At 42.4% G+C, this 71,284-nt stretch overlaps 3 protein-coding genes and 1 long non-coding RNA gene across 7 annotated transcripts; 1 reads left to right on the top strand and 3 right to left on the bottom strand.

Annotated features, from left to right (window-relative positions):
• Window positions 1–30,187: 30,187 nt before the first annotated feature.
• On the bottom strand, window positions 30,188–43,921 carry MAT2B (methionine adenosyltransferase 2 non-catalytic beta subunit). Its single transcript, XM_083719696.1, has 7 exons — window positions 43,592–43,921; window positions 41,985–42,179; window positions 41,103–41,217; window positions 40,616–40,768; window positions 37,328–37,521; window positions 33,464–33,577; window positions 30,188–31,665 (listed from the first exon to the last, which is right to left on the bottom strand). The coding sequence occupies exons 1-7, from the start codon at window positions 43,772–43,774 to the stop codon at window positions 31,495–31,497; spliced, it is 1,125 nt and encodes a 374-aa protein (XP_083575822.1). The 5' UTR covers window positions 43,775–43,921; the 3' UTR covers window positions 30,188–31,494.
• On the bottom strand, window positions 34,280–35,850 carry LOC310835429. The gene is made up of 2 exons (XR_014559667.1): window positions 34,395–35,850; window positions 34,280–34,364 (listed from the first exon to the last, which is right to left on the bottom strand). It is a non-coding gene; the product is annotated as an uncharacterized lncRNA (long non-coding RNA).
• A 2,205-nt stretch (window positions 43,922–46,126) lies between the features above and the next one.
• HMMR (hyaluronan mediated motility receptor) lies at window positions 46,127–64,995 on the bottom strand. 4 transcript variants are annotated; one of them, XM_083719139.1, is made up of 19 exons: window positions 64,213–64,298; window positions 62,580–62,638; window positions 62,353–62,451; window positions 61,324–61,397; window positions 60,469–60,558; window positions 58,848–59,036; window positions 57,214–57,294; window positions 56,585–56,685; window positions 54,749–54,820; window positions 53,340–53,518; window positions 52,901–53,019; window positions 52,287–52,459; window positions 51,289–51,405; window positions 50,272–50,430; window positions 49,620–49,766; window positions 49,205–49,304; window positions 48,463–48,639; window positions 46,869–47,031; window positions 46,127–46,293 (listed from the first exon to the last, which is right to left on the bottom strand). In XM_083719139.1, the coding sequence occupies exons 3-19, from the start codon at window positions 62,354–62,356 to the stop codon at window positions 46,250–46,252; spliced, it is 1,989 nt and encodes a 662-aa protein (XP_083575265.1). In that variant the 5' UTR covers window positions 62,357–62,451; window positions 62,580–62,638; window positions 64,213–64,298; the 3' UTR covers window positions 46,127–46,249. The 4 variants fall into 4 exon arrangements, with proteins under 4 accessions (XP_083575265.1, XP_083575263.1, XP_083575262.1 ...); XM_083719137.1 differs by lacking the exon at window positions 62,580–62,638 and having other exon boundaries at window positions 64,213–64,995; XM_083719136.1 differs by lacking the exon at window positions 62,580–62,638 and having other exon boundaries at window positions 52,287–52,435; window positions 64,213–64,382.
• A 153-nt stretch (window positions 64,996–65,148) lies between these two features.
• NUDCD2 (NudC domain containing 2) lies at window positions 65,149–69,875 on the top strand (the record flags this gene model as incomplete). The annotated part of the gene is made up of 4 exons (XM_083719993.1): window positions 65,149–65,337; window positions 67,516–67,564; window positions 68,840–68,991; window positions 69,538–69,875. 4 exons carry the CDS (start codon window positions 65,149–65,151, stop codon window positions 69,619–69,621), a joined length of 474 nt encoding a protein of 157 aa, XP_083576119.1. The 3' UTR covers window positions 69,622–69,875.
• Between the last annotated feature and the right edge of the window lie 1,409 nt (window positions 69,876–71,284).

Here is a 71,284-nt window from a genome sequence, read left to right as displayed (position 1 = left end):
ACCTCCAGAACGAATTAACTACTTAACCTGAGGTACTGCTGTACTGGCAAAAGATGAGAGAGAGCCAGTGGCTTAGTGCGGATAAGAGAGCTCATCCACACCACACATTTCAAGCATGACTTGCCCCCACAGAATCCTAGGAAGTATAGTTTATCCCCCACAGAGCTAGAATTCCTAGCACCTTTAAGAAACAATGGTTCCCAAGATTGTTTCTTCAGGAGGAGCCTTGTCCTTTCAGTGTATGCTTGTGGGTGCAACTCAAACAACAGTCAGCATCACTCTTGCTTCCCAATGGTTTCATTTTCCCTCTCTTTGTGCATTAATGAAGCACTAGTGAAGCGAAGGGAGCTCCACACAATGAAGGAGAAGCAGGGGACATGTCACGGTGGAGAAGCATGTCTGCTTCGCACATCCGTTCCGTTAACTATTATGTTTTTGTTTGTTTCCGTCGCAAGGGACAGCGCGAGAGAGAGCCTGATGTCACATGCAATTAGTATTATCTCTGGTTCTAATTAATAACATCAGACACTGCGTCTGTCTCTTTCACCTTCCACCTTAAAAGCTTTATCATTTACATGACATAATGTCACTGACTGACTCACAGATTTCCCACCTCATGCTGAACCAAGGAAATGACAGGCTACTGATGTACCTTCATCAGATGCATACGAGAGGAGAGAATGAGAGCAGTGAAGCGGCTGAGGAAACCCAGGGGCTCTTCTGTGTTTTGTTCCTATCTCCATCCTTCTCTGCAGGATGGAGCTTGGGGGAAACCACTTCTGCAAGTGCTGATTAGATGGAGCCAGCCATATTTCAAGCCCAACTTGCTCATTTTTCATCACAGAACAGCGTTTCATTTTTTTTAAAAGAGTATTTCTTAATTATATAAATTCACAAACATGGACTGCAACCAGCTAAGTCATTGTGGATTCACTGGGACCAACGCACTTGTTAGTCACACCCGTTAATGTCATTGGGTCTACTCCGAGTATGGCTTACTTAGTAAAAAACAGGAATCAGTATGTACAGGCTATAGCTCCTCTGTTGGCTAGCAAGACCGATTGTACATCTTAATAACTGTTGATATATACTATTGTTGTACTGTGTATTTTGGGTCTATGGACCTCAAGAAAGCTGTCTGTGTGCTTAATTAGATTCCACCCAGTGTTTTTAAATACCCAAAGGTGAACAGCGTGCCTTAGAGCAGAAAGATGAGGCAACCCCACCAAATCAGCATTCACATTGCTTGCCATCAGTGCTATTTTTGTAGAAAAAGAGATGCTGGAACTCTCCATGAATATGCTATAGTTGTATACATTCATTTAAATCTCCCAAGCATTTTTAAAACAAAAACAAATTGGATATAGATTTCTAATACTACATTTTCTGCTACATGTTTACCACTTGCCTGTTCTTTGGGAAAATAGATCACTATGTTTCTATTTTGTTTTATCTCCAGATTTTTTATTTGCTTTTGTTTAATTCCCCCCCCCTTCAAAAAGGAAGGATTATTTTTAGCAACGCAACACATTGAAAATCTTTTGTAATTATAATCTACAACTTTACAGTCCTTTTTTCTATGACCATAGAAAGCCTATGAAGCATCTAATATCGTGTCTGAAGTTAAATTTCATGCACGGGAATAACAGGTTCAAATTCTTGGACTTTGTTATGATTGAGTCTGTATGGTTTTAATTTCCTTTCTATGGTTGAAGAGCAGTCCTTTTAAAATCAACATCTACAAAGAGAAGTTTTCTTTTTCAAAATATATAAATCTTATGAAAGGTTTTGCTCCTATGATATATTCTGTTACTGGTTTTGAAATGGCCACCTGGAATGGACAGATAAAAATGCACTAGTGATTTTCAAAAGGTCAGCTATTTTTGATCCTGCCATATATTTAGAAACCATAACAGTGAATCTAATTCACTAGGAACAAACATCGCTTAATATATCTCCCAGCTGTATTGTATATGCGGCAGTCCTATGCCATGATTAGCAATATTGTAATATTCATACCCCACAAAAAATAATTAAGGCAAAAATAAAGCTGGGTGGACAATTTCCGGATGATGAAGGAGAAAATAATAAGAAAATGAATTATTGCGGGCTAAATGCAATTATATTTGGATGACAGATGCAGAAATTGTCTGGAACAACTGTCAAGACATTATAGAGGAAATGATTTTTTTCCCCTGTCACTTTTCCTATCCTATTTTTTGATGCTCAAGGAGAATTCTGCCTGTGATTTATAAGATTTCTCATAGACATTTTTTTCTGATGGAGAAAAGTCCAGGAACACAATCTAGCAACTAGTTAAATAAGGCTGTGTCCTACCAACTTTAGAGGGATTTCTGCATGTGCCCTTTATTTGACCCAAAGTTATGTGAAGCCAACAGGAAAGGAAGGAGTCAATACAAAATTATGATTAGGTACCATACATGGGCATTATTTTGGTAGAGAAAAAGTCATGCCACAAAAACACGCAAAAATATGTTCTCAGCGCCTAAGGAGAGAAACATGTCCAAACAATAGCCCAGATTGGGCATGCATATTTTGGTTTATGAAGCTGAGATAAAAAGGAGCCTCATTTCCAGTTGCTCGATCCTTGTGCCATCCTTTTTTTCCCCTTTGTGTGCCTCTATTCAGTACTTCCTGAATTAAATAGCTATACTTTATTTTTATGTCTGAACCATCATGAGGATTGAAAAAGAGCCAGGATCATTGTCTGGAACAACTGTGGTTTGCAATCCATGCTCCAATCCTGCTCACCATAATTTCCCAGTTTAGGAGTTACAGGAAATGATGATGATGTAACATGAGACGTGTCAAATCACAGTGTGCAGAGGTTTAAAATATACAAGCTGTCCATCCACTTTAACATGTCCCCTTTAAGTGTATGGAACTTCTACAATCTGATGTGCTTTCCACCATTTGACCTTCTTAATATAACTTCCAGCAGCGGACATTGGAGTGCTACCTGCTCACTTGACCTGTGGTGGGTCATGTTGCTTCTGCTTACTAGGAGGTAGAAGGGGCAGGGAAAAGGTGACAGGGAAGTTGGCGTTGTGCAAATGCACCAGCAGAAGGGCCAGATTGGCTCCTGCTGTTGTGTTTGCATGACACTGACCTCCATCTGCCTTGCCTCCTCCCCTTCTGTTTCCTTATAGATAGTATTAACACAACAGACCCAAGTTCAGGTGAATAGCGGTGCCCCAACCAAACTGTCCACTACTGATAACTTCTCATAGTGAAAGCCATTAGAACAATAGCACTGCAACAGTTAGAGCATGGTTTATTTGTAGGGCAAGGCTATTCCAGAACTTGAGTGCCACCACAGAGAAGGCCCTTTTTCCTGGTTGTTGCCAGAGAGAGCCAGCCCACCCATGAGGGAGGGTGAAGTGTCTACCTCAGGCAGCAGAAGCCCAAGAGGTGGCATTCTGCCCACCTTACCACTTCCACTGTCACCACAACACCCCCTTCTTGCTGAAGAGGGAGGCATTTCAGCACAAGGCATTGCCACACAACTCTGGGGCAGAGAAAATGAGTGGCAACGCCATGCAGAATGCCCCAGCCAAGTACAGCAAGAGCCAGGGCATTCCTGGGTGCAATGTTGCCACTCATCTTCCCCACCCCCAAGCAGAGAAGCTGAACGGCAGTACTTTACGGAGTGTGTTGGCTCCCACCAAGGTCTGTAAGACCCAGGGTATTCTGGTGGCGGAAGCAGTCGAAGAGGAGGGCAGGAGGCGTCAATTCCCATTTTGCCTCAGGTGGCAAAATGGGACGGGCCACCCCTGTTGCCCGTGGGTTGTGTCGTAACCACAAGGATGACTGCAGTTGACCTGACGAGTCCTTAGTTCTTGGGGCTCATGTCTCCAAGCCCAAGCAAACAATACTACAGTGGATACTCGGGTTGTGAACATGATCTGTGTGGGATGCACATTCGCAACCCGCAGCATTTGCAACCTGCAGGGGCGCATCTGCACACATGCGGGTTGTAATTCGGCGCTCATGCGCAAAGCGCTTCTGCCCATGTGTGACCCCCCCAAACCCAGAAGTAACCCATTCCTGTACTTCCAGGTTTCAGCGGGTCTGTAACCCAAAAAAACACAACGTGAAGTATCTGTAACCCGAGGTATGACTATATAGTGACCGGGATAACAAACAGCCACCAGTTCAGTTCAACACTTTGCACGAGCAGTGAGTCCTGATGGGGAAAGCTCAAGAATCAGAAATGAAATGCAGCACAAAGCAGGGCCACAGCGATCAAGCGACGGGGGCAGAAATCCCTGCTAATTAACCTGAGCAAGTAAAAGGGCTGGCAGGTGATAGACAAGCAAAGGGAAGAGAGTAAATTGGAAAGATTCTCATCAATATATGCCAGACTTTTCAAAGTCTGGACTATATAGTTAAAAGGGAATCGTAATATGCATGAAACATTTCCAGTATTAAGGGTTTGAATCTTTTCCCCCAAAGACAGCTGAAAGTACTAAAGAGAATTGGTAATTATAGTTCACATCAGTTTGTCTAATTCGGTTAGCTTGAGTATTATGAGGCTGAAAACAGGTGCTTCACCGGTAGCGTGACCTAACGCCCGAGTGTAAATTAATGCCTTTTATTTTCAACATGTTTTCCAATCACAAAACTCTTATGCAAATTTCATTGGGAGATGGGGAAATCCTAGCACAATTTGACACACTTCAGTAAGCACGTGGACAAGTTTCACTGTCCACAGTCGGACAAACCCTTTAAAAGGAGCACGCCAAATGCAGCAAAGGGAGCACTACCCTCTGCCATTACAAGTGGTTCTTTGAACCTTGGTTCAAAAGGTTTCCACTTTTCTTGGGAAAGTGAACTTCGCCTTTGGCACAGTGCTGGCCACAAAGGGCAAAAACACAGAGACATGTGCCTGCACCTAAAACTTAGCTGGATATAGCTGTGTGTTATAATAGACCCACTGAAATTAACAGACCTGATTAACAGGCATGGAGCCAAGCTGGTATTACCATCAGTACACCTGTGTAGCCCCAGCCCCACTGCTGTCTCACCTCCCTGCCCCCATAAGCGGAAGCAGCTCTGCTGCCAAGAGGCTGTAACTGCAGCTCAGCTCCACTGAATGAGCCACTCCAGCCTTAGCTACTCAGGTGCATTAATTTCAATGGGTCTACTCTGTGTATGACTAACGTTGGATACAACCCATGATGGCCAAGTTCAGATGATTATAAAACCATGCTTTAGATGGTTGGAAACAAGATTAGAAAAGTCCTCATGAAAGTTCACCTCATTTTAGTGCAAATTTCCCCTAATACAGGGGAACAGCTGAATATTCAAGAAGGCCAATCAAATTTGGGTTGCTGGCCTCTATCAGAAATTCATTTTACTGAGCCGCTAAATCCGTCCTGCTAATTCCTCTGCATCAGGAGTAGACAACCTGCAGTCCCAGAATTAGGCTCTCAACCTAATTTCAGCCATGTTTTCCCCCCTCTTATGACCATCGCCACCACACATGGTTCATTGTGTCTCTCTCAGCCATCTTGATGGAAAACAATTACCTGCTCTTGCTCTAAATGCTCATTTGCATCTATGGCGTTTACAAGTTAAATGGATGCCTTTGCTCAAGTTTTGAATCGTCTGACAGCAATCCTTGCACATCTCAGAGTAGCAGCCATGTTAGCCTCTTGCAACATAAACAAATGTGATGGTGAAGGTGACATAGCTTGACTCTGTGTTGCCATTTCCATTCCATTACCTGCCATGATCATATTATCTTGCAGAATGATTCTCTCCTGCCACCATATTCTAATAAGACCAGCACTACTGAACAGTCTGGTTGCACCCAGAGCCATTTTCATTTCCAGCAAAAACTCTTCAGAAGCTGCACCGTCCAAGTCTGACATTTAAAATACCAAGATTCTGATTTGCTACTACTGAAATGTCATCTTCTGAGATGCACCAACCCTGAGGCAGTATTGCTAGAAATATAATTAAAACACTAAGAGAATGGAATATTCAATGGCTCAGAGGATGGCTAATGAGAGAGGAGGTTTTAATCGCTAGGTCACCAGTTCAAATCCAGGCCAAATGAATCATCTCAAGTCAGTGGGATATCCACTAATAATCAGCACTTAGTAATGTGTCTAATGCTAGAGGCCTGTATTTGAAAATGTCAGCAGAGGTATTTAATCAGAAAGCATGTTGAGTAAGTATTATTTACAGAAGATATATTATGATTCTTAAATGGTTCGTATAAAATATGGTATCTATGTTACTTTGGTGATATATAATTAGACTGTTTACTTCTATTTAAAGGTTTTTGTAGCCACAATCCAGATCATAATTATAGTATTTCTTCTCATGCCAAACATCCAGAAACCCACAGTTAGGATTAAGAGAAAGACAGAGGGAGAGATTAATATTAAACTTCATTGCACTTGTTAAGGACATTTCATTTCCCTGAGATGTTATGAAGGTCAATATCCCATCCCCACCCCCAAAAAACCCCCTATAAAATGTACTGACAAGATGAATCTATGTATTTGTGAAGTGGGGTGTCTATGGGCAACCAACCAAGGTGTCTAAACGTGGAAGAGGGCTGGTCAGAAGATGGTATGTGAACCACAGAGACCCCTAGCCTTGAGGAAAAATGGAATGTTGAAACAAGTGTGTGTGTGTGTGTGTGTGTGTGTGTGTGTGTGTGTGTGTAAAAGGCTTACACTTGAACAACACCCCTGTACCATTCAGTTCGATCTCTAAGGTCAGAGGCACTAGCATTGGGCCCACAATGGAAGGGTGAATTGTGCTGGGACCTGCCAGGTAAGACACCTCTGGAGATGCCATTGATCCATACTAAGACACCCTGGGCCACAGTGGGATGCATCCCCCATGTCAAAAGTTCTCACTCACTGAATCTCTAGAACTGCTGGGTGGATAAGTTATGGTGACCTTTTGAGGGCTTTCCAACTGCCCCCCTCTCCCTCCCCAGTTGCTTTGGAGGCAAAGGAAGCTTTTAGTTCAAAGGGTAAAGAAAATAAAAGCCAAACTAGTCCAGAGAGACCAACCAGATGCTTCCAGGAAATCTACCAGAAAGGCACAAAGGCAGTTGCCCCTGCTGGTATTCAGGGGCACATTGTGGGTTTCTGTTTATGCCACTGTGCAGTGCTTGGAGTCACAAGACTCTGTTTTGCATTCCAGAGGTTCCTGGCTGTTGGAAGTCTCACGGAAAACAGGAAACGGATGTGATGTTACTGGTTTCCTGTTCCTTTGTTTTCCAGTTGCTCTCTGCTTTCACAAAAAGAGCATGTATATTTCTTTTCTATCTGCATAGTTAGAAATAAACTCTTTGCAATGTACCTCAAACTTCTTGTCCTTGCCTGCATGCTGGATACTCTGCGTAATGGGGGAACGTGCCTGGAGCCTCATCAAAGGCTCAGGTTGTTAATCATCGTCGGAGGCTAATTGTGCAGAGGTGCACCTCCACTTAGCTCGACCGGAGGAGTCGTTTGGTTGAACACAGGTTCAAACACATGACCTTTGAACATGGAAGTTCTCTGCATCTGTTATGACTAAAAGTCATTGTCAGATGACTAAATCAGCCTGCTGTAGAATGAGCTGCTCATGTGAACATTCATCAACATTTTAACTGCTGGGGTGAATAAAAATGTCGACATCCTGTTGGCAATCAGGTCAGGTTCTGTGAGCAAAGCGAAAGGTTAGCTGGGCTGGGGAAAACACAGGACAGGATGAGCTACGTAGGCAAAGTTGTAGAGCTGAGCAGAGATGGGATCCAAAGCAGGGCTACACTAAGTAAGCTGCCAGTTTCTGACCTGGACATGAGCTTTCAAGAGCACCTCCAAGCACGACCAACGCACACCAAATTGGAGGGGAGATCCATGAGAACTGGGGTGTTTGCTCTCTGCAACAATTACATCCACAACCACATGCTACAAAGCATTCACAATCACAATAAACACCAAGGCTGTGAGGCGTAAATCACTCATCTCTCTCTTGCAATCCATGTAAACATTTGGTTGTCAAAGAGAAAGTGGAAAGGGGGGCAGTGGTGGTGCAAATTATCATTTCGGCCAAATGTATGCTTTTTGTTTTAAATCACATTACCAAACGGTTGAAGGGAGAATTGCTTTAAACTTCACGTGTGAGAACACCACCAGAGGTGTAGATTTATTGCATGGGGAGAGGGGAAATGGCAAGGGCTGAAAGCTGAGCTTGATGAACAACTGTTGCCATACCACAGTCTGCGGGAGTCATTTGTTCCCAGTGTTGTCAAAACTGAGCCTCTTGATAGCTTTGAAACCCTTTCTTTTTCTTTTTAAGGACAGGAGAGGACAACATCTATGGTTAAGCAAGCACTTCATTACCTCCCTATTGTTGGCCATAAATTACTGTTTACCTGTCAGCTGACATCAGAACACCCACCAGGTGCACTTTGAAGTTAACCTATTGGATATCAAGAGTTGTTTAAAGAGCTGTTGAAGAGCTGCTTGATCTTCAGACTGAGCCCTTTGAAGTTGTGAGCTAATGGCAGATTATTTTTATTCCAAGTGATCAAGCAATTAATGAGATAAAATAGTGGGAAGACAGACTTAATAGAATTATTGTGGCTCAATCACAGGCTAAACCTTCCATAAAGCACTTGGAAAAGAAGGCGAAAGCAAGCAAGAAATTGAGCCGCATATGGAAGGCAGGGAAGAAAATAAAGAGGAAGAAATAAACTGTAGACTTCTTAAATAAATAAATAAATAAGCTCTTTCTAAATCTTCTTTGGCAGAACTAAAGATATGTAATGCCTGTCTTTCACATTCCACAGCTAGTAAAGAAAACAGAGTGTTTATATATATATATAAATATATATAAATATATATAAATATAAATAAATATATATATATATATACACACACACACACAGAGAGAGAGAGAGGACGAAAGAACCATTTTCTACGTCGTCCATCCATGCTGTAGTCACACATGACAGTGGTTTCACACGTCATAGCAAAGTGGACACACATAACACAAGACAAGAGTTATGCCTGAGCATATGCCTGAGATATTTTTGTTCATCTAGCCCAGTATTGTCCTCTACTCTGGCTGGCAGAGCTCTTAGGGTCACAAACAGTCTTCCATGCCACCTGCTGTCTTATGCTGTGTAGTGGTGTTGTCCTTGGTGTGAGTGGACCATCTCAGCTGGACAGTGGACTATAAATATATGGCCCTCCATATATTGTTCAACTCCAGCTCCCATCAGCCAGCAACACCTGAAGGGTCAAAGGTTGACCACACTCCTTGGCACAAGGTGACCAGAGCTCAAACCTTTGCTTACTCTTGCAGCTCTCTTGGTAGCAAGCAGCAGAGCTGTCAGCCTCACCTGCCTCATAGCCATAGTGACAATGAAATGGGAAAAAAATTCCTTCCAGTAGCACCTTAAAGACCAACTAAGTTAGTTCTTGGTATGAGCTTTTGTGTGCATGCACACTTCTTCAGATAGTGCATGCACACAAAAGCTCATACCAAGAACTAACTTAGTTGGTCTTTAAGGTGCTACTGGAAGGAATTTTTTTTGTTTTGACAATGGCAGACCAACACGGCTACCTATCTGTAAATGAAATGGGAGTTAGCCCCAGATATAGTACCACTTGCTTGTGGGGAAGAGACGGTGTACAAATGTTGAATAAATAAATTCCCTGACACATCCTATGCATTCTACAGTCTCTATGAAACATGTTCTGCATTGTAATGGAAAGCAGTGATAGTCTTTCCAGTTGTTACAATATCTGTTCTTTGGGGATTCTGTAAAAACACTTCAGGTTTAAAAGGAAATCAAGCTTTTGGCGAAGGTCTGTCTTCAGTTGTATCCATCTCTTTGCCAAGAGAATCATCAAAGCGACACTTAGTAGAAGGAGAAATGGAGGCAGCTCAAATATTTCTTGAGCAAACAAATGTCAAAAATGTAAAGACAACAGCCCTTGAAAGCGACTGGCAATCTTGCTTGATATCTTAGTGTGCTCCACTCTTAGCTTCCATAAATCACAACGAAATGGCAGAGGATTTCAGCCCTGTGTCACTTAAGCTGTGATATCCCAGTGACAAAAAAACGTGTTAAAGCCTGGCTGCTTCCACTTCTTTCCAAAGTACTTTTTTTCTGCCGTGGGCTAGAAATGGCATGAGGAATTGTGAGAGAGTGATTATAAGGAACAAGGGAAATCAGATTGATGTGTCAATAGTCCTTCACAGAGTGGAGGGAATCTGTGGACAGCAGCATCTTCTGGAAAAACAACTGGGAGTGGCAATGACCGTTTTTAATGCATTTTTTATTTATTTAGTACATGATAATCTTTGTTTGTGTCTGACAATTCCGACAGTCTTAGCAAAGCAAAATGTTGTTGTTGTTGTTTAGTCGTTTAGTCGTGTCCGACTCTTCGTGACCCCATGGACCAGAGAACGCCAGGCACCTCTGTCCTCCACTGCCTCCCGCAGTTTGGTCAAACTCATGCTGGTAACCTCAAAAACACTATCCAACCATCTCGTCCTCTGTCGTCCCCTTCTCCTTGTGCCCTCCATCTTTCCCAACATCAGGGTCTTTTCCAGGGAGTCTTCTCTTCTCATGAGGTGGCCAAAGTACTGGAGTCTCAGCTTCACAATCTGTCCTTCCAGTGGGCACTCAGGGCTGATTTCCTTCAGTATGGAGAGGTTTGATCTTCTTGCAGTCCATGGGACTCTCAAGAGTCTCCTCCAGCACCATAATTCAAAAGCATCAATTCTTCGGCGATCAGCCTTCTTTATGGTCCAGCTCTCACTTCCATACATCACCACTGGGAAAACCATAGCTTTAACTATACGAACCTTTGTTGGCAAGGTGATGTCTCTACTTCTCAAGATGCTGTCTAGGCTTGTCATTGCCCTTCTCCCAAGAAGCAGGCGTCTTTTAATTTCGTGGCTGTTGTCACCATCTGCAGTGATCATTGAGCCCAAGAAAGTAAAATCTCTCACTACCTCCATTTCTTCCCCTTCTATTTGCCAGGAGGTGATGGGACCAGTGGCCATGATCTTCGTTTTTTTGATGTTGAGCTTCAGACCATATTTTGCGCTCTCCTCTTTCACCCCCATTAAAAGGTTCTTTAATTCCTCCTCACTTTCTGCCATCAAGGTTGTGTCATCTGCATATCTGAGGTTGTTGATATTTCTTCCGGCAATCTTAATTCCGGCTAGGGATTCATCCAGCCCAGCCTTTCGCATGATGAATTCTGCATATAAGTTAAATAAGCAGGGAGACAAAATACAGCCTTGTCGTACTCCTTTCCCAATTTTGAACCAATCAGTTGTTCCATATCCAGTTCTAACTGTAGCTTCTTGTCCCACATAGAGATTTCTCAGGAGACAGATGAGGTGATCTGGCACTCCCATTTCTTTAAGAACTTGCCATAGTTTGCCGTGGTCGACACAGTCAAAGGCTTTTGCATAGTCAATGAAGCAGAAGTAGATGTCTTTCTGGAACTCTCTAGCTTTCTCCATAATCCAGCGCATGTTTGCAATTTGGTCTCTGGTTCCTCTGCCTCTTCTAAATCCAGCTTGCACTTCTGGGAGTTCTCGGTCCACATACTGCTTGAGCCTTCCTTGTAGAATTTTAAGCATAACCTTGCTAGCGTGTGAAATGAGTGCAATTGTGCGGTAGTCGGAGCATTCTTTGGCACTGCCCTTCTTTGGGATTGGGATGTAGACTGATCTTCTCCAATCTTCTGGCCACTGCTGAGTTTTCCAAACTTGCTGGCATATTGAGTGTAGCACCTTAACAGCATCATCTTTTAAAATTTTAAATAATTCAGCTGGAATACCATCACTTCCACTGGCCTTGTTATTTGCAGTGCTTTCTAAGGCCCATTTGACTTCACTTTCCAGGATGTCTGGCTCAAGGTCAGCCACCACGCTACCTGGGGTATACGAGACATCCATTTCTTTCTGGTATAATTCCTCTGTGTATTCTTGCCACCTCTTCTTGATGTCTTCTGCTTCTGTTAGGTCCTTTCCACTTTTGTCCTTTATTATGGAAATCTTTGTACGAAATGTTCCTTTCATATCTCCAATTTTCTTGAACAGATCTCTGGTTCTTCCCATTCTATTGCTTTCCTCTATTTCTTTGCATTGCTTGTTTAAGAAGGCCTTCTTGTCTCTCCTTGCTATTTTTTGGAAATCTGCATTCAATTTCCTGTATCTTTCACTATCGCCCTCGCATTTTGCTTGCCTTCTCTCCCCCACTATTTGTAAGGCCTCATTGGACAGCCACTTTGCTTTCTTGCATTTCCTTTTCATTGGGATGGTTTTCGTTGCTGCCTCCTGCAAAGCAAAATAGTGCCCGTAAAATGAAGTGCCATCTTTTCTGGATTTTGAATATGCAAAATAAGCGACAGATGTTCGAGAAGGGTCTGTTGCTCCCACCACGAGGCGATTAGGGCAGCCAAGATGTCTTACTTCACAGCTTCTGCTGCATCCTCTAGTAACTGTCTTGCAGAGCTCTTCCAAGTTATCTGGAATCTGGTCTCACCTACTGGTGGGCACAGGTCTCTGCAAGCTATGGTGCCCTGCTGAGACCATTTGGCCTGTCATTTTTAGGACAGCGTTGCTCGACTCCACAGCAATTTAGATGGCACTGTTTCAGTTACCGCAGGGGCAGACTTTGGTACCCCTCCCCAACTCTTGCCTTTCATTCTGCACATGCACTGTGTCATAGTTGTGACACCCTGCAGCAACCCCCTCAGCTCAGGGGAAACCGGTCGGGCTACCCTAAATCTGCCTCTGCTTATGGTCTCAGCTGAGGTGTCCAGTGCTCCCTCTTTTCTGACTTTGTGGCATCAATTTTGGTTATGCTATGGACAGGTTGCTTGCAAAGATGCATCTATGTGTCTCTCAATCTCTGCCCATCACATTATTGACAACATGTTACTCTGCTGCTGAGGGCGCTGCAGTGGTTGCTAATTTGCTACCAAGCCAGGTTCAAGATACTTGTGTTAATTCACAAAGCCCTAAACAACTTGGTGCCAAAGTACCTCATTATGTTCCATCTCAATTACTAAAATCCTCTGATGGGACACTTCTGGTGGTTTGCCTCACCCCTGAGGTTCACTAGGGACTGAGCTGTTGTCTGTTTGTTTATTTTTCTGATAATTTCATTGTTTTAGTTTTTGAGGGTTGTTGTTGTTTTTAACAATTAGGTGGTGCATCTTTCTTATGAAATAAATAAAATACTGTTTTGTCAGATTCCAGCTTTCACATTCATTATGTTGTGGAAAAAGAGCAGTAATTAATTTGAAAGATTATTTTTAAAAAATTGGGTTGGGCTGGGCAAGCAACTGGAGAAATCATGGAAGGAGAAATGAAGGAGCAAATATTAGAACAAATCATGTAAGAATTGGTCGGTACAGACATAATTCAGATATTTAGTGCTGGAAAAGTCAAACAGGATCATCTTTTTTAGGCCTTTTCAAGGCTGATGACATTTAAAAAATATCTGCAGTGCTCAGCTCCGATATTCTGTACAAATACATTTGGTGTCAGATTGGTAATTTATGGATGCAATTACCATAACACTATAAACAACTAGGGTGAAGTGTGCAGGGTGTAAAATATGGGTGCATTTCAGAAAGAAAAGGCTGAATAAATTTCAGAGGTGTTCCTGAAAGCTTCAATTTGCAAACCAAGACTATAAAATAAGGCTTTTCACTGATTTGAAAGAAAAAATGATTAATTTCAGCCTGATGACCTTGTTCCTTTAACACAACGGAAGCTTAATTCATCTCATTTAGAGTACTTCTAACGTGTCTCACAATGTCACTGAGCAAGTAGTATCAAGTATTGGTTGTTTTGTAGGTGTTTAATCTGTCTTAATGAATACAAATACAATAAAGCGCAACAGATCTAGGCAGCCTGGTCCTGATATCAGGCAACGTAAGTCTTATCCTTGAGCAATACAAATGAGAAATGTGTACGACGAGAACCTTAGGCAGAGAATGATAACTGTTGCATTTATCCTCATCGCTGCCCTTTCGTTCCTGTAAGAGAGCACTTTGGAGCACACAGCACCATTAGCCAATAACTAATTGGTGACAGAAGGAAAAACAGGCAAAATGAATGTGAGATCTGGGCACTGTAGAGAAATGTCACGGTCGTTGCTGACTTATCCCAAGATTGCAAAGGTAAACTCAATCCTGCCAGGCTACAGACAGGCCAGACCTTTAAATTGAAAACTGCCGATTCCACTCCTCGCCATCCCATGCTGCTACTGCCTGCTCCATCTTCCACTCGCTGTGGAGCTACACAGTCCAGCTCTGCCCATTGGCAGGTGAACAGAGAAGATAAAACAATCGTAACTATAGCAACACCAGGGCTGATTGTCTGTGTGTGCACTCAAGAGTCCACAGATTGTTTTGGAGATGGTCACCTTCTTGACATATTGGGGAGAGACTCCCGACAGAGGCGTCCGGTTGTTCTCATTGGGATCAACTAGTAACCTCACACAAATTTGGTCTCGATGGACTCAGATAATAAAACTAAGTGCCACTGAGCTGAATGGCACTAAATTGCACCCAGAGCATTGATCCCAGGCTGCACAATTTGTCTGGTGGTCCGCTTAAGTCAGATCGCTTTTCTTAGCTCAAAAGAATACTATGGAAGTCTGATGGCCTCTTCTCTTTTAAAACCATGTTCCATAGATTGTTATGTACTATTTCTGAATAAGAAGGTGGACATTTTCACTTCAGTTTCTTACTATGCAAGCGTTACGTTTGCCTAAAGACTGGTGCCATTTGTGTCATGGAAACCACTTCACATGTTACATTTTCCATTCTGAGATGAGTGTCGGTGTTTTTGCAAGGAATCACACATCATCATAATCATCATACTACTACTTATTTTCTGGCACAGAGATTGAGTCGGAAATGCATCAAATAAAACGTGGCTGGGGATTTGTGTGGCACCTTCTCTTGACTCAGGATGGCAGACTAAACATTCAAAACTGCATGTTTTTAACCATTGAATTCAAAACTGTGCTTGGTTCCCCCCCTCTTTCTTTCTCTCTTAGCATTCCCAAGGGATGCCAGGTATGAGGCTGTTATCTGACCATATTTATCTGCCACCTGATAACCTAAGTTATCTGGGCAGTTCTCCAATAGACCCATCTACAACTGCTGATGCCACAAACCATTTGATTTTTTGCTTCTCATCCAAAATTTCAGCTACTGCCTTCTCTTTACTTTTCCTTGGTTAAGTGTGCGTTCTTACAAGATGCCATTTCTTGGTGCCTGGGGCTTTGTCTACTGAAATTAATACAGAATAAATAAATAAATAAATAATCCATATCAATTCAATAGGCGCATTCTGGGCATAGAGAAAGGTCCCAGGGCTTGCCAACCATCCTGTTTCTCTTTCATATATCACTGTGTCAGAACCTGAATGGGTTCTACATGTCGTGGGAAGGAGAGAACACCTGACATCTCTCTGCTTGGACTTGAAGGCTAGCTTCTGCACTGATTCACATTTTTCTCAAACTCGAAGCTAAAATGTCTTGGTAGAAGTCAGTGGTGTGTCTTATCCTCTTAACTTAAGAGGAGAGGACTAGGGGTGAGATGGAGGCAGTAGATCCCGACATAACCTTCCCAAGTTGCTTGGCATGAAATTAAAAGTCATGCCAATAAAGATATGTCATAAATATATTTAAGGTGTCAGGCTTTGTAATTTGCCAGGCCTTTTAGAAGTATGTTTTAGTCCTTGGAACATAATGTTTTTGCTGACTTTTATGTGAGAAATTGAATTGATTTTAATGTTTTAACTTTTGTATTGACTATTTGAACTCTGTGAACTGCCCAGAGGATCTTGTTGATTGGGTGGTCAATAAATGTCCCAGTCAGTCCGTCAATCATCCAACCAAACATTTAACCTTCATTGCCAAGCTGCATTTTCTTTCAAAGCATGGAAGATCACCCTGATATGAACAAAGTAATATACACAGCCTTTCCTTTACTCAGTTTCTGTATACGTTTGAGTTCACATGCTTCCCTCCTGCCCAACAACTCCAGAAAAAAGTTTTCCTTTTTTTATAGAAAAAAAGCCCTTACAAACAACAACAATGCTTGAATTTCTGTGCTACCAAAACCACACAGATAGAGAAGAGAAATCACGTAGGAATGTAAATTGTTCATATCTGCAGACCTTTCGACTGGAAGCAGTGAATGGACCTGATTTCCTCGCAATTTGTTTGAGGGTAACACACAAACACAAATGCAGGAGGAGGAGAAAGACAGCAATCCCATGAATAAATTATTGCTTGCGAGATATTTGCTAATCCCTTGCCAGTACCTGCCCTGAATTTTAAAGTTAAGCACATGTGATTTCAGATTTAAGAAATCCTTCTTCCCCTTCTCTGATATATACATACACACACTTCTTGCTCATGGCAGCTTGCTCTTTTCCCCGTTCTCAGAAACCTCTTACAAACCGGGCAAGCTGCCAGAGAAAGAGTGCTGAGCATTCAGGGAGAGTGAGTGGCAACATTTATGTAATTGGAATCCATTTAGAGCGCAGTACTGTGCCACTTTCTTCTTCAGGTTACATGAAAATCCAAGAAATGTGTTACACAAGATTTGAGTCAAAGCAAGAAACACCCAGTGTGGCTCGCTCACATCTCGGACTTTCAAATTCTTAAATTTGCCCTTTACTGAAAAAAGTCAATGATTTCCCCAAGAAAGTTTGATTAGTTTCTTTTACTTTCTGTAATGAAGTGCCATCCTTTTTACACTTGAAAGGATCTTTGTAATAATGCAACATTGATCTTTTGAATACAGATGAGCTAACCTAGATAATAGGATTTGGTACCCAAAAGATGGGACTTGAGAATATCTGTAAGGTTCCAGTGCCATCATGAGGATTTGTAAGACAAAGCAGCGATTCGTCACTGAGCAAAAAGCCCTTTCAACAATGCTTTCTTCACACACATATACCCCTCCGCCATTATAGTTTAGGTGAGATTTTCAGCTCGAGGAACAATTGGTAGAATACAATAGAAAATATAAGACAGAAGAAGCTGTCAGTATTCACATGAATGACTGTGGGGTGTGTCCAATTTATGAAATCAGAAGAACATGCTGGTGGCACTTCAAAATATTTTTCTACATTTTTTTTCTAGCCCCGTGCCATGGCATGGTGCCTAAAATCCTAGCACATAGTCCAGGGGGGGGGGTAATATTTGAAGAAACGCAGGAGCAGAGCAATGGATATTTTCAATTTGTTGTGATGAAGTTCTACTTTCTATATTCCTTCATTGTTTGTTAGGTCCATGTAACAAGCAAATCTGATGTAAAAAAGAAATGGGAACGAAACTTTTCCAGCCTTAGGACCACATTCCTTTTCACCTTCATGGTGAAAATTCAACACTCACCTACTGCAAAGCTGTTATTATCAGTGCATTTGAGCAAACAGCAGCTGGGGAGGCAATTCCTCCCACCCCAAAATATTTTTAAATTAGATTTCAGTATAGCCTAATACAGATTCTACCAACATAACTTACGTAAACAATGAGTAGGGAAAGTATGCATGTTTTACAGCATCAAGAGCTGGAGCAGAGGGAAAGGGATAAAGCCCCTTTGCCACACTATGGACACAATCTGGATCAGATGTTTATTTTTGTTTCAAAGGGAGGGGTATCATCCCAAACATAGGATTCAGAGACACGTTGAACATCACATCTCATGTGACCTCAATTCCAGAGCAGGGCAAGAGTCAACTAATGGCCGGCAATAACAGAGCACAAAGTTCTGGTGTGGGCCTGCCCCTTAATAAATTGTTTGGGAAACTGGTGCTCTAAAGATCACCGATTCCTATTTCCTGACGCTCGCTTGCTAGAGCGCACGAGCCGCAGAGGGCAAACGCTGATGTTTTTAAATGAGAAATAAATAGATCACCCCAAAGCCTTCGATGTTTCCTTGCTGTCGATTGAATTACACAATATATGTGCAAGTCCCTGAGATATGAATGACAGGGCCTGCTAAACATTGTCCAGCATTGCTTCCGTTCATTTCTGCACACGTATTATCCCAGTGACATTTCTAGCTTTCTACCCCCTCTTCTGTAATTGCTCTATCAGAGCAGAACTGAACCACCTATTCAGATTGTTAGCATGCGTCAATCAAGCTGGCAAACGAAGACGAATCGTTCGTTGTGCTACTTCCAGTAATATAAACCCCACAAATAATGCACGGTATAAATTTAACTACCTGTCTCATTCTACCTGAAAATATGAAATTATCTTGTGTTTCAAATAAGATACACATGCTACACAGCCAAGCAAAATCAAACAACTGGTCTGTTCTGCCCTGTGCCAGCCAAGAAAAGAACACTTTGGTGGGGCAAGGCTGACACCTTGTGGCAAAGAGAAGTAGCAACACTGAAATTCACAGCTAAAGGTTTTCTGATAGTTGCAACTCTTTGTTTCCAGGGCCAGCATTCATTAACATTTACTTTCCAATACTGTATGTATATACCATATAGCTAAGGGATGAAAAATAAAATTAAAAGCACAGCCCAAGAGGATTTCTTTAGTAGCTGTACTGATACTCTTTTTGTGTCTGATTTGGCAAATATGTATTATTTTATTTTATTTTATTTTTTTATTTTATTTTATTTTATTTTATTTTATTTTACTGTGGGGATGACTTTTGACCTTTGATTAGTATGAATTGACCTTTTGACCCTTGAGTAGTATAAATTGTTTTGGTAAATAATGATCAAATAAGCAAACAATACTGTTTTCTGGTGTGCAGATGTCCATCAGCAATCAGCCTTATTCAAGTCTGAACAACTTCCCCAGGAATTGTGTGACAAAATGCAAACTAACTGAGAGATTCTTGGTCTTCTAAAACAGTATGATAACATCTTTGTTGAGGAACAATGAACTTATAACGTCTGGAAAAACTAAGGGTGGTATTGAAGTAAGATTTACTCAGAGTAGACATGTTGAAAACTTAATTTCATATATTTATTTGTGTCTGCTCTGAGTGAAACTGAGTGGAATACCACCCTAAGGATGTTAGCAGTAATATTGTACCATGTCTAGATTCTGAACCCTTAGCACTGTCTTCCCTGGGGGTCTCACAAAATCCCTCAGCTGCTCCATTCTTTTATTTCCAAAGTGCCACTATCCTGAAGTTTCCATTACTTTAAAACCTACAAATGTCTGAATCTGGAACTATACCTTTATACTGTTCATGAAAACATAACACTGCAGGTTTCCTCTCCAACTTTTGTGAACTGGACTCTCTTTAGTAAAAGGCGAAAGACTCTCTTTATGGGTTGCCTTGAGGCAATACCTGGCCAGAGCCTTGGACTTGACAAAACGACATGAAAAGCAAGATGTGTTTCCATGGCAGCTAATTGCCATGCAATTTTCCTTACGTCTTTTGAATGAGGAAGGAAGACATGAATGGGGTCAAAAGCAGATCTCTCCTACCCCTTTAGCAAAGGATGTCATAATCCGGAGGTGGTGTGCATGAACAGAACAAAAGGCCGCAGTTTGTGTGAGACACAGAAGCACAGGGAGCTCTGTAAGCTAACACCCCCCTCAGAGATCTGATATGGTGGCCAGGAGCTTTGGCTGTCTGTGCTTAAAGTGCGCCTGTACACAGAAGCAGGTGCCATGGGGCCAGAGCTGCTCCCTCCTGACACCATTATTGCAGCTACTTCCTTGGATGCAGATTAGCTTCCCTAGTGAATACACACAGCCCTGAACTCCCTGGTGCTCTGCTCTGCCCTCACACCGACAGTGACACTGGTGTCAAGGTAATAGCTCCACAGTACCGTCCCACCAGGCCAGCTGCTCCTTCCTCCACCTTTGTCTAAGGTGTGTATTTTCTTATGCTTTTATATTTGTTGCAAGCCATGCAGAGTGGCTGGGGCAACCCAGTCAGATGGTCCGGGTAACAGTAGTAGTAGTAGTAGTAGTAAAAAATTCAAATATGGTAAAATGATTACAGTGGTACCTCGGGTTAAGTACTTAATTCATTCCGGAGATCCATTCTTTTTTTTTTCCAAATACATTTTTATTAAGGTTATACACATAACAAACATACAACCAAATACAAAAGAAAAAATTGTAACAAAAAAGAGAGTCAAGATATACAAGCCAACTTTTTCCTCTCTCTAACTATACAAAGATAGATTAATCTGGCTATTTCATAAAACAGTAAAAGATTAAAAAAAAACACACACCCACCCACAGAAACCGCCTCCTGGACTTCCTTCCATCCTTTTGGTAAGTATCGAATATCTGCTTCCAATTACGTATTTGATTTTTAATCTATAGGCCTAAATTCACACGCTGGTAGTATTTGTTCTGACCCCGCCAATCACATTAAGCATTTATTCCAATATAGTTCCAGTATTTACTCCAATTTTTCAGAGATTTCTGTTCATCGTGGTCTCTTAATTTACCTGTTAATTTATCAAGCTCAGCATATTTTATCTTATAGCAGCTTACAAACTTATTATGCAAGAAGAAGTTTATTTGTCTTTAAGGTACAGTGGTACCTCGGGTTAAGTACTTGATTCGTTCCGGAGATCCATTCTTAACCTGAAACTGTTCTTAGCCTGAGGTACCACTTTAGCTAATGGGGCCTCCTGTTGCTGCTGCGCCGCCGGAGCCCAATTTCTGTTCTCATCCTGAAGCAAAGTTCTTAACCCGAGGTACTATTTCTGGGTTAGCGGAGTCTGTAACCTGAAGCATATATAACCTAAAGCGTATGTAACCCGAGGTACCACTGTATAAGATTTTAGTGCCTTCCTTCCAAAGGAAGTCAGATCTGGGTAAGCTCTGTACTTTTGAAACTTCTCATCAGTTAGAGAAGAGGAGTGATCATAGCAATACCAAGAAACCCAACAACAACTCTTCATGCAAAGAGGATGACTATTCACCCAGACATTTTCTGCATTCCTACAGATGCCATGTCCCCAGCAGAGATAAGCTCACATGTTCGCCTAATGTAAATGCATTCAGATGCTTAAAAAGAAACGCATCCCTTGGCAACAGGTTCATATCTGCAGGACAATATAGCATCCTTTATTCACCTTGTATTTCAAGCAAAATACTTTTTTCATGGACAACCGTCTTTACAAATAAGGCAGCTGGGTCTCCTTGGCCTCTCAATTCCAACAACTGACAAATGTCTAAATATTATGTCTAAGTTAAAAGCTGTAGACCTGCTCAGACCGACTTCAACAACAATGACTTATTGGAACAGACTGAGGCTGTCAATAAAATATTTTCCCAGGCCATTAATATTGACAGCAATTACTCGCATTACACTTGTAAAGGCAATTTCCCATGAACAAGGGCTTAATTTGAAGCACATCAGGAAAATGGATAATGGGTTGGACTCTAATTTAGTCGAACTAAAATCAAAGGGGATTTAAATCATAACCAAGTTTCCCTATTAATTTCACTGGGACTTAAATGCAGCAAACTTAGCCTAGATCAGCAAACAGTTTTTCCCTTCCCCCACCCCAGCACTGAACTGCATTTCGGAAGCAAAGAAACAGCCAAAACAGGATCAGTACCTTGGAGAGGGACATAAACAGAAGTTTCAGGACAACAGATCGTGGTTCTGTAGCTGAGGCTACAGACTTTCAGCAATGTCACAGAGCAGGGGTTGGCAAACTTAGGTCCGCGGGTTGGATCAGGCACAATTGCCTTCAGGATCAGACCTGCGGACTGTCCGTGGATTGGCGTGGGGATTCTGTTCGTTCGGACTGCACCATTTCCCCTCCTGCTCCATTCCATTTCCCCCCTCCCTCACACACTGCGGCAGCACCTCCTCCCTCCCTCCTGGCTTCTCCTTGCCCTGCCTAGAGGAGGAAGGGGGCTAGGCTGAGCTGGCTGAGCGCCATTTTAAGCAGTCCCTCTCCGGAGCCAGCCCTTTTGTGCCACTTATTTTCCCTCCGTTGCTGCCGCCCTGGTGCTCCTGTGGAGCAGACGAGCTCCCTCTGCCCACCCACAAGAAGCAGCAGTGGTGGCGGCAGCAGGCCCTGGGAAGGTAAGCACAGTGGCTGGGCCTGGGGGGATGGGGAGGACTACTTGCCCCCTCCCCTCTTCTTCTACCCCCCACCCCCTGGTGCCACTTCTCCAGCCCACCACAAGGTCTGAGGGACTGCAGACTGGCCCACGGCTAAAAAATTTGCTGACCTCTGTCCCAGATCAATAGCAAATCTTTCTAGCCTACTCTAGGTCTTGATTGACTTCACCCCTTCCCTGCTGCATCTTGCCTCCCTCTGCAGCCATTGGCTTCTTCTAATTGGGGGCAGGTATTGTTTGACTCCAACTCCCATCAGCCCCTGCCAACATAGTGAATGGTTAGGAATGATGGGAGCTGTAGTCCAGCAACATCTGGAGCCCCATAGGTTCTCCATCTATGATTTAGAAAGTGTTTTAAAATTGAGTGTATTATTTATTTGCCCTGCACTGACTTATTTTTCAGGCTCTGGTGCAGCCAGTTCAGCTAATTGATCTTCTTGTCATCGTTTGTCTGTAGTTCAATGAGTTGAACAGCAAGAGGCATGGGAATATAGATGAAGAGCTCGAATCATAGGAGGGACAATTTCAAGAAACAAAATGCTGCCTTAGTCACACCTGTGGAAACTGTGCCCCCACCCCCATATTCCTGGACTTCCTTCAGTCCCAGCCAGTGATCTGAGCTGATGGGAGTTGCGGTATAACAATGTAAGTTGATAACAGAAACGATATTCACAAATTACATTCAGTGAGTGTATATTATGTACACCGGCGTACATAGTAGTTAAGCTTTATGAATCAATAAGTATGGAGGGTTAAGGCTGGGGAGCTCATTGTAGAAAAAAATAGGAGACAGTAAAAATTGTCTGTAAAGCCATGTAACTTTGAGAAATCAATAGTCTAGATGCTTGGTGTATTTATGTAGCAGTGCCCCCCTCCCCAGGTAAGTGTGTACTAGTAGACCTAGCAAGGACATTTTAAACAACACCCAGCCAGACTGGATCTACATTGATCTTTAAAGCATTGATCTTTAAAACGTCAGAGGGGTTTCCTTACCTTTAACATACAGTTAAAGGTATTGTGGTGGCCGGTTGTTCTGCAGCGCCTTCTGGTGTTGCATTTTAATAAAGCATTATAAACACCATAAATCTTGGGTATAGATCCGCCCCCAAGGAATATATTTAATCATGCTAAAATAAGAAACAAGACTATTTCCACAAACTTCTATAACGTTTAAGGGTAAGAGGGTTTCTCTTGATAGTCTCCAAGGACTTTCTAAACATCTGTTTCCTTGATTCAACAAATACCCAAAGAGGATCAACAAGAAATCTTATAGCAGCTTACAAACTTATTATGCAAGAAGAAGTTTATTTGTCTTTAAGGTACAGTGGTACCTCGGGTTAAGTACTTAATTCGTTCCGGAGGTCTGTTCTTAACCTGAAACTGTTCTTAACCTGAAGCACCACTTTAGTTAATCGGGCCTCCTGCTGCCACTGCGCCGCCGGAGCCCGATTTCTGTTCTCATCCTGAAGCAAAGTTCTTAACCCGAGGTACTATTTCTGGGTTAGCTGAGTCTGTAACCTGAAGCGTATGTAACCCAAGGTACCACTGTATCACATTGTTGTTTTCCACAGTTGACTAAGGTAGCTCTGGTTCTGGAAATTATAAGACACAAGTGGCTTTCAAGTCCATTATTCAGCTCCATTTAAAAAATGACAAAAATACAGCTCAGCAATTACAGACCACTCCATGAACATGCTGAATGTCCACAATTCTGAAATATGTTAAACACTAGTTGAACATTGACTCTCCTAAGAGTTCCACTAGGCTTTAAGGATTCGGGAAGGGAGCAAAAAGACAGCCACTTGGGGTGTTTCCTGGACACACAGTCACAGTAGTTAATTAAAGACCCTTTTTCAAAAATCATAATTTTTCCTCCACCAAAGCTTTGCATTGGCTATTTGTTAGGCAATGTTACCTGAGACAATTAAGAGAGCTGGGGTGAGGAGATAATCCATCTTGACCTTTTGCCTTGTCAGCCTTTAATAGTTTTAATTGCCTGTTGACTTTAGTATAATGACAAAGCCTTTTAACATCTCACTTCTTGTTTCCAGAATGTGACCTCCTTCAGTCATACTAATGAATAATATGCTACTGTTTAGGGTTTTAGCCAGACCAGCACCATTCGTCTTCATCTTTCTCCACTGACTTCCCACTGGCTTTTCGCAGCTTAGATGTTTACATGAATAAATACACTTATCCCTTGGGCTTATCAGCCATCTTCTCTCATTCCCCACCCAAGCCCCATGTTGGTCATGAAGGTCCCTTAGTCACAGGCTTCTCTGCAAGCGGGGAGAAAACAGTGGCAGCAGTATGAAATTCAGAATGAATTCTGCTTCTCAAGAATCTCCAGGGACAGCTGTTAACATCTCTCGGAGATGTTCTTGTCAAGGAACTGCCATTGGAGAGTCAGGTGGTGGAAGGGCTCAAGGAGGTTAGGAGACCCTCGGATGCTGAGGAAGGAACCAGCAGGGGGAGAGAGAGAGTTCCCGCAGAAACTCAGTCGGAGGGATGGCTCCAAGATACTTCCAGTGAGAACAGCGGAGAGGTTTCTGGACCTCCGCTGGGGACGCCCACTCCGCGCAGGAAACTGTCACGCAGAGATTCCAAAAGGAGGGTTTCCGTTAAGGAACTCCTATGTTGGCGTAAATTCCGGAAGCGCCCACTGACGGATTATGCCAGCGATTGAGGCAGCCATGCACCCATGGCTCCGCGGACGGGGAGAGTTTAGAAACTGATTGCAGGAGTTAAGAACTCAGCTATTTACGCACAAGCAGCCCCCTTAACCCATCACAGTTCTTTTAAAATATTATTTATTATAGTCATTCCTCTCCTAACCATTTCTTGATCCTGGGGTGGGTTGCACAGAGAAATAACCTCCAATAAAAACATAAAGGTAAAATATAACAATGACACATTAAACAGGTAGCAGCAATCATCATCTAAGTATATATAAGTCATGTTATCTTATGAGGACCCTACAAAGGCCTGGGTGAATAGGAAAGTTTTCAGCCAGTGCCAAAAGGTCAACAATGACAATGCTAGCTGCATCCCAGAGGAGAGGGGATTGCACAGCCAAGGCACCACCACCGGGATGCTCATATCCTGGGCCACCACACTGTAAGCTTGCCACATCAGTGGAACCACAGAGGACTGTCCTACTGCTCTTAAAACTCAGGTAAGCTGATACGGGTAGAGGTCCTCCTTCAGGTATTTGGGTCCCAAGTCGTTTGGGGCTTTCTACATTAGTCACCTCTTTGAGTTGTGTCTGGTGGCACACAGGGAACCAGTGCAATATTTTAAACCCACTCTCGGTTCTGGCGATCATATTCTGCAATAACTGAAGCTTTCGACCCACCTTCAAAAGTAGTCCCCCATGAAGTAAGTTACAGCATTTGGCATGCGGTGCTAAATATTTATTGTGCTCTGAACTCCTGGACCTATGAACGATATTAGTATTCATTAAATTTGGAGGTTTAAATTTGAAGTTTCAACGACATGCTATCTCATGCCCGAGATTCGAACTAAACCTTCAAGTAGAGATTCTATCACTAGCACAGCAACCCTGCAAAACTTCTACTGGATGGTAAAGTGCTTTTATGCTTCAGTGCTTTCTAAAACGGCCAAGAAATTTTCTCAAGTGATTTGCTTCTGAAAAGTGGTTTTTTCTTATTGAACTCGCAGGAATCCAACTTTCTGGGAAATTGGTAGGAGTTATTCCTTCATGGCTTGGAGCTTGAAAGTTCAAGCAGCTTCGGTCCTTTTCTTGTGCATGTGTGCACATTTTCTTTCTTTCTGCAGTTTATCAACTCTCAGTTGTGAAGTTCTTGGAACAGATCCATATTACTTGGCTTAAGCCAAAATGTTCACTGCAGTGTGGCTCATTCCGAGTACTTCTTCAAGCTAAGCAATAAAGCAGAGACAGCGTGCAATGAATTTTGAAGGGTAAAACCCAAGGCCACCTGTGCTCTATGGCTATTAGTATGAAAAGTGCTACTTTGAAGGAATTTTAAATTCAGGATATTACAAATGCCACTAGGTTAATCTACCACTCCAATAGTAGAACATTCCCTTGAGAATGTCTGATTGGCACCCACACGAGCATTTCTGAGCTTCTGTTCAAATGCTGTGACTTTGGCTGATTAAGGATAAAAAAAAATTAAACTCTTGCCATATAGTATTTCATTTTTTTAAAAAAAAATCCTATTGAACTCTTAATTTCCTGATCCTTGTATGTTCTCATGAACTATTTGAGCACTAATTGTGTAAAAGCAGGGGATACGTAGATACCGTGTGATGTACTGGTTAGCATTGGACTAGGACATGCGTGACCAGAGTTCAAATCTGCTCAGCCATGAAGCTCATTGGATGACCTTGGGCCAGTCACTGCCTCTTAGCCTGATGATCAAATGGTGAAAAGAACAATGCACACCAGCTTGCATTCCTTGGAGGAAAGGTGGCATATAAATGTAAAACAATAATGCCAGGCTATTGCAAACAGTGCTGCCTAAAGATGAGTTAACATGCAATTACTGAAGCTTTCATTTTCATAAGCAAATGTGTCAGGAAAGAGAATAGATTCAAGGTGAAAGCTATTTCAGCATTTGTTTTGAGACCAAGATGTATAAATCATGCTGCTTTTAAAATATTCACAGCAGAAGCCTAAGGGAGGGGGAGGGGAATATATGGATCTGTGCAACTCACTGGGATAATATAATTTCTTTTTAAAAGGCTTCAAATATCACTCACGTTACTACTAATGTCAAAGGAAGAGATTAGCAACAAAGAATTTATTATGAAAAACTAAGCAGGCTTGTAACACACACGCTGTTCTGTGACGTTTTGAAGGTGAACAAAATTAGCAAGGAGAGCTTTACTACTTTGTGAAAGGCATGAAATGTGAATAGTGGAGGTAAGACTGTTTTACAGCATAAGAGAAAATGTAGAGATACAGTGCATCATACAATCAGACCTAAAAGTACCCCCAATTTCAATGGAATAAAAATAACTGATGAATTTTACAACTGACACAAAAACTTGCACTGAAAGGTTTTACCACCTATAGGATACAATTACCGTATTTTCCGGTGTATAAGACGACTGGGCATATAAGACGACCCCCAACTTTTCCAGTTAAAATATAGAGTTTGGGATATACTCGCCGTGTAAGACTACCCCTCTTCCAACGCACACCAAATAAAAATTTAAAAAACCAGTCTCCAGTCCGGCTCAGAAATCCGCTCTACTTCCCAGTGGCCAGGGGCGTGGGCGGGTCCGTTTAAACAAAGGAGCGAGCCAGAGGGCTTCCTCTTTGGCTCACTTCCTCAGTCACTAAGATGTCACTGAACTTCACTCAGTTATTGCTTTTGCCAGACCTGCTGAAGCATTTTGGGGGGATTTTTTACTGCTTTTGTTGAGCCGCTCTTGTGGAATTTGCTTGGGACGTGGAACAGTTGTTTCAACCCAGGGTGGCTGATAAAAAGCCTTTATCGGACGTCCTGATCAATTGGCAGTGGGTGACTCCATCACTGTGCGTGGGAAGCAGGGCATTTGAGGGGAGTGCTGCCTCAGTTGCTGCTCTCGCTTTACAACTTTGCTGCCCTTGTTGCGAAAAAGCTTCCAGGTTTCTCCGTTCCCAGCCATTGTTATTCTAAAGCAGCAATGCTGCAGCAAGCAAAGGCTCTAGCAGCTCGGTCAGTTGCTTGTGGCTGGAAAGCCAAACAGGAAGTCTGTGACTGTTGCCATGGAAACAAAGGGGCAGTCCATCCTTATTGAGCACAGGATGTGAGCTCAGTGTGTGTCATATGACCTGTACAGGATGTACGTGGGTGGAGTTTGGAGTTTCTCTCTGTTTGTTGAAGAGAGCAGACATCATTTACTGTATGACTGCTAAAGACAGGAATAAAAGCATGTAGTTACATTTCTGTCTGTGTCTGATTCCCCTCCCTGGGGATATGCAGGGAGGAGGTGAAGGAGGAGAAGCAGCTGGTTTGTTTTTCTCACAGCCTGAGGAAAATCGCCGGAACGGACCTTGTGTGTTTTTCCTGCCGGGAGTCGCCGGAGGGAGGTCAAAGGAATTCAGCCGGTGCCTGAACAGATAGGCACATACCTCTGACCGGGCCAGAATTCCAACACTCCCCCTCTCAGCTTCCCCTGCCCGAACTGCTCCCTTCGTCGTTGCCCTCGCAGCTTGATAATTGACTCCCCCCCCCCAGCCATTTCCTAGCTTTGCTTGCCCCTTCAGCTGTGCCACATTCTGCTGCGCTTAATGCTGTTGTTGGTTCCCTGCCTTTGTTGTGAGCCTTTCCTTTTCTTTTACTGTGGGGGCTGCTTGGGCTGAGGCAGCGGCCACGTGTCTAGTTGCCGGGGCAACGCGAGGCTACCATTTTGGATGTGGTCTACCACTGGGAGTGGTTAGGGTCATTCTGTTGCTGATGATTGGGGGGGCTTCTGGGGCCAATTTTCAAGCTTATTCCTGCTTCATCTAGAGAGCTTGGTGTCCCCTGATTTAATTTGCTGTCATTTTGTCCTCTGGTGGGGAGTTGCTGCAGGAGCTGCTGCTGTAGCTGGCGTATAAGACGACCCCCGACTTTTGAGAAGATTTTCCTGGGTTAAAAAGTAGTCTTATAAGTCAGAAAATACAGTACCTGCTGTAGCAAGAAAGCCATTCAGTCTTTGTTTTAAAAGTGTTGAGTTTTCCTTATGAACTTGAACATGGCAACTTCAGGACTCTGTATTCTACTGTAGCTTGTTTTCATATGGCTAACTTAAGGTCAGAGGGCTGGATTCAACTAATACAGCAGGTTAGCAGAAACTATGTGCCCTCCACCCCCAAATCCACTGGGGGGGTGTCAGAGGAGCCCCCAGAACAGTGTGGGAAGAGGAGAGGTGGGGGATTGTTCTCTCTGGTGAGCAGAAATGATGGCGGTGATGAACAATAAGAAAAGTGCAACACTGAATTCTTCCCAGAGAAGACACTGCGGGACCAGAATGTTCCCCCACTAGTTTTCCAAATATCAGAATCTGTGTGCCCATTTATTTTCTCGCATCATGCTTGGTGTATACAATTTGGAGTTGCTGGCATATTACACCCCGATTCCTTGTTTCTGTTCCAACCCAACATTTATCACTTGCAGGGAACACAAATGTCAAAAAATTCATAATGAAAACCTCATATTAATATCATGCGGCATCACTCGGCCAACAAATTTTCTTTTTCATTTCCTCATCTGAAACTCACGATAATAAGTTACAAACTGATTAGTACTACAATGTCTGTAAAAGTAGGAGCTCTTTATAACAGGCAGAAGCAGCAAATGGAGGCTTCAAAAGACACAGGAATATAGGAAGGTGTAAGCAATGGGGGCAACATATCCTCCAAGACTGAAAATACCTAAGGGCACAGCATATTACAAAATCATTACATGGAAACACTTCCACATAAGGATTAGCATGCAAGCTATGTGTGACGATTTCAAATGTATAAATATTGCAGAGGGTGTACATGCATTGTATAGCTATGACTTCTATGTTTTTAATCCATAGATTGAAAAGCAGTGGCCAATGATCAAAGATGGGAGGTACATTCTAGGCCACAGGTGAAGCATGTAACACAACCATGACCAAATTTTAGCACCTAATTTTCAGTGGATCTCCAAATGCTCTTAAGAAGGCTAAATGATACTCCTAGTCATTCGACTGTTATGGGGCCACCAGTCAAATAGCACTACCATTTGTAGTTAGCAGTATAAACATGATCAAATCTCCTGAAACAAATTGCTCAGTTTTCATGCCCTAACTTTTTTCAGGTGAAGGCGTGAGCGCTGTGAGTGCCATGCCAAAGGCCATCAAAATTCCAGCATCAGCACTAGATTAGCATATTCTGTGATCACATTCTCAATTAGCTTACTGGGAAATTGGTTGGAATAGAGAGAATGAACTGCTGACTTGTTAATTTGGAGGGTGAAATTTATAAGAAGTGTAAGTGCTCACACACTTAAGTAACAACAGCCTTCCCAAAAACCTAACACAGCCAGAAATTTCCACAAGAAATGATGAAGACACAAAATCCCATGCCAGTTATATATATTTAATGCTGTTTTGCATTTATAACTTACCAAGTGCATATCAAGATGTCAGACTGTCAGACTAAGACAAACAAGTCAGGATATGTCCTTATGAAAAGGGAATGACAATATGAATGGCTTAGAGATATTTTATGAATCTGACTGATGCTGTTTCACCACCTTTAGAAGGTTTTTTGTTGGATGCTTTACCTTGGTCAGGAAACAGAGGAGAGAGGAGAGGAGAGGAGAGAAAAGATACGCCTGCCACAAGCTGCCTTAGGTTTTCTTGCTTTAAGTAAAAAGCCTGGTTTCAGTACGTACACCCTAACACTCTATTGAAGTAAGAACACAAAATTTACACAAAAGTCACTTTGCCATTTAAGCTAGACATTCACGCTGAACAGCATTAATAGTTTTAAACTTTCTCACTGTAAGCATAGAATTTTCTCCTCAGAAATAGGCTAGTACAAATACCTAATGCAGCCATTCTATGTGCATGTATGCAATGAGGAATGAACAACCAGGAATAGTTCTATTGGTATAGCTCTTTTGGTCCAATTGAAACAATGACAATTCTGATACAATGTGTAAACTGGTTGTTTAATGAGAACATCTAATAATTTTCTAGGTTCTATGGGGTTCTCAGAAACACCAATAAAGAAAAGATAGCAATAACGTTTGTATTTTGTTCCTCCGACACCCAATATGAACCAGTGTGCTCATTAACAGCGCGCATGTGACAGAAAGATATATGAACTATTTTGTACAAATGTAAGAAAGCAGTTGGAATTTCAAAATACAGAACATCTTTCAAGCATTAAAGCTACACATTAATTGCAAAAATAAAGCATTACTTTAGAATATTTTGATCATAGCTAAAGCAAACTCCAAACTTCTCACTTCCATTTCACTCACATCAAAATAGCTTTTTAAAAAATGAAATGCCAAGATCCAGTGCTTTAATTATTTTGGCAAATAGGGAAATAATGTTAAGAGAGATACTCTTTTGAAATCGAAGACACATAAAACAATAGTGTATTTCAGGAACCTGGATCTCATCTCAACCATTATTGATGGTTGTAGTACTCAGAGGTTGCTAAATATTTAAAGAAACCAGTGACGGAACAGAAAGAAATAGCAATCACTTCAAACAAGGTTCTTTTTTGCCAACACCTCTTATAAGTTCACTAGTGCAAGACCATATTTTTACCTGATTGAATTAAACTTGTAACATAGAACACTCAATACAAAACCATTCTCCCCCCCCCCTTTTAAAAAGTGCCTCATACCATACATGTTCTAAAATATTTCCAACTAATGGAAGACCGTCTGTCTCCACTTCTTGTCAGTAAGGAATGGCCAGAGTGATTCTTTGATCCCAACACGAAATGGAGTGTGTTGTCCAATGCCCAACATCTGTAGTCTAGAACAGTCAAGCTGAGCATTCTTGGGACGAAGAGCTCCCACAACTGGGCTGTCTGTAATCTTTAAAAATAAAAATAGGCAGTAAAAGAGAAATATGTACTCCATCTAGAACAAAAAATAAAAATAAAGAAATCTCTTCTCAGGAAAACACTTACAATTCTGCAATGTAGGATAGCCTAAATGCTTTCCCATAACTTTACTCTGGATTGAACACTAGTTTTTACTAGTATGGAAAAGGGGATACAGAAGTCTTCTTTGACAAACCATTGTCCTAGGAATCCAGACCGCCCATCATACACATTGGAACTTTCCACTGCAGCCTCTTCCGCTCACTGGAAAGATGCTGCAGAAGGCACTGCAGCCTTGCAAATAAGCATACACCTTCCTCACCAAAACCAAAAAGTCTGCAAAGTTTTACTAGCTGATGGCAGAGGAGGAACCAAGAGCTTGCTGCATTTCTACACTGCTTCTCTCCCCTGGTAGCCTGGCTGGGAAGAGGGAGGAATAGCACATTCTGCCCATTGTCTGCCAGCCTGTAATTCCATGGGCTTGCCTGCATGCACTTCCCTGTTGCATACAGCTACCAAAGGAGTGGTCAGTTCCAAGGCTAAGGTAGAAAGAACTGCTGAGACTCATATTTTAACATCTGATGTTTTGTTGTGTTCTTTTAAATTCTGTTGAAAGTTGCCCAGAGTGGCTGTGGCAGCCCAGTCAGATAGGTGGGGTACAATAAATAAATTATTTTTGTTATTATATAATGAAGAGTCAGAAATTGTAGTCAGGTGGGAATAATCTCCCTTAGCTGCATGCACTGGGTTCCCTGAATGTCAGCTCAAGTTTCCAGCTTGCAGAGTTATGTGGTTCCTTTGAAACTGCAGAGGCAAAAATACAAGAGAGTTCCAAACTGGTAGAAAATAGCTCTATGGACTTGGTTTATCAATCTGCATTATTTCAAAGAATGGAAGATAGGAGATGCAGCCCATGCGGGGGGGGGGGGGCAGATTAAGGGAGCCCTAGGAGGTGGAGCTTGGCAGCCTAACAAATGCAAGCACCAAGGAGGCAACAATACCCTATTGGCTGAGACATAAAGCCGCAGCCAGCAGCACAGGAGAGTCCCAGACAGGAAAAGAAAGGAGAGGCAACAAGAGGAAAACGGGCAGACAAGGCAACACAAGAAGGGGAGAATGAAAGGGAAGCAGGGTGAGAGTGTGGAAGATGAAACCGCAGAGTGGCTGTGGGAAGGTGTGCGTGTGAATGAAGGAGAGGAATGGGACAGGCCCACAGAAGTTAGTGGACAGTGCTGATGCAGAGGTGCCTGTGCCTGTGAATGGGAGGAGAGAAGCAGGGAGGAGGAGAAGGAAATGGAAGAAGCTTCTGAGGGTATGGTGAGAGACCTGTAACCAGTGATGGGGCTGCTCATGTGAGAGGTTAGAAGGCTCCACCTAGAACAATTAGGGAAGGGAGGAAGCAGAAAAGTATGAAGCTCGTTCCGCCACCTAAAGAAGAAACTGATGTAGTATTGGCTACACTCTAAGGACAGAACAACAGGAACCCTGAATCTGAACAAACTGTTCACAAAGCATGTCTGATGCTGGAAGGAGTCCTGAGCTTACCAAGGTGACAAGCTCACCATCTGTCTCTGATGAAATGAGAGACACTGGGACTCCAAGGAGCCTCAGTTGGGACCCTCGGTGTAAGAGAACAGCCAAACCACAGCTGGTGAACATTTTGCAATTATTTTATATTGTACTGTGCAATATTACTCCTGAGAAAGTTCTGCCTTTGATAAAACTTTGTGGGAGTTTTTCTTGCACATTCCTTTTTCTTTCTGTGTAAGGGGTTATACACTATGACTTACTGGTCTCAAGTGGCTACTGGGAAGATTGAAAGCATCCGCCATAGCACATGCCATTTCAAATTTAGTCATCCGCTCATTACCAGACCAGTGGAACGTTCCTCTTATTGATGGATCCTAAGGAAAAAGAGAAGTATACAAAGTTTATGTTCTTGTTTATTTTACTGTGTTAAATACATACAAAGAAAACACCATAAACAATGCTAAAGAACATTCCCTTTAAGGCTAACTTGAAAAGCAAGTTTTAAGTCAATCTAACATATCTGGATCACCCAGGTAAGTTTTTGCAAAACAGAGAATTTAATATATGATAATTCTAAAGCTGATCATGACAATTCTGCCACCCTAACTCAAAGAAAACTTATTTTTCCATAAATAAATATTCTGCCTAATTGCAATTCCCAGCCTTGTGTTTTTCTGCAGAGTAAAAACATTCAGTTTTAGCTCACTCTCAAATTTGTTCAAAGAGCAATCTTTCCCCCCTGTTTTTTTCTATATGCCTTCTTATATTTTGTCCCCCCTCTAGAACTATTTGTTTAGCCATGCAGTTATTTCAGAAAATGTGTAGAAAACACAACAGCAGCGAACCACCTTGTTCATAACCATGTTATTGGAATATTATACTAAACAAGAAGCTCAATATCCCTGGCTCTTTTCTATATTCCACAGTTCTTTGAGTAGCAGCTTTGCTATGAAAAAGGATTTGAGTTCCATTTCAAGCAAATCTCTGTCCAAGGCCAATTATTCTTTTTAAAACAGTAATCCACCAGATCTCTCTCCACTTCTCTATTGCTCTCTATTTCACTCAACTACTGAGGGTTTTTCCCCCTAGAACTACAGCAGTTCAACCAAGTATTGTAAAAAAAATAATAATAAAATAAAAATCTGGGCGGCAGTTTTCTTCCTTTAGAAAACAAAACTTCACACATCTTACTCTTCTAAGTTAATATGAAAAGACTGCCACAATCCAGAGCTATTATAATTTCTTGTGTATAAGCAATGACTAGAACTTGCTTGCCAAGCATTTCTACTGCAATATCACTTCTCATTCCAAGATAAAGCTATCATGATGCAAGGTCAACAGAAGGGGGGAAAAGAACTACCTTTAGTTTAAAAACCCTGGCAAGTGTTCTGAAGGTTACATGCACCTGAATGCAACTTCCTAGTATAGTCAGCATTAAATCAGCAGCTTATGCATTCCTCCTACAGAAGAATTCAATACAGCACTAAGAAGATTGCTCTGTCAGTGTGAGCAGTTTTGCTTACCTGAAGGAACCATCTCCTCCCACCCTGAACATACTGTTCTGGGTGAACCAACACCTAGCAAGATTGAACTCTCGACTTACCAGCTGATGAGCACATGTTTTGATAGCATGTTTTCCACAGTGAATGTGCTGCCAAAGCAAAACTGAACCCCACCCAAACAGTGTGTAGCTGTGTCCTCAGAGAATGCCTGCACTCTAACCTCAGAGGTCCACCTTAGATCATACTTTCTTGTCACCAGCACATTTACTGACCCAAAAAATAATCCCCCTTTGCCACCGCCACCATTCTTCTAGTCCCTGGTAAAAATTCCAGTCAAAATATCAATCCATCTATCGTTTCTATAATGCTTACCACATCACAATCTAGCCTTCTTCTGAACAGAATGGTGCTTCTTATGTTACTGCATTCAGAGGGAATGTTACAAAAAGTACTGGTTGGTAGGGTGAGGCTGCTCACCTGACTTCCTGTTGCCTGAATTGCTTTTGCTTGCCTGCAATGTGGGAGGTGCATCTCCACTGGGCTGTCCTAGCTGCCCCCTTCTCCTTTACTTCCAGGTAAGCAACAGCAACATGGGCAATGGGAGGTCAGCTGAGCACCACTACCCTGCTCACTCTTACAGTTTGCAAGACTAGTTGTAACAGTTAACATAGGGTTGTATCCAATAGTAGCTTTGTGATAGCATTTCCCCATGGCTTCCAAAAGCTTCCCCTTAGGGTTCTGGACCCTCGAAAACAGTGGGAAATATTATTAGTTCTTGTAGCTTTCCCTTTCTCTCATGACAACAGCAACAAAATGCAACATTAAAAGTTGAAACCTCAATGCAAAATAAAATATAGAATACTATATGCTGGTAAGCAATAGATTACTACAGCTTGCTGGAAAAAGTACCGTATTTTTCGCCACATAGGATGCACTTTTCCCCCTCCAAAAATGAAGGGGAAATGTGTGTGCATCCTATGGGGCGAATGCAGGCTTTTGCTGAAGCCTGGAGAGTGAGAGGGGTCAGTGCGCATGGACCCCTCTCGCTCTCCAGGCTTCAGGAAGCTATCCGCAAGCCTTGGGAGCTCCGCGGGAGTTCCCGTCGGGCTCCCAAGGCTTGCAGATAGCAGCCTGCATCCCGAAGCCCCGGGCTTCGGGCAGATATCGGCCAGCCCCACAAGCTAGGGGGACAACAGGGAGGTGGAGCGCCGCCACCCCGCTGTTCCCCAACCTGGTTTGTGGAGTTGCCTGCATCCCGAAGAGTGATGCCTGCATCCCGAAGCCTTCGGGCAGATATCCGCAAGCCTGGGGAGACCGGCGCGACTTTCCGCGGGCTCCCTAGGCTTGCGGATAGCAGCCTGTTCTGGTGTTGGGGGAAGCTCAGGATTCCCCCGCCCCAGCCCCGCGCCTGGGAGGGAAATATTTTTCCCCCTTTATTCCCCCCCTCAAAAAAAAAACTAGGTGCGCCCTATGGGGCGAAAAATACGGTAGGTCTTAAACTGGCACCTCGGGAACAATCTGCTTTCAACAGGAACGGAGTTGCACAGGTGGGCTACTGCCACTGAGAGGACCTTTCTTCATATACTGTGCCCTCCCCCAGGCCATATTTACCAGAGGCATGGCAAGCAACCTTCCCCTGCAAATCTCAAAGCCTGGTTTACTAGTACTGAGGAAGGCATTCATTCAAGTACTTGGGTCCTAAGCCATTCAGGGCTCTGTACACCTGTAACATGAATTAAGCCAGGCAATTCGCAGGCAGCCAGAAGTGTTTCCAGGATCAGTGTAACATGACCCCATCTCACCACCGTAAAGAAACAGGATGAGGCATTACGCATCTTTTGCAACTTCCAGACCATCTTCAAAGGAAGGCCTCTGTAGAACACATTGCAATACTCAGATCAGGAGGTTATTATATCAGAAGCTACTATAGCTGGATTATCCCAATTCAAGAACAGCTATAGCTGGCAAACCACCCAAAGGTGGGCACAAGCAGTCCTTACCACTGAGGCCACACGAACCAGCTGGTTAGAGCATGGTGCTGAAAACACCAAGGTTGCAGGTTTGATCCCTGTATGGGGCAGCTGCATATTCTTGCATTGCAGGGGGTGGACTAGATGATCCTCAGGATCCCTTCCAATTCTATGATATCTAACCTCTAGTGACAGTTTGCAAACCAGGAAAAACCCCAGACTACCCATCTGTTCTTTAAGAGGAGTACTACCCTGACCAAAAGAGGCTATCTACTTAATTCCCAAACCTAGGAACCACCTACCCACAAAGCCCCCATCTTATCATAATTGTTTATTACTGGCTATCATCCAGCCCATCACTGTGTCCAGTCACTTGCACAGCATCATCTGGTCCAGATGGAATGGCATAGAGGACTGCAACGGGGGGTGGGGGGTGGCGGGGGAAGGGACGCATTGGTGAAAATAGGAACCATGTCCTTGCAACAGAAGTCATCCATTAGTATGAAGCCACCACTCGATACAGCCCACGGTATTTTTGAAATCTCGAATACATCATAAAAACACTGAATCACTGCTAGTACTACTACAATCTTACACATATATGAAGTAGTCCTAAAAATCCTGGCTGAAATTTATTTTAAGAATATCTCACCAACATTTTCTTCTCCGCTAGCTGTCGGCAAACACTGGCTACATCCTTGACATAGGTGGGAAACCTCTGCTGCCAGTGGTCCATATTGGCTGATTTATTATTGAATTGCACTTTATCAAACATAACTGTCACAGCGCTCTCTTCCAACCTTTCAACCTCTCCATATAAAATAGGAATTCTAAGCACAGCAGCACCTAGAAGATGAGAAAAGCTATGAATACAAAGCTGTATTTATGAACAGGTACAATGAAAATTCCTCAGCTCATCTCTGAAAAGAAAATTAAACCACCTTTGAACTATTTACAAGACACTTCACTCCCTTGAAAAGGCAAGTCTACTTATGTGGGAAAGAGAATAAATCTTGGTGGGTGTGAAGAAGATTTCAGATGAAAACTTCAGATTATGTACACTTATGCAAGCAAGAAGTGCTAAATTACATCAAGAACACCTTACCATGCAATAGAAAAGATGCTCAGGATCCACATGATAAGTAGGAAAGAAATATTGGTATAAGTCTACATCTACTGTTACCCCATCATAAAACTCATTTTCCCCCTTGAAATCCTGTGTCACCAGTATATGAGAATGTTCTACAACAAACTTGCAGTTAACTACCAACCCAGAGTAAGCAACAAAATGACTGCAAACACTCATTACAGGTGATTTTCAAGTTATGTAGGGGTTATATTCTGGGGATATCACATAAAGCCTAATTCACATATTTTCAAAACATCTGGGGTCAATGGCGGGTGGGATTGCCAAAGTCTTTTTTTCCCTGGATGCTTGTGCCCTTTGTTTGCCAAGCGCGTAAAGCTGAATGTGTGCAAGTTAAGTGTTTTTTAAGCTGCGAGTTACCTGTTCTCGGTCAGCCCTGCATTACATGAATGAACACAAACTGGTGAGCTAAAGCTGGTAGCCATTCAGTGGGTGTTTTATATCATGTATCCCTCCACCTACCATTCCTCACAACTGAGAAATCTAACACACACATTTTTAAAACAGAAGTTGGATCCAACTGGGACGAGTCAACTTGTCTAAAGAGAGGCTTTGGATTCAGATAACAGTATCACTATACAATACTGATGACAGAGATCTGCTTGTTTCTAATGACTACCCAGCCAATGAACTCTATTGCCCTGTACAATCCTTTAAAAAGGGTTAGGAATCTTTTCAGCTCTGCAGGTGAGAACTTTATCAGGGATCTAGCCTCACATGCCAAATTTGGCAGATGAGTGGGGTTACCCATCCATCAGTCACCTGACATAACAATGCTATCAGGTGACTGAGCACTTTGAAGTTTCAAAGTTGGGACTTCAAAGTGCCACACACAGGAAATTCAGCAAGCTTTGGCTCTACTGCCCAGCAGCTGCTCAGTGCTATGTTGAATTTCTCCCTGTGCATGGAAATAGTTTTAGTCCTGAATCTGTTATTAATCAGTTTCACTGGATAATCTAGAGATCACAGATTTTGGGGAGGAGGAAAAAAATCTCTCTGTATAAATTCTCTCATCATTTGTAATTAATAAGCCTGTGTCATGTTCCTCCATCCTAACCACAGTAGTCATCTTTTGCTAAACTAAACCCCACCAAACTGTTTAGCTTTTCTGTATAGGGAGGGTGTGCTAACCCCTTGGACATTTTTACTGCTCCTTTTACAGCACTACAATTTGACTTCTGAGATGGAGCAAGCAGAACAGTGCATAATACTCTGGATGTATGATTTTCAAGCTCTTTCTTTTCTTCAATGCCCCCCCCAAATCCTATTTTCTTTTCTCCCCAACAATTTTCCCATACCCAGTTTACTCCTTCCCTATAGCACACAGACCTTTAATCTCCCTTTCAGTACCAAGCTCTACAATTATAAAATGAGGCAAAATAAAAAGGAAGATAAATAGCATAGCATAGAGTTGCCAGCAGGTGGCAGTGAATGGGAATTTCCTTGGCCTTGACATTAAACACTGAAAAGGAGCAGTTAGGATAAATAAGAAATGGAATAAACCCTTAGTTAGACCTCCCAGTGATGTATTCTTATATGGCCCCAAACTTTATGGCTCCTTTCTTTCTTATGTAGTTTTGTCAAGCATGACTTCCTGATACTCATTAATGTACAGTAGGTAATGATTGTTTCAGTATGTTGTTTTAATTTTTTTTCACTTTTTGTACAACACTCACAGAACAATAGCTATTGGGTGTCCAGTACCAGAATCCTCAGCTTCTAGGCCACCAATACCAACATAAATCACTTAGGAAACTGAGGTGATCATCTAGTTTGCCACTACAAAACATATAGCCTTGGTCTTCACATGTTGTTGGACTACAGTTCCCACCAGCTCCGACCAGCACAGCTGGAAGTTCAAGTCCAATAACATCTGGAGGATACTCGGTTGGTGAAAGCTGCTATGGCCATTCTGACACCCAACAGAAATTACCAGAGAGCAACTCGAGAACATGTATCATCATTCCCTTTGGCACACTAACAAAATTGCTTTTGTCATTATCTACTCTATTTTAGCAAGTCTTGCAGAAGTTCAAATCTCAGCACAGTGGTACCTCCGGTTGCGGACGGGATCTATTCCGGAGGTCTGGCCAGATCCCAAGGTTTTTGCAACCAGAGAGACCGCTCTTGCACACACATGCACGGCAATAAGAGAGCTTCTGTGCATGCACGTGCGGCAAAAACCTGAAAATATACTTCCAGGTTTGCCGCTTAAGAATCCCAAAGTTTACATAATTATATGACTGTATAATTTTTGATGGATTGATCTGAGGTGCAAATGAAAGGGGTAAGAAGAAATTAACTAAAGAACTACCTCTAGTTGTTTGGAAAGGACTGGTGTCCTGAATTCCAACCACTTTTTATTCTCAAATTTCATTTGTCTTGCTAGTTTGTGCCTAGTTGTTCCCCTCTCAACAAGGTTTTCATTATTTTTTTTATAAAAAGGAAGACTTTTATAGCTTCCTCTGCTCCTTACCCCTAACCTCAACCTCAACAATGGATTAACAATGCTACCATTCTTTCTCACCATTTCAACTCGGTGGTATACATTTTATCTGACCTTCTGTTATATTGGTTTTACATAATCTCAAAGCTTTATAAAGAGACTTTATTCTAATTATTCTCTGCAGCTTCCTTTTAAACCCCCTCCCCATTTTAAAATACATTTCTTATTTTGAAAATAAAATAAAATTGAACTTTCAAATCCACTTGCTCCTATTTATGGAATTCCAGTAAAAGATTTCAAGCCTTAACTGTTGAAGAAAAACTTACCAGCTGCAAATTGACACTTACCTTCATTGTTTGCTAAAACTGCCTTTTCGCCCTCTAGTTTAGTTTTCCCATAGAGATTTAGGGGATTTGGTGCATCATTCTCTTTATAGGGAGGATTTGTTCCATCAAATACATAGTCCGTACTAATGTAGATCAAAAATGCTCCTACTTGAGCTATAAAAATAAATAAATTAAAGCAATATGAAAAGATGTAAATACAAAGCAGTTGCTCTCTTTATCTTTATTCTCTCCAAGAATTTAAAACACACAAACAGCAAATATTTACGTGATTGTGAAAGACCTAAGTATTTCTAACCCATAATTTTTTTCCAACAGCTGGGAGGCAGTTCCCACTATCCATCTCCTCCATCAATGCATGTTACTCAAACAGCTAATGATACATTTCTTGTGGTAAGAATTCTTTAAGTTCGGGTGTATAACCCATACTTATGACACATAAAAGATAATTATGCATCCTGAGAAGAAATGCAGACCAAACCTTTTTTACCTGCTTCTTTTGCTATGTTCCCTGAAGCAGCCACATTGAGCTGAGAAGCAGCATCTGGTTGACTGTCTACAACATCTGGCCTTCTCTCAGCCGCACAATGTACTATCACATGAGGCTGGAAATTAAACACCCATTTTAATGAGCAAAGAACAAGCAAGTAGTTGTACCAAATCCACACTGTTCATGGAAAGCTAGCAGAAAATTGTCCCATGGAGTAAACCACATCTAAAGTGCAAATTTACTCTAGATCATCTCTGACTAAGTTGTAAAGCTCAACATAGATGCGGAGAAAGAAAATCATCTTTTTTGCTCAGACATTTCTTCAAGCTGTTTCTGCAGTGGTTTAGATATGAAGATTTTTTTGGGGGGGGGACTTTAACATTTCTCAAGCTCTAGAAGGCGGAGTCCTTACACTCTGAAACACAGTGAGCAAAAATAAAATAGTTCTTATATCAGTGAATACAGGAGCCTTCCGTCTCCTTTGTTTGCTTTGCTCATTGGAGGTGCTCTTTCCCCCATTTTTCTTGTGCATGCAATTTGCATAACCAAAAGAAAGGATTTCCCTAATCACTCTCTAAGTGAGAAGCCCAACTTATTCTGCAGCCTAGAAAGCAGGCTTTCTAGGTTCTACTAGACTACTAGTATATAGCTACTTTCCTGCACACTAGTGTTCCTCATACCATGTACCTCATATACAGAAGGTGCACCAAGGGTTGCATCAGAGATTACAGAGAAAAAAACAATACAGAAACAAAGCTAAATATTGCTGTGATAGTGGACAATCAGTAAAACTTTATGTGACCAACTAACATGAATTTGCTGAAGAAACCTTCAGAGAAACATGGTGGTTAGCCGCTTTATCCTTCTTTCCACCATTCTCACCTGAAAATCCTGGATGATATTATGAACAGCAGTAGTATCTAGAAGATTAATTTGCTCAAACATTGGTCGAGCCCTACTGTACCCACAACCGACAGCATTCCAATTATTTCCTTTAAATTCCTTATACACAGATCTGCCAAGCAACCCAGTAGCACCAGTAATCAGAACACGTCTGTTTGGCGTATCAACATCCTCCTGTAAAAAAAGAAAATTGTTATCTTCTATATTCTTAACAAAACTTAATCCACAGTTTAATATTTGTTTTAGAAGGCTTTAGGGGGCATTCTGTGCGAGTCTACTCCAATGCAAGCCCCACTGAGTTCAATGGGACTTATGCCAAGGTAAGCATGCACAGGACTGCACAAACAGCTCACAGTATACTGAAGACAACAACCTTAGATTGCTTATAGCTCCAAGCTTTACATTTCTAGCATCATAAGGACATATCTTACTATTGTTTACTGAAACCGACTTGCATCAAAAGGGACTGCTTATATTGTATAAATAAAGATAATGTTTACAATTGTTCCAGCAAAAGGCTAATTCCCAGGCAGCTAATTTAGTAAGCTTCTTTGCATAGCAAAAATGGTCACTGGAATGATCAAATTAAATGTTCTTTCAAATATGTGGGTTGAAGTGGAATTTCCAGCTATTTGAGGAAGTACATCACAGGCGTAGTTCAGAATCAAATACCTAAAAGGAGGGGGAGGGATGAATGACTAGTTCCCCATTCCACCATATAAACACCTCCCCCACCCCAAGTTACAAGCACAGGGAAGGGGCTGTTAGTTACAGAGAGAGACCAGTGACAAGCTGTTATTCCAGTTTTGTATTGTATTGTTTTGTATTGTTTTATTTGCTTTTAATTGCTGTAGGATCCCATTGCTGTTGAAACCCACACTGGGCAATTTAATGGTCAGAAATCCCACGAATTTTTTATTTTTATTTTATTTTACTTAAGATCTCGGAGCAAAATCCTACTATGATGAGTGAGACTTCCTCTCAGGCAGGCAACATCTGAAGCGTGCATTTCGCCATCCCTTCCCCAGCCCAGAAATAAGGCCTTGGGGTGGTGATTACACCAGAAAGCAGTGCTTTTTTGGTGGGGTACGCATACCCCTAAACATTTTGTGAATCTTTGTACTGTTCTTTTGTCCATTTACTGTATTTATTTTTCCCGATTTGACCTGTCAAATGGTGATTTTCTGGAGTCAAAATGAGAGTACCCCTAACAATTTTTTTTAAGAAAAAACGCACTGCCTGAAAGTAAATCCCGTTGCGCACAGTGGGGCACCTAAAATCGGATTATTGTATTATCACCATCGCCCTGAGACTTCCCCATCTTAGCCCGACGGAGGCTGCTCTCAGGTAAATTGTGTTTGCCATTCAACCCGGGGGTGGGTTTTTCTTAACACCCAAGCGGAGGCCTACCCTGCAGGGCTAGGCTGGCCATTACAAAGCTTTGCCCAGACCCCCGAGCAGCAGCGGCGGCGGCCCCACCTCGGTTCGCCCCACCCCACTCAGGGGGCGCGGCTAGTAGCTGTTTACCTCCCGCGGAGAGAAGGAAGGGAGGGGGGGAAGGCCCAAAGCCGCCAGCTCTGCCTCACCTCCTCCAGCCAGCACCTGCCGGGCTCGAAGCGGATCCGGAGCCCTTTCTCCCACCCGACCATCCCTCCGCCTGCCTCAGTCCGCGCCCGCCGCTCGCGCTCAGCTCCACTTTCGCGGTGGCGGCGGCGGCGGCGGCGGCAGCCATTCACAGGGCACGCCCACTCGACAGCCCCGCAGCCCATTGGCTCCCTCGCCTTGGGAAGGTGGGGCTTCAGAGGGGTGGGCGAACGCGAGCGCGGCTGCCGTTGGGACACGTTCAAGGCCAGCCAGCTTATTGGCCCGTCCCTCTAGAACGGGGCGGCGCGCGAGCCCCTCGAGTCTTGCGCGACGGAACACGTCGAGCTCACTCATTTCCCCTCCCCCCCCTCCGTTAATGCCCGTTCGCAATGTCTAAGCGCTCAAGCTCTTTGGCCGTATAATTGGAAACACTCAAGTCTTGTCGCTTCCTTTTACCGCACACGTATTTCGGCCTATCCTTCAGTCAGGGGCCCTGTTTGGAATGCCGTTTATTTTATTTCTTAATAAAAAAATCTGCTTGCAATACGCAGACCAGCACTGCAAAGTGTTGCGCGTCACGCAGCAGCCTCACATTGTCAATTTAAGCACAGGTCGCCCTTCCACCTTGGCTCAGGCTGCCAAACCTACCCATTGCCAAAATGAAAATACATGTTTTTCTCCTGGTGCCGGAGATTGTTTTCCTGTACAGCTAGAACAAGCGCTGCAGTGATGTGCTGATGCAGGAAGCAGTCGTGGAACCAAAGTAGGGCAAATGGGTGAGGCATCCAGCCAAGAACTGTGCTCTGCATCAAAATGGGGAAATTGACTTTAAAAATTTGTGGCATGGCATACTATGACAGTGTCTGTTTAAAGAAAGTTTGTTCCTGATTTTTAAGAATGGGGTGCTCTGCAAATGGCAGTGAATAAAAGCAGCCAGTGCACAACAAAAGCCTCTTTGTGGAATGAGGGTGGGTTTTTCATTATTACAAATCACCCATTTCTGAAGTGATCGGGGGTGGGTGGGGGGAGCCAGTATAGTAACTTGACTTTTGAAAAGATAAATGTTAGAACTTTGTCTATAACTTTTAGTTTGTCTGCTTGTTTGGACGTTCTTGCAGGGGAGCGCAGCTATTATATACTCTTGACTGAAGAACAGTACACTCCTTCTATCTGGGATAGTTGTCCTCATCCACCAAGCATGCAGCTTCGGGAATGACATACACGGAGTGGTGAGGGAGGAAGGAGACACCCGCCTAGCCAGCCAGATCATTCGAATCAACCCTGGCGATCAGTGGGGTGAAAGATGTCACAGCCAGATTACCCTCACATGGCAAGTTAGAGAACCAAGGGTGAGAAATGTAACATGCTCTACAGACCTGAACAAGTTAACCAATGGGCAAGACCTCTGTCCATAGCCCTTTCTTATTTGGAAAATAGCATGTTTGTTCATTTTTATTTTGTTCCAGGATGGGTATGAAGTAAGGAGCACCAAGCCTACAAAATTTGCAAGACTGAGGGTCCACGAGTAGAATTGGAGAACTAGAAAGAATGGAGGAAGGGAGAAAAAGAAGAGGGGATTGCTAAATCCTCTTCTCTGCAGCCCCGGAAAGTTGGGAAATCTTCTGGAACAGCGTTAAGGTAAGGTAGAGGGTTGCGTATGTAATGGGGCCTCAGCAAAAATGGCTTCCCTTTCGTCTTTCCAATGGGAACACCTGCTAGATCTCAGTCTTGTGAATAAAAGTAGCCCTTCTGCTTGCAGAATGCAGTCTGGATGCAGCTTCAGAATCACTAGGACCTTCAGAAAGACCATTCAAGTCAAATTACTGGTAACAAAGTCTATTTCCAAACACAACCTGCACTACAAGAGTGAAGCATTTCAGGCATTGGGCCCATTTGGTCTCTGGAATGTATCAGATGAGTTTCAAGTGCCTATGGAAGAACCTTCCTTTAGTGCCCCACCTATTACCTTTTTTTCTACACAGAAACTCTCGCTCAATTGTGGAATAGTGCTGTATTGAATATTGAACTCAACAGAAGTAGCTTAATGGGTAACAAAGTTGGTACAAATTCTCCTGCAAAAGCAGAAGAAAATATTCTATTAAGCAGCATTTGATTTCCATGCTTTCAACCTCAAGAAAAAAATCCCAACATCTTAAAGTATTACAAACCACTTTATTTTTTCAAAAAACAAATTTAAATTTCCAGTGTCTAGAAAGAAGCACATTCATAACTGAGATATTCTAACATAGAATGATAAAACCGAAACTACTGTTTCAATTTCTAAATTGCAGAAAGATACAATACTTGCATACCCTCTGCTACAGTAAACAAGTGGCACTTGGGATACATAGCCCTGTAGCATTGATTTTTACACAGCAAGCATGACATGTGTTTTTAGAATTTAAACACCTGCAAATATTAGATGCAATGGCACATATAAAATGTCTAATTGGGTCCTGCTGCTACCTCAAGTATGTCAGTGCTATGGCAAGTTTCTCTCTAGGCAAAAGAAAAAAAAAGGACACTGTGAAAGGAGATCTTTAATAGTTGCTTTAATTTCAAGAGATTTTAAAAGTACATGTTTAAAGACACCATTCAGTTGAATTTAAAGGTCAAGACTTGTATTATGTTCACATATGAAGCAGCAACGTGGGTTTCTTTCATGGTCTGTTCAATAGAAATAAGGCTGGATTTTGTTTGTTACCTGTTGTACAGAAAAGACATTGTTAGATACTTGAAAAAGCCTTCTTAGTGACTGTCTGCCTGTGCATGGCAGACATGAACAGTTCAGAAATAATGCAGGAAATATTAGGATGGAAATACAGATGAAGAAAAATCACAGGACTACTGCTAATCTAAGCCGGGGTGGGTAACTTTTATGGATCTGCAAGCCAGAAATTTCAGGATCCAGCCTCACAGGACTTCAAAAGCACACTTACCAGCTAGGCAACAGATGCATGAAGGAGTTCCCTGCGAGGTGGCAGAGATTAAAACCTACTTTGTTTTACCAACACACTATCAGGAATGCCCTTCTAGGCTTCTGATTGTGCACTGGCAACCATATCTCTGCCTGACCTACATATAATCAGGTGTGGGGCAGGTTTTTGTTATTTGGGTAAGCAATTACTTGCACCTCAGTTCCATTTTTGTTTTACTGTTCATTACTTAATTATAAATTGAAAAGATAATACAAATTAAAGGAATAAGGTCATTGAGTATTATCAACATCCTTAAAAACACTTGAGAAATATGAACTGTGGTATATTTATGCAGACTCACTTTCTTTAAAAGGTGTTTTTGGACTGACATTTTCCTTGGCAGAATGCTGAAAAGCTTTAGAAGGATCGAATCGCTTGATGCCTTGAATTGCATTTATTTGGTCCTCAAGCTCTCCCCGAACTTTCTTTTCCTTTGCTACTTGAGATCGTAGTTTTAATACCTCCTAAAGAATAGAATACTTCAATGTAAGTTACACAACAAATTTGGTGACATGAAAAGATGTGACTCAAAACCGGTTCAGTTAAATTTGATCCGACTTAATTCCACTCAACCTGAAGGCCTAAAATGCACAACAGCTTAAAAATTAACTCATGGATTGTGTATGTACAAAAATTTTGATAATAAAAAATCTAGTTTTAATATAATGGGATCACTGGGAAAAGATTAGTCCTTGAAGAATGCTCTTCGACTCCCCCGCACTCCCAAAATTTAAATTCCCCCTTTCATTAGGTAGTACAAAAGGAAATTCTCCCTTACTTTTACCTGCAAATAGCTCCTGGCTCGTCTCACTTTACACTATTGTTGGCTCTGTTTCCACATCACAGTAAGCCATATTAAAAACACAACTTTGGTAGCATGCTGATACAGGCTCAAGTTTGTCATGCTGCCTGGCCTTGTGAATTGTTTCTCTTCAAATAAACTATGAGCAGGAAGCCAAGAACAAACCTTGTTTACTACTACAGTATTGGTTTCCATCTCTGCAAACAACCCATGACCTGGGTTTGAGGCATAAAAAGAACAACAGGAGCTGAATGAGAACTTTTCAGCACCTATTCACATTAAATCATCGTGTTTAACTATGGTTTAACATGACATGTGAACCGGGCAATTGTAAAAAACCATTAGGCTTTATCAGCTTTTAAAGATATCTACATCAAACAAAGCTCTAGGACACATTCAGAATCTTTTGTGGCTATGACTATCAGAAAGCATATGTTCAGCTTTTAAAGGACTAAACTCAATGGGTCTAATTGCCAAAAAATGAGGAATAGCAAAATAAACTCCATCTCTATAAATCACATTGTCTTTGTTCCGACAGGCATGTACCTCAAACTTTTTTCAGCACAGACCTTGAAATGGTTGGCTCAGAGTTTGGCTGGCTTGTGGTTTCTTTACATCCTTTTCGGCAACACTCCCTGCTGCCCCCAGCCAGGTGCAAAAATAGTCATCTGCATCCTGCCAGTTGACAGGAACTTGTGAAGTAGTCCCCTCCCTCCCTTAAATGCCATTTTCTTTTAATTCACACGTTTATTTCATCAAATTCTTAACCCACCCCCTTCAAACAAGCAAACCTATGGTAGAGTACATTAATCTGAAAAACAGGTTATTCCACTAAGAACCTTAGAAGCATCAGTATAACAGCTTCTCCTTACGTATTGTCAGTGGCTCAATATGTCAGCAATCTACCTTAAAAAGCCCGACTGGTGCTGAAAACATATGCATTACTTTGTACCTCATGCCATCTCCCCTACCCCCACAGTGTCAGGCCATTGCTGGATTTTTTCATGGCCCCCATTTTGCATCCAGACTGATGGGTACTTAGCCTCCTGAGTTTGTTTTGCTCCAAGCCATAGCAATGCTGCCTATCACAAACCTGTTTCAGTTGCGCATTCTCTTCTTTCAGTTTCACGACATGCTTGATTTTCTGCTTCTGATTCTGATGGCCCAACAGCTTGGCATATGCGTCGCTAAGTTTGTTCAGCTCTTCTTGGGCGGCACCATTCTCATTCAAAAGGGCATTCTTCTCCGCCTCGTATGCATCAAGTTGTTTCTGAAATGTAACATTTCATATAGGCTGAACTACAAACGATCAGCAAAACTCAAGTTGCTTTCAGATGCTGTGTCCTTACTGTAGAACCAATTCAATAACGAAACTGCCCATCACCGCCCTCCCCCCACACCCCGGATGAAAGCCAACATCAACCCCCCATCTGCTTGAGGGTCCCCAACCCTCCAGAGAAGTTTCTGGAAGGCATAGAGGGCTGTAGAGGGGGAAAGGAACTGCACATGTATGGTCATCACTGAATTTTACCCACAGCTAATGGTGTTTAAGGCAGGGGTAGCCAACCTGGTCCATACCTCCCACTAGTGGGCGTTTCAGGATTCTAGGTGGGCGGTAGGGGGTTCTACGGCACAAGCTGAATCCTTCCATCTAGCACTGGCGGGCGGTAAGGAAATGTACCATCAAGAAAGATGCATTAGTGGGTGGTAGGTATAAAAGGTTGACTACCCCTGGTTTAAGGCAGTGGAAGCACCTGGAGAGTAGTGAAAATTCCAGAGTTTATTTTGGTATTTTTTGCAGTATCTATACTCTTAATGGCTTTAAACAGACTAACCTGAAAGGGTTTGACTTTATTAAGCAGGTCTTCATACTGGGTACGCCATGTTTCCAGGCTCTCCCTGCAATCAGCTTCTACTTTTTCAGCAACAGTTCTCCTAAGGAAACAGAAGTCGTGCAATTCATTTCTCATTTCAGATATCCAGTTACCTGATGCAAGACCCAGGGGAGCCTGCATTTGGGGCATCAAGGAGCATGCTTTTACACCTGCTTCACCCTACTCTCCTTATAAATCTGGGATCCTTATAAAAGAGGAGCTATGGTAGGTGGCTGCCCAACACTTGCTCTCTGGCATTCTGGGCATTCTTTTCTCTAGATAGGTGGCGGGGGGGGGGCATGTGTGTATATATATATATATATATATGCTTTCGTATGGTGTTGGGATTTTGTTATCTTAATTTTTATAAACTTACCTTTCTATTTCCAGTTGCTTTTTAAAATATTCACTTTGTTCTTCAAGTTTTGCTTGAAGATTAGCAATTTCCACAATACTCGATTCTTTGATTCTTTTTATTTCTGCATCTTTTAATGCTACTTTTGTCTGGGCATCCAGAATCATCCTAAGTGGGGAGTGGGTAAAGGGAGGGAGGAGACCTTTTTAAATTCTCCACCTGATGGATGGTTGGCAAAAAAACAGAATGAACATATAGATAAATGGCACAAATTGCCATGAGAGTCAAGTACTAAAAGTCAGTCAAGAGTCAAGTACTTTGACTAGATCCTCACTTTATAGGATCAAATGTGTTATGCAATTTACACACTGGTACAATGCGAAGGATTTGCATTTTTAAATTATTATACAAATCCTATCCTGTATGCATGCTTTTCAAGGGACAAGACTGCTCTCCTCAGCTGTTATGTGGGCCTTTGGAGATGAATATGTAGCTTATTCTGTCTAAACCTTTTGACGGTGTGTATGTGTGTGTTATAATTTATGATCTGTGCTAGTCATGAACAACTCTTTAGCCTAGACACAGGCAGAAATCTGGCTGAGAAAACACATGCAAATATCATCCCACTTCACTATCAGGTCCATCAGGTGAAATTTCTTATCATCACCCTTACCTTGCATTTTCTTCCTGCGCCATGTCTTTTGCAAGCTGCGCATCTTCCATCTTTTGGGTCACATGCTGAACAGTTTTGCTCATCTCAAGTAATCTGTCCTGCAGGGCTGTTTTCTCTTGTTTGAGGGATGTGATTTCTCGGACCACAAAAGCTTTGTAACTAAGAAGGGTTACAATATTTACATTCCTGCTTGACTTGGACACTGCGCTCAAGCTCTCTTTTGTCATGCCTTATACGCCATGATTTGCCCCACCCTCACCCCTGGCACTGGTCAACTCACTCTTGCCCCCTCCCAAAAGGGAGACTAGCAAGGTTGGTGTCATAGACAGCTATTTAATTACCCACTTACCCTCATTTCAGCAGTTAGTTAAATATATTTAACCTTGTAACACAGCAACAAGGTAGTCCATACTCATTTTATGGCATATAAGAAGCAGCAGGGGGTAGAAGAGGGCAGGGGAAAGGGTCTGCCCTACTTCTGCTACTCCTGGATGCTTTCCTTCCTCCCCAGCACCACCTGTCTTTTGGGAAGGATCCCTAAGAGAGAGTGTGTCTACTACTGTTTAACAACACAAAATCCTTTGTTGCAGAAGCAAGTCAATGCACATGCAAGATGAATGTGTCTGCAGCAGTTTGCCTTGATAAAACTCTGGAACTGGAGTGGGGGACCTGAAATCCTCTGCAAGTGTTGAGTTCAGATTTGTGTTAATGGGAGATGAAAGCTGAAATAAATAAGAATCATTTGGGGGGGGGGGGCGGACACAGGAGATATGCAATGCCACACAGCAATACCCACAATTTGCTTTGCCCATCCCATCACCATGTCCTGACTTGGATGTTTTCATGGGTCAAAGGAAAAGGGGAAAGGCCAATGTTCTACAGTTCTTAAGACCAGCATCAACCAAAATAAGTCAACTGTGAAAGGGGGGAGAGAAGGAGACAGAGGGGAAACACACCATTTACACAAGAGCAGAGAAGAAATGAAAGCATCCACTTACTACCCAAAGACTTACGTACGTTTCAAATTCAGCAACGGTCTCCCCAAGCCTACACAGAGTATTGCTATGCTCTTCTTGCATCTTCACAACGGTACTTCTGCGCAATGAACCTAATTTCTCCAACTCTTCAGTTTTCCTGGGGTGGGGAGTGGTGAGTCAAAAAGTGAACAGCATTATTTTTTAAGAACAACCCCCCCCCCCAAAGCTAGCCAAAATTTTATGAGCCAGTGCCTCCAAGTGCTTGTTTCTGAGTCCAATGCAACCTTTCTTTTAAAGTACCCTAGTCCTTTTGAGTTAAAAGCAATGTGCACAAAATGGCTTAGTGCTCTCTCTCTCTCTCACACACACACACACAATTTTATCAATATGTCATGTAATCTTTTTCACCTGCAGCTTGAAAGACTACAGCTCAGGTACAGGGGCGCCGACTTATAAAAAATATTGGGGGGGCGGGGGCCCATACCGACTTATACAAAATATTGGGGGGGCCCAAGACCTCCAAACCGCTGCTGCTGGGGGAACGAAAGGGGCGAGCCCCGGGCTGCCCCGACCTTAAGTGAACCTGTGAGGGCCCGCCCTTTGCGGCAGCCGATTGGCTGCCGCCGTGAGCGATGAATATTAATGAGCTAGGGGGAATCCCCGCTTCTCACGGGGCTGACGCCAGCCCCACGAGATTGTTGATGGGTCGAGAGCCCGCAACCCCACCCCCTCTCTAGATCGGGAGTGGCTTTGTTTTAACTCATTACTGAATGTATTTTAAAAGATAACTATCGTCAAACAAGGAAAATAAAAAATACCAACATAATTTTGTGATTTTACAAAGCATAATATAACTAATAATTTTCTTAAATTATTGGGGGGGCGGAGCCCCCCCAAACGAATTTTTGAGGGGGCTCGGGCCCCCTCAGGCCCCATGGAGTCGGCGCCTATGCTCAGGTACAGGTTTGCTTACATCACCTGCCATTTGTGAGAACTATGTCTAAATCTAAGTATGCAAATCACTATTTCTCTACACACCCTCTCAGTTCTGCTTCCAGCGCTGCTAGCTTCTCAGCTTGGGATTCCTTCACATTTTCCAAGTGTTTCACCGCCATCTCAACTTGGTCTTCTTTAGCGTGCAGTCTCTCCAACTCAGCCATGGTTTCTCTCAATTCTCTTTCCAGTCCCTGACGCAAATTAGCAGAGGCCACCTGAAGTAGATTCAACAAATAGCATGTAGCTCGAGTGAACCCATTAATCAGAACAATCTGCCAAGTTATCCTTCTTTCTGATCGTGTTCTGCTTCAACCCAACATTCTCTGCCACTGCTTCCTAATTTAAGAAAGTATTCTAGACACAGATGTTATTTTTTGAAGCTATTTTGATGAAATTTTGAGACACTACCCCACCACTACGCCCACAGCCCAATCTCTCCGTGGCAAATTGGGGTGGCTGATTCAATAATCTGAGACATAACCCAAAGCTATGTCCATTATGCTCCAATACTGCCAAGAGTGAAATAGGTTAGGAAGCTTCAGGTAATGTGAAATAGCAGCACAAAATTGTAGCACAGTAGTTGTTCTTTGTCTGCAAATGGTGACTAGCGGGATAAAACTCTTTAGCTTTCTAGACTCCTGCTCAGCTTTATTTACATTATAGGCTTCCTTCTGCTTTTGGCGCTCCTGTTCTTCTTGAATCAGTTTTTCTTTCAGAAGATCTATCTCCGCATTTGCCATTTTCTCCTTTTCTCCATATTCAATTAAGCATTTCTCTAAAAAATAAATAAAAAAATAAATACAAAGTTACACAAAAAAACTGCTTGGATATAGATAGAACTTTTAAAATTCTCACCATTCTGCTCTGCCATTCCCAGTTCATTCCTAGATTCCTGCATTTGTGTCTCCAAAGTAAAAGTAACATACAGGAAAAGGTTTGCTTGGCACAATGATTTCCACCACCAATAAAAATAAATTGCCTCATAATACTGTGCACATCAGTCAAGATTAAACTTGGAGCTGTCGTTGAGAAAATGAGAGCCAGCTGAAAGTAACGTAGGCATATTTGGCCAAAACACACTAACTTTATGGTCACCTTTTTGCTGTTCAAGCAGCTTGCATCTTTCATGCAGTTCTTCAATTTCTGTAGACATTGTTGCTTCTTTTGTTTCAAGAATATTTTGCAATGTGTCAATGTCCTTATTCTTGGCTTCTATTATTGCCTCTAACTGGATGACATCCAGCTTGTATTTATCAACTTGTTCTGAAACATTGCTGTTGGGGAGAAAAAACACACACATGATGTTCTTAGTTTACAGTAGGTTTACTTTGGCAAAAGTTAGATCTCAGCTCAGCAACTTCCACTAGCTTTGCAATGTATTGAGTCTTATTTTAGGCCCCTGTAGTGCAAGCAGTCTCTTCTGAGAAATATTCTGAAGTAGCCACATTTTACTACTGCTTGAAGAAGAGATCACAAGAATATCTTGGTAAAGCTGCCCTAGTTATTTTTGTTTGACTTGGATCCCATTAGCATCCTCAAACTCTCCAAACCAGAAAAAAGAGGTCACCCAAAGTCCTTTAGAAGTCACAATGCTTGAAACAATTGCTGGGACTGAAATATGCCAAAAAGTAACCAAACAGGCCCTTCTGATTTTGTTGTTGTTCCTAAAATGCCCAAAGATGCATTTAGGAGAGGTAATGGCTCTCTTGCAGTTTTAGAAACTTCTAGCTGATGACTCCTCAATGTATAGAGTAAGAGTAGCAGATATCCACAACTAAACACTCCAGTGTCTAAATGCCTTCCCAAATAAACATAAGCTGGTATGTTAGCCAAAGATATAGGAATATTAGCAAACTGCATTTTCTAGTCTAGCCTTTCCCAAACTGGTACCCTCCAGATGGAATCAAAATCCCATCAAATTTAGCTAGCAATGCCACTGGTCTGAGATAAACAGATGCTGTAGTATAACAACATCTTGATGACACCAGGCTGGAGAAGACAATCTCTACCCTTATAAATGATGGCTGCACCAGCATCTTGGGTCAGAACAGCTGCCTGCTGGTAGTCTCTTCTTTTCTCAACATTACCATCAATGCTGACTCAAGATTCATCAGTAAGCCAACATGGACACTTGTGGTCCATCCCATCCACAAATGCCAACTGAAGACTGGGGCACTTCTCCACACCCTGCCTTCACTTCCATAGAACAGCAGCAGTCTAGGCAAAAACCCAGCTTTTATCTCAGGAAACATTTGTGACACCCTCTCTGAGATTCAGTAATGGACTTGTCACCTCTAAAAACGTAGCTCGTGGAAGTCATGGCTTTGGGAACCACTAGCTTCACACTTCAGTTTAACAAGTGCAGACAAATGCATAATTAGGCAAATTCAAATCTTAGGCTTTTCGTAGAAATAAAACGTACAAGGCCAAGTCCCAAGGTTCCTTTACCAGACAGTGCTTGCGTCAAAGCTGTGAAAGTAAGATTGTAAGTATACTTGACTTACGCAAGTTCTGCAATGTATTCCAGGAGATTCTCTAAGTCACATGTCTCTTCAGCTTGCCTTTCACTTGCTGTCCTAAAACAGAATGAAAATGTATGGGAACACGGCATAGGGTCTTTAGAAACTTGATCAGAAAAAAGTGAGTGTTACCAATGTCACCTTTCTGAAATGTGTTTTTCCATTTAAAAAATTCTATGGATATATGTTCAAAATCATGGCCCACGTTGTCAAATGTTCACTGACAATTTAGACATACAATCTCTACAGTGGTGCCTCGCAAGACGAAAAGAATCCGTTCCGTGATTCTCTTCGTCTAGCGGTTTTTTCGTCTTGCGAAGCAAGCCCATTGACAGCTTAGCGGATTAGCGCTACAGCGGTCTAGCAGCTTCTAGCGATCAGCTGTTAAGCGGCTTATCAGCGGATCAGCTGTTAAGCGGCTTAGGAAAAGGGGGGGAGAGCGGAAAAAACCCGCGGGACTTGCAAGATTTTTTCTTCTTGCGAAGCAACCCCATAGGGAAATTCGTTTTGCGAAGCGTCTCCAAAACGGACAACCCTTTCGTCTAGTGGGTTTTCCATCTTGCGAGGCGTTCGTCTTGCGGGGCGCCACTGTATTTCTATCTAAGCATTATTTTATCAGTATCCAAGGGTACGCAAAGCCATAGCAAATAATAAAACCAACAGACCAATTGCATTGTGGAAAGCAGCAGCGTGGTGCTGCTCATGTTATCGCATAATGCTTACAACAAGCAATAGAGGCCATACTCAGTACAGACTCCATCCTCAACCACTACGGGTTAAGACCTGAAAACAATCACTCTGCACTGGATACTTCTGGACCATTGATATCCCTACAGTCATCGTGTTTCAGCTCTTTTCTTAGCTGTTTCTCTTAGAGGGGAAGGCACTTAAGAGTTCAGGAGTCACAGGAGAAAGCAACGCTAAATACAAGGACAACACCCCTCTTTCTCTCCACTCTCAGCTAAGCCATTGTTATAAACAGAGGTGCTGATTTTGAACAGAAATCCATCTGGGTAGAATAGTGGGGAAGTTTACTGTCCAACATCTGATTTTAATTACTATTGATTAAATGGCTCTCCAGTGAGCAGATGGTTACTTAAGATGTCCAACTAGGACACGGTAGTCAAAAAAACATGTTATGGATACAACAACATGGATACAATTGCTTGGCCACTCTAAAAGATTCCAACAGAGCACTATTGCTAACTAAGGAGCATTCACTGGAATGCTATTGCTAACTAAGGAGCATTCACTGGAAGGACAGATTGTGAAGCTGAGGCTCCAATACTTTGGCCACCTCATGAGAAGAGAAGACTCCCTGGAAAAGACCCTGATGTTGGGAAAGGTTGAGGGCACAAGGAGAAGGGGACGACAGATGACGAGATGGTTGGACAGTGTTCTCGAAGCTACGAAAATGAGTTTGACCAAACTGTGGGAGGCAGTGGAAGACAGGAGTGCCTGGCATGCTCTGGTCCATGGGGTCATGAAGAGTCGGACATGACTAAACGACTAAACAACAAGGAGCAAAGTAACTGAAGTTGAATGGACTAGTTGAAGGAAACATACTATAGCTTGCAAATGTATTTCACTGGCCACTCACCTGCACCAAGTCTGAAATATTTGTGTTAAGTAAAATATTTGTGTTAAAAAAAGAGAAAGCCTTAAAAAGTAACATTTCGGTGTTTCAGAAAACAGTTTGCCGTAGAAGACGGTTACTGACTCCTACCTTTCAAGACCCTTTACACTTAAAAGGTTAGCCTACTAAAGTACCACAAAGTTAACAAAAAGGGTTGCTGTTTGACATTTCATGCAGTAACTTACAGTTGCTCTTCCAGCTGTGCTACTTTTTCCTGTGACTGCACCAAGTCTTTTTGAACTTTGTGCAGTTTCGTTTCTGTGTCTTCCTGTTTAACGGGGCCTGTCTAAAAACCACACACATAGGCATTACACAAAAGATTAAAACCTTAAAAGATAATCAAACCCTCCCTTATTCAATTTTTTTCAAGTTTAGCAGCAATAAGTCAACCAATAAAAGGAACCTAACCTGAGCAATGTGAACTCTTCCACTGTTCAATGTCTACATTAGCAATTTTGAACTCTCCCTCACTGATGGATTCATAAAGAAAATCTGTAGTCCTAGCAGATCAACATTGAGGGTGGTTTCAACTACTGCATCGCAGCAGAGCAAGGGTGTTTGTTTGCACAATAAGAATACTGCCCCCAGCCAAATTTGCTTGTGTTGAGGGAACCCCAGAACAATTTTTCTGGGATGTAGTGGTGGTGAAGGGAAGAACATCCTTTTGTGCAAGGAAGACTCTTTGCACTAATGGAATGAGACTTAGCATTACATTAGATTTCACCCTCCCTCTCCCCAGAAGCCAAGAAGTTTAAAGTCTAAGTTTTACTGTGATAGATATGGTTTTAATCCCATACTGAGTACTGTAACTCACCTTCTTTGCATTCCTGAGATTCCGCAGCTTCATTACCTCTATCCATAGCCTTGTATTCTTCCGTGTTCCATCTTCAAGGAACTTAAGGGGAGAAAGCAGGAGAGAAGGAAAATTTTCTTCTCACTTTTAGTTCTGATCTCTAGGAATCTTCAGGAGCAACCTAGCTAGAACAAATCCTATCTAGCCAAAATTACCCTCTGCCATTCTAGATTCCAATGGGAACAAATTGGAGTGTGAGCCTACAGAACTGTTCAAGGTTGTTAAAACAAAAGGAGTATGTGAAGAGCTCCAAAAGGACCTCTCCAAACTGAATCGGTGGTAAAACAGCAAATGAAATTCAATGTAAACATGTAGAAAGTGATGCATACCAGGACAAAAATATGCTCAGATTTCACATGTTTACTCTTGGGTTCTGAAATGGCAGTGGCTGGCCAGGAATGAGACCTTGGGGTCATAGCGGATAGTTTGCCGAAGTTGACCCAGTGTGTGGCAGCTGTGGGAAAAGGCCACCAAGTTGGCTTTAAAAGAGGATTACCAGGTCTCTGAATACCAGGTGCTGAGAATTGCAGGTGGGCAGAGTGCAGTTGCATCTCACAGGCATCTGGTTGGCCACTGTGAGATGGCTCTTTGGCCTGATCTAGCAGGATCATCTAATGCAGAATGCCCCAAAAGGTTAATTTAAATAAAGAAAAAGAATTTAAAAGGAAGTCCCCTTGCAGTCAATGAAACATATTCCCATGCCTTGTGTGTTCAGCAGCCTTGCCCAACTAGATGCCCTCCATACTCCCAGCATCCTTGATCACTGGCTAGGCTGCCTGGGGCTGATGGAAACTGCAGTCCAACACATCTGGACAGCATCAAATTGCAGAATGCTATTGCAGGGAATTACAGCTTCCAGCATGTGCATAAACCCGTCCACTGGAAATCAGTGCTTGGAAGTGCACACAATACATAGTTACTTCTGTGTTCATATTTTCAATGCCAGTGTAGGGTGTCCTGATGAAAGGGAACTTGCTGCACAAAACCCTCACATTTTAAAGTGGTTAAAGGGAAGAATGTCCCATGCTTAAGTTTGTTACTGTCCAAAGTCACATTAAGTAGATAGCGAGACAATACAGTCAAACCTCAGTTGTTGAACATAATTTGTTCTGGAAACCTGTCCAGCTTCCGAAATGTTCGGCAATCGAGGCACAGCTTCCGGTTGGCTGCAAGAGCCTCCTGCACTCGAGCAGACGCCACGGTGGACATTCAGCTTCTGAAAACCGGAGCATTTATTTCCAGGTTTTTGGCATTCGGAGCCGAAATGTTCCAAAACGGAGGCATTCGGGAGCCGAGGTTTAACTGTATACACCCCAAAATTAGTATTTACTTGGTAAAATAAAGGCATAATTGTAAACAACTTAGCAGGGCCACCAAGAAAGGTGGAGAAAAGATGGGCACCATCTCTATTTTTTAAACTACAAAGATTATGGCATGTTTGTGAAATTACTGTTCACCCACTGTGCCTTAAGGACAGACCCATTCAAGCACAAAGCTTTGCAGGAGGAAACTGCCACCAGAAGATAAGTGCTCACTCTGCCTCTTAAAGAGGGGCTAAACAGCACAGCAGCTACATAAACCATAATGATATGTACCTTTGATTTCAGTAATTCATTGGTCCTGATCAACTCCAGCTGCTGCTTTTCCAGAGAAGCAATATTCGCCAAAAGTGAGGTTTTCTCCCTAATTGCAGCAGACAGCTTTGACTCAGACTTTGCAAGATCTTCCTCCAGAGCTTGCAGCCTTTTATCCTGCTGGCCACGTTCTCCAATCAGCACCCGAATCTACAGTAATACACATGAAATTAGCTGAGAAATAGTTCCAGGAAGCAAGTCCCCCCTCCCCCACAATATTGTTTCATTACTAGTTGAAATTCCAAAATGTTCTTGTTATAAGTAACACAATTGAATTAATTGTCCCAGAGCACTTGCAGACTGTCATTATTTTTGGGTGGGATTCAGTCCAGTGTTAGAAACTGAGAAATGAAAGCTAGGACCTAAATGGCACCTTAAAACTAGGTTGTGGGCACAACAACAGAATGTCTGGACACGCTTTTTATAACAAGAATACAAAGCTGAAAATGAATGAACTGCTGCTAAAATATTATATTCATTTTACATGTAGTCTAGTCCTTCTCCTCCCCACGCCCCTAATATGCTTAAGAGGGTCTCTTCTCCAGTCTTCAGAGAGTAGCTAGAAGTGAGGAGGCAGAAAAAGGTCCTCCTTTCCTTCCACTCTGCAGTTTTAATCTGAAATCTTAGGTACAGTACTGCACCCAGAGCTCAGAAACTGCTAATGAAATTCCTGCTCACAAATGCCCCTAGAACAATGGGAGTTTCGAACACTGATTCAGTTGCAATGCCAGCAAATTCAGTTTGCCACAATTACAGTTGTTTGGGAAGGCTTGTGTCACAAGCCCACTTCCCTGAATGATCAGACTTTTTGTGATACAAGGAAGTGGTGGGGAAATGCAGTGGAACTGATGCAATGTCATCAAAGCTCCCTACAAATATATCAGAATGAATGCTCAGTAAAGCAAACTGTCTAAATGGAACCCCAAGTCACCCACCAGAGCAATAATTCACATGTCAGCTTTTATAAATGATTTCAAAGTAGTTTAGAAGTAAGCCAACCATAAATCCAACATTACATATAAACAAAGAACTATCACTGAAACACCCCAGACACCTGTAACATCAATGTCAAAATGGCTTATGATGTTGAGTTTGATGATAGCCAGGTGACTTAAAGGCCATTGGGTACTTCCAAAGGGAGTTTCCTATTATGCTGACTAATACACAAATTGATTTGGCCACCCACTTATGTAAACATCACTAGGAAATTTGGGGAGACAGTAGTGACACTGAGGGAAAATGCTGCACTCCAATATATCCAGTGTCTTGGGTCAAATTATGTAATAACATGTCAAATCTTTGGCTCTCCAACAAGCCTGAAGAGGTTTAAGAATTGAGACCTAATAATAACAATAATTTATTATGATTTATATGCTGCCCATCTGACTGGGTTTCCCCAGCCACTCTGGGCAGCTTCCAACAAATTAAACGCATTAAGCACAGTAAAACATCAAACATAAAGAACTTCCCTATACAGGGCTGCTTTCAGATTTTGCAAACCTAAAAGAACCATAGATTGTCACACCAGAAATGCAATAGATTTATTTAATTAAGCTACTAAAAGAGATGTAAGTGTTTATACCTCCTTTTCCAACTCCTTGCATGTTTTCAAGTCTTTTTTGCTGGCCAAATCCTTTCCTGCTTTCATTCCCGAGCTGTTTGGCTTTACATTCTAGAGGCCAAGAAAATAGGTTTGTTTCATAAAAGGGCTGAAACCTAAAAACCAATTTCCTTTTGATTTCACCCACACTTTATGAGCACAGCTTTTCAGAAGTGCAAATGCAACTTATCCAGCAGACAGTTGAGAAATATACACATGCTCCTTCCCAATTGCTGGGGAAAAATAATTTCCCAAACTTATATGAAGAAACACCTAAAGACCCGTGATCTTTCGGTCTATCCCAGTTTGACAGTTATAACAGGCTTTCAAAAGGACTGTATTTGTAAAGAAAAGAGAAAACTTTAGCAAAATTATCCTGGGTGGGATGCAGAGTTTTGTGGTGCCTGCCTTACTTTTATGGGTGTGTGCCTTTCCTTTCATTCTAGAAATTATCTCACCAGTTGTCTGCCCTCTACAGCCTTCATGGGTGCCAATATTTCAATTAAAGTCCAGGGGAGGAGGTCATGAAGCAACTCTTCCCACAGGACTTTCTCAAGTCAGGAAGCTCAGACAGCCAGGGAGGCTGCAAAGGACTGGAAAATGTTTGCTATAAAGTGTGCATATATAACACTCCACCCTATGCCATCTTGCAACAATAAGGTAAGCTCGAAACCTACATCCATAAAAATTATAGAGAAGTTCTATTGAGTTCCAAGAACAAGTCAGAAACATGGAAGCCATTCCCCGGGGAGAAAAAATAATCATTCAAAGTTAAAGGGCAGATTTTGACACAGCACTAGATGCCAAGGGAGACGGAAGATAGAATATGAATCCTACTTTCGAATCAAGTTTTCTTGCAGCAGTTGATGAAGGTTTCATACTGGTAACATTCTGCTGAATTCCTGTGTCCTCTACGAAAAGAAAAAAATAAGAGAATTTTCACCATATTCCATTTCCAAATTATTTGTTCAACATCCTTAGATGTTCAGCATCCATAGATGGGAAACACAAGAACAATCCATGAAATGATGCTTGTGGACAAAATGAAATGGAGAAACAAGTGCATTATCCATTCAATGTAACATAGAACCCTGGCAAATCAGGGTTCCACTTGCACAGATATAAACCAATCACCCCTGAATTAGAAGAGGGTGGCAAGGTTGCACTATTGCACTTGTCTGTGTCCCCACATGTGAAATTCCCATCTTGGAGAACCACCTGAAAAAGGTTTATGTTTCAGCGATTTTAAAAAAAAAAAGGACTAAGCAGATGTACTTCTATTTCCCAGATGTCTCACAGAAAACTTTATACAACCATTCCCACATTGTCTAGACATCACAAAACAAACATTGACTATAAGCAAATCTACTTTGGGGCATGAATAAGTGCCACAGCATGAAGTTACAAGGAGAAAGTTGGAATGACTACCTGTAAGTAAGCTAACATGAACACAAGCACAAGTCGCCCTCTTAGTGTTATTTTACCTTTCATTATTCTTTGGGTGTTTAGTCAAGACAGCAAAATTAACAAATTTATAATTAAACAAGTAGGAATCCAACAAACAGGAGCTCTAAAGCAGAAGGACAGTAAGTGTTAATGCACATCCATAACAAGCGCAAGTCATAACTCCAGCAAAAGCTCCTAAACCTCTCAGTAGTGTGTATATGAACATACATGAGTGCTGACTGCGCACATGTGAGTTCAGGTACACACGCATAACACTACTGGAGGTCATTGACAAACATGGAACATGGTTAAGAATGGACGATGAGAACAGACTCTTCATGCATGAAGCGCAGATCTGAAGCTTGTTAAAGAAGCATCAAGCAAGCATTTGCCAACCCAGCTTTTCCACGATTTCATTACCCATATGCTCTTTGAATCGTTGGGACTTGTCAAAAGACACAGGTCCTTTTGATGGATCTGAAGTTTTGACATCATAAGCGCCTGGTGATGGGGCACAAGCTAGATAAGGTGGGAAGAAGGATGAACATTCAGCAAAAATCAAAGCCCTGATTAAAAAAAAACCATTTAAAAAAATATATACATTTTGGATAGCCAACTGTTGCAGAAAAAGCTGAATCAATCCTTACTGCAGTGTTTGCATTCATTACATTGTGCACTGGGGTTCTTTCACCTCCTTTTCATATTTCTGTTGAGGAAGGGAATATATTTTGATAATCTCTGAATTCCTGATAAAATAGTCACAAGATGAAAGGGTAGAAATGACCCAATTCAAGGGACACTACAAACTTTAGTCTGGACCAACTAAACCAATAACAATGATCGTGAATGCGTTATCAGGGCCCATTGAGTAATAATACAAATATTATACAATGTAACCATTTGCAATATTGTTATAACTTGAAAAGAAAAAAAAAAACTCCAGCCATTTCCTGGTGCCTTAAGAATTGCTTTAAAAGTCAATTTTAAAATGAAGGGGGCAAAACTTAGGGCCAGTCCTACTATCAGCTAAAGAAAAACAAAGGAACGGAGCAGTGCACAAGGCCTGTCTGGCACCATGTAAGCCAGCTGGTGCCTTTAGGTGCAGTGAATGACCCTGTACCATCACCAATGTTTTATTATTATTATTGGGTTTTAAAAACAAAAATAATGTACAAATAAGTATACCAAGTTTTCTCATCTCATTTGTACAGTATATCACAAAAATGGCATAATAAATGTGGAGTAATATCTACAACATATGGTTCATTATTAGTGGTCAGTGTATGAGTTCTTGGTTCATGAATTCCTTTAAATAACTAAAAAAATAAAAATAAAAATTCCAGTAGCACCCTGGAGACCAACTAAGTTTGTTCTTGTTATCTTTCGTGTGTATGCGCACGAAAGCTTATACCAAGAACAAACTTAGTTGGTCTCTAAGGTGCTACTGGACAATATATATATATATATATATGCAGGTTTTGGTGTCCTCGGGTGTCTTCCCGTGTAAAAGTTGGGGTGTCTAGGCGACGTTTCGACGAGGTCTCACTCGTCATCTTCAGGCTGGTGCTTTCGGCTTCTTGTTACTGGAACAGAGCAAGAAGCCGAAAGCACCAGCCTGAAGATGACGAGTGAGACCTCGTCGAAACGTCGCCTAGACACCCCAACTTTTACACGGGAAGACACCCGAGGACACCAAAACCTGCATTCCTGTACCCGTGAAAATCTACGAAAGCATATATATATATATATATATATATATATATATATTTCGACTGCATCAGACCAACACGGCTACCTACCTGAATTTAAATAACTAGGAAGAAAAGAGGGGGAGGGGAATGGTAAGTGGGGTGTCGTCGGGTGGTTATGCTTCTGTTCTGCTACTTACCATCACCAATGTTTAAGATTAAGAACATTTATACATGGAATGGGAGGCAGAAGTGTCTTGCCCTTTACCTCGGGCAGCAAACCATCTTGAGCCAGTCATACTAGACTACAAACAGGTTGGTACCCAAGTGAGATTGGACTTTGGACAAGAGAAGGCCAAACATCGCCTTCAGTGGGGAAGGGGCACAGAATTAAGTGGAGCTTCCATGTTCAGAGGCAGTGTGCCTTAGAGAAACGGGGACAAAAATAGGTGGGGGGGGGAGGACTGGATGGTGGACTAGACGGGCTCTCAGCAAAGCCTTGGGTAGATACTCCCCGCTGCTTATTCACCCCCCTGCGCTCTTTGGAAATGCAACCGAGCGCCCCTTCCCCACCTCCCGGCCCTTTACTCACTTGGTGCCTCATTGAAGCGCCTGAGAGGAGCCTTAGGGAACGACATGGCGAAAAGCAGCGTCCGGCCAGCCTGCAGCGAGCAGAACGAATTCAAAAAACCGCGGCGCCCCGCCTCCCGCGTCATATGAACTCAAAGCAGCCAATCAGGAACGCGCGCCGCTGGCCAAGAGGCTGCCGCTGGGAGGAGGTGTTAGAGGGAGGGAGGCGGGGCAGGAGAGGGGGCAACGCAGAGATAGAAAGGGGAAGAAAAGCCTCAGAGCAGTTCTGAGGCGGGACGGCTTCCTCCCAGGAAGGCGGGCCAAGAGCGACGCAGTCTCATTTAACGGCCTCGCTCTGCCTAAATGTATAGGGAGGGCTCTGACGTGGAAATCTATAAACGGTCTGGGAGGCGTCAGCAAACGAATTCACTGCATTGTTTCTCCATGCACAGCGAAAACTCTTTCTATATTCCACCCGTTTTCGTTGTAATAGCCTGATTTTAACGCGCGTGCTCCTCTTATACTATAGGCAACAGGTGAAGTTTACTGATCCAGTTGCGGGTATCCAAAGCGCCTTTCCTTCTGCGCGCCTCCAGCGGGATGCATCCGCGCATCGTCCGGGGACACATCCTGAGTAGCGAGCGCATTCCACAAGCAAACACAATTTGCATTTCAAATTGACAAGAAGCCTTTCCAAACATGAGTCTGATTGGGTGGGGTTAGGTACAAAACTATATTCTCCAAGATGTGCGCCTTTCCTTATTTGTAGAACATTTTTTTAATGGAGAGTGCTCTTGATTTTTCTAGCTCTATGGGCAGTGAAAAGCTGGCGGAAGTGGGGCACTTCGAGGACCACTTCCGGGGACGGGTTGCGAGGCGAAGGGACGAGGGCGCATGCGCCCTTTCCCCGGTGCTGGGGTCGTGGTGGGGGGAATGAGGCGAGGCGCCCGCTGAGTGGATGTCGGCGCCGTTCGAAGAGCGCAGCGGGCTGGTGCCGTGCGCCACCCCCTGGGGCCGCTGGTACCAGACCATGGAAGAGGTGTTCATCGAGGTGGACGTGCCGCAGGGGACCCGCGCCAAGAGCGTCGAGTGCAGCCTCAAGAGCCGCCACCTGTCTCTCTCCGTGGCCGGCGAGGAAGTGCTCAAGGTGCGGGGAGGAGGAGGAGGAGGCAGGGACCAGGGGCGGCGACTCCGCGCCCAAGCGCACGGCTTCCCCCAAAAGGAATCTGGCAACTGCAGAGCTAGAGTTCCCAGCGCCCTCTATGACTGCAAGTGGGTTGGGCGAGATGGCCCGCGGCGCCCCTTCCAACTCTTCAGTCTTGTGGCTCTGCGGGTTCTTGGGAGGAAGCCATGCGCGTTGGGAGTGCTTTTCAGTGCATGGTTGCACATATTTCCTGTCTTGTAGTAAGGCTTGCTGAGTCATAACCATTCCTTGGACTAGATCCAGTGCAGGGTTTACATATAAGCTAAACAAGCCATAGCTTAGGGTCCCATTGTCTTGCCCGCCCCCCCCCCAAAAAAAAATTAAAGGAAAAAAAAACAGGATGTACATTTCCAAAATATAAGATAAAAAAACAAATAAAACCTACATACAGCAACAGTGTTTTGTGTTGTGTAGGCTCCTACGATGTAAGTAATGGGCCCCGCCTGCTCCCTAAAATTTCACTGGTTTGCTCATTTCTATATCAGTTACTTTGATAAAATACACATTTTATGTGCAAATGGCTTTAGATACCTATTAGGTTCAAAAATTACCATATAGCATATATTCAACACAAAAAACAGCAACAATTTGTTATTGACAAAGGCCAGTTGGACAAGTAAATGGGCCCCATTAGCTTCAGTGGCTTAGGGCCTCATCAAACCTAAATGTGGCCAGACTAGATCATTGCTTCCCAACCTTTTTTTTTTTTTGCCGTGTCCCACCTAATCATCTATAAAATCCTGGTGCCACTCCCCCCCAACATATTATTATTATTATTATTATTATTATTATTATTATTATTATTAAATATGCACGTGGAGGAAGCCTGAAAGGCCATTAACTGTTAATAACTCATTATTGGATTTCCCCCCTTAAAAATCAAATTGTCGCCCTATGGGGCGTGTGCCCCTCGTTGGGAACTATGAGACTAGATGATCCTTGTGGTAAATTCCAACTCTACAGTTCTATGATTCTTCTTTCTCTAGCTCCATGGCCTAGTCCCAAAGCTAGTCTGGCTGCATACTAAACATGTAACTGCCTCAGTTCCTCTGGTGTAAGAGGAGACATTCTGCATCAAGGCAAAAGGTCCATCTACCTTGACTCAATGGAAAAGTGATCAGTTGATATGCTGGGAAGAAGTGTTTGGGGCAGAGATACTTCTTTGTTTCCAATCAGTGCATGTCTGTCACTTCCTTCTGAAATCCTGTAACTTTTCATGCTACTGATACCCCAAGTTGTCTTTAGTCCTGCTCTTGTTGTGCTATAGTCTTGTTCATGAGTGTACATGCTGACAGCAATAATGTGATAACATTGGGACAACATTGCACAACACCTAATAAACTGGAATGATCTGTGGAGGGTCCATTTTTAAATCCACCACAATACACTGTTATTGCATCAGTGACATGTTGCAGAATGCACCCTCAAAACAAACAAACATAAACTGTCTCTAAAGACCTGAGTCTTTGAAAAAAGAGCTTCTGTCTATCCAAGAGGAAAGTGAGTGTGGGAGTTTGGTAGTAGCCTTGCTGCCCCCTACACTGTCTTCACAGCACAGGTCTGACCATACGTACTCAGAAGTAAATGCTGTTGAATTCAATAGGCCTTTCTCCTAGGTAAATGGGGTCAGGATTTCAGCCTTAGCCATTAATGTGGTCTGAGCCTTGTACTTGCAGACCTATGCACCTCAATAGATTTCTGCATTACTTTTGTGTGAACAAGCATTTCCCTGCTTCATCACGTCAAAAGTTGTATGATTCTGCCTTTATAGATTAATGGAATACAAATTCATGAGAAATAAAGGGGTTTATATTCAGTTTATATTGCACTATTGGAATGTTGCACGCATAATAGAATCCTTGCCAGCTGTATAATTAAAATGGCAATACCAGACAAGGAGATTGAGTCCCTGTAATTAAACAAATTTACTAAACTAGTTAACAAATTGTTTATTTCCCCCCAAAATAGACCAAATCCAACAATTATCATTTACTTACATGCAACACAAAACAACTGGTATTTCTGGAACCAGCTTAAGAAGTTTGAAGATTTAAGCAAATCTTGTTTGTTTACAAATACATGTTACGACACGCTTTTTAAAACAGTTAATATTTCTTTCAGGGTAAACTCTTTGATTCTACAATAGCGGATGAAGCAACATGGACACTAGGTAAAACCTTTGTTTAAGTGAACTTTTGGGAGGCAATTTAGTTTCTTTGTTGAGTTTTCTTCCCCGGTAAAGTTAATGTTTTGTTCATGGAATTTGCATGGGGTTTTCATCCTTCCTTGCAAGGACACAGGAAGATTCATGTGTGGATTGGGAGAGGCCCATTTCTCCCTCCCTTCTCCTGAACTGCCTGGGGAGTGGAAGTAATGGATGAAATGAAGTTTCGTACTGAAACTGTTTCCAGAATCTTTCCACTGTTTTAGCATGCTTGTTATAAATTGTGGTTGTGTTTGCTGCCCTGGGCTCCTTCAGGAGGAAGAGTGGGATATAAATTCAACAAATAAATAAAATCTGTGCATGCCACCCATACAGCCTCCCTATTATGTTATGTGAGTTCCAGTTACTGCATCATAGAGATAGTTGGATGAGGTCATGATAGGCGGGCACAGACCTCCAATTCCTCATTAAGGCCTGTTGTGCTCATCACTCATGCATTGGGGCTTAAGGGTAGCGTGTGGGGCTGTTACTGCATCTGCATGTGGAAGATTTGTTTCTGTGATGTTTGTCTTTTATGCAGAGGTCCACAAAGGCACTTGAGAGCTTGTTGCTGGGGAGAACATTTTATTTTTATTTTGCTCTGGTACAAGCACAAAAACAGAAAGAACTCTCACCTCCTTCTGTGTATGCCTAAAGAACTATGCTTAGAGAAATGGCAGGTGTAGGGAAGCTAGAGAAATAGAACTATCTTTTTTTCTTCCTCTCCCAGTTCAGTAAATGTTTGTTAGTCCACAATACTCCTGCAGAGGCATGAAGTTTGTTCTTATTAAACGATTTGTGTACCACCTTACAAGCTTCAGTCACCTGGGAATGTGTTAATGTGGTGATAAATCTCAGAATCTCTGGCAGCAATTCTGCACAGCCAAGCTGTCTGTCATATGACTGCTGTTAATAACTGGTCATCTTCCATCGATCTAAGTCCACTACATCGGGCTTGGAGAACCACTGCCCCTCCCAAGCAGGATGTCCATTGATATCTGAAGGTTGCTGACCCTTGCAGCAGTCTGAGGATGAATATATGAAGACAAAAAAATTAGTCACAAAAGGAAAGCTCATTCATTTGGTGTTGGCTCCACAAACACTGTGTGTAATACAGTTTAGAGAGAGAGCACATGCCTTTGCTTGCTGGTCAAAAAGAGGAGCAGGTCTAAATGCAAGCAAGTTTCCAGCTGTTGTGCATCATCTTCCTCTCTCAAAAAGCACACTTCTTTAAAAAAACAGAGGACCAGAAACTGATACGAATCGTCTTGACGAAAACCAACCGTGATGCTGGAAATTGTTGGAGTTCTTTGCTTGAGAAGGAGTATGCTGCCGATCCTTGGGTCCAGGACCAGATGCAGAGGAAGCTGACGCTAGAAAGGTTCCAAAGAGAGGCAAGTCCGGGGACATCAGTTCATGTTTGTGGCTATGTCTTTGAACCAAGATTTGTACATTACGAAAGCAGGGTATTGAAACGTATCCTGAATATAGCGGCAGTGGTATATAAATTATCTAAATAAACAAACTAGCGGTAGTTACCCCACGGACCATATTCCCAATGTCCCTAAGTTGTGCCAGTTCTATCCTCTCTACTCCTGACATAGGAGCTGAATGTGCAATGGTAGAGCGGGTGGCAGAGAGGCAGTGCACACAGGGATGTTGGGGTGGGGTGTGCTTCCTACACAGTTTAGGGAAGAGATGGAGAACCTTTGCATGGTGTGACTCCCATGAATCCACAGCCAGTATGGTCCATGGTCCTCAGGGATAATAAAAACTGCAGTTCAGCAACAGCTGCAGGTTGGCCACCCCTGGGTTAGACCTTTAGAGTAAATGCTTCTTTTAATTTGCAAAGCAGTTAGCAAATGCTGCAAGTTAATCTGATGAATGGGTATAAATGAAATATTGCTTTTTTGCATGTGTGTTTTTATTTTCCTTCCTAGAACCCTGGATTTGACTTCAGTGGAGCAGAAATTTCTGGAAACTACAGCAAAGGAGGGCCAGATTTCTCTAGTCTTGGAAGATAGCTGTCTTTTCTTCTTTCTTCAAATGTATTCCCTTGAACTCAAGCAAAAATGTTGTGAAATATAAATTGGCCAAAGAACTCACCTGTGAGAACTAGGCTTAAAAATAGTTCACTGCTTTTTCTCGATAGCTTTTAGATCACTGAACGACAATAGGCTTTTATTTAAATTGTGCTAACATGGTAATGCTATGGCATATACATAGTTCACAAGTCAGTACTATATGTATATCAACAATAAAAAACCTATAATAATGCTATTATTATTATTATTATTATTATTATTATTATTATTATTATTATTATAAAAACCCTGCCAGCTGAAAGTTATGTTGAAAAACTATAGGCTGCATCATTCTTTAGAATAAGAATACCACTCCCCATGTGCTCCTGGCTTTAATTTTGACAGAAAACTGCCAACATGGCAAGTTAGTAAAATGAATTTTGAAGTGATGTTCTATGTTGTGATATATAAAAGCACGTTCTTTTGAAGGCTGGGTAATTAAAAGCAGAACCGACCCCCGTGCAAGGTGGAGCACTGCTTACCTGACTTTGAGAAGGCAACGCAAGGGCTCTGGGATGCTGCAAGGGCTCTTGCGTCGCCTTCCCAAAGCCAAGTCAGCCCATGATTGCAACTTTGTGTGGGTGGTTGTGGGGAAATAAATAAATGGAGAGCGGGTTTCCTTTGGTCTTTATTCCCCACCCCACCCACACAAAGCTGCAAGCGTAAGATGTGAGTGACCTGTAATTAGAGTCTCCTATACTTTTGTGCCAAGTTCATTTGTAAGATAAACCCTGAACCAAAAGCATGAAGCCAGTCAGCTGCAATCTTGGGCAGAGTAACCTTGTAGTAATATTCTTCCTGGGCCTCTACTCAGACCAAGCCAATCATCATTCCAATGGTGTCTCCACAAGGTTGGTGGTGGTTCTGACTTTGAATCAAATGACTGCCTCGCATACAACCAAGAGTTGTGGCATTCCCAGTTGGGTTTTTGACTTCTAGTATTCAATGAGGGTCTGGTGCTGTAACTGCTTCAGAACACAGGAAGAGTTTCAACAGGGTTTGCCCTGCAGCTTCCCCTCTTGCCATTTGAGAAACTCCGGCCCAAAATGTCATTGGGCATGCAGATGTCATTGCAATATTCTGCTGCTCTTCAGCTCTTGTCTGTACAGTACTGCACATAAAGCTTTAAATGTTTGTAAACATCTTTTTTAATAAGAACATAAAATGTACTTCTTATGCAGTCAAGAAATGATATGTTATAAAGTTGCACCCCATTCTAGAACAGCTGTGAAGAACCTGTGGTTCTTCAGATAGATGCTGCTGGACTCTAGCTCCTATCAGCAAATATTGCTAATTGTCAAAGATTATGGGAACTGGTCCACCATCAACTGGAGAGTCATAGGTCCTCCACCCTAATAGACAGTAAGTGCAATGTCCTTTCGTTTCCTGTAGTCATACCTTGGTTTCAAATGCCTTGGTTCCCGAACAAATCGGCTCCCGAATGATCAAAACCCGGAAGTGAGTGTTCCAGGTTTTGAACGATTTTCGGAAGCCAAATGTCCAGTGCGGCTTCCGATTGGCTGCAGTACGCTCCTGCAGCCAATTGGAAGCCGTGCCTTGGTTTTCGATTGATTGCAGGAACACATTGTTTGAGAACCAAGTT

Source organism: Podarcis gaigeae, assembly GCF_964106915.1.
Source record: "Podarcis gaigeae genome assembly, chromosome: 2".
Taxonomy (NCBI): Eukaryota; Metazoa; Chordata; class Lepidosauria; order Squamata; family Lacertidae; genus Podarcis; species Podarcis gaigeae.
The sequence above is the reverse complement of the archived record's forward strand: the minus strand, read 5'-3'. Positions and strand labels throughout refer to the sequence as shown.

Excerpts from the sequence above, each read along its gene's own strand:
- MAT2B (XM_083719696.1), bottom strand. The coding sequence starts at position 43,774 with ATGGGCTGCGGGGCTGTCGAGTGGGCGTGCCCTGTGAATGGCTGCCGC. Across the intron at positions 37,522-40,615 it reads AGTTTTAGCAAACAATGAAG|GTGCTGCTGTGCTTAGAATT; the intron begins GTAAGTGTCAAT and ends CTCATCTTCTAG. Across the intron at positions 33,578-37,327 it reads TAGCGGAGAAGAAAATGTTG|GATCCATCAATAAGAGGAAC; the intron begins GTGAGATATTCT and ends CTTTTTCCTTAG.
- HMMR (XM_083719137.1), bottom strand. The coding sequence starts at position 64,336 with ATGACGCGGGAGGCGGGGCGCCGCGGTTTTTTGAATTCGTTCTGCTCG. Across the intron at positions 62,452-64,212 it reads GCGCTTCAATGAGGCACCAA|CTTGTGCCCCATCACCAGGC; the intron begins GTGAGTAAAGGG and ends CACCTTATCTAG. Across the intron at positions 46,294-46,868 it reads AAAAACACCTTTTAAAGAAA|GTAACAAACAAAATCCAGCC; the intron begins GTGAGTCTGCAT and ends TCTGTACAACAG.